The 72,089-nt window shown below is 42.2% G+C and overlaps 1 protein-coding gene and 1 long non-coding RNA gene across 3 annotated transcripts; one reads left to right on the forward strand and one right to left on the reverse strand.

The window, feature by feature from the left end:
- Window positions 1-22,507: 22,507 nt before the first annotated feature.
- LOC309367748 lies at window positions 22,508-40,295 on the reverse strand. The gene is made up of 3 exons (XR_014167315.1): window positions 40,171-40,295; window positions 37,351-37,425; window positions 22,508-22,591 (listed from the first exon to the last, which is right to left on the reverse strand). It is a non-coding gene; the product is annotated as an uncharacterized lncRNA (long non-coding RNA).
- Window positions 40,296-42,547: 2,252 nt separating this feature from the next.
- Window positions 42,548-44,292, forward strand: LOC309368126 (uncharacterized protein). 2 transcript variants are annotated; one of them, XM_081907929.1, is made up of 2 exons: window positions 42,548-42,667; window positions 43,344-44,292. In XM_081907929.1, exon 2 carries the CDS (start codon window positions 43,400-43,402, stop codon window positions 44,096-44,098), a length of 699 nt encoding a protein of 232 aa, XP_081764055.1. In that variant the 5' UTR covers window positions 42,548-42,667; window positions 43,344-43,399; the 3' UTR covers window positions 44,099-44,292. The 2 variants fall into 2 exon arrangements, with proteins under 2 accessions (XP_081764055.1, XP_081764054.1); XM_081907928.1 differs by having other exon boundaries at window positions 42,572-42,667; window positions 43,312-44,292.
- Window positions 44,293-72,089: the final 27,797 nt, after the last annotated feature.

Below are 72,089 nucleotides of genomic sequence, written 5' to 3' on the forward strand. Positions count from 1 at the left end.
CCTCATAAAATGGTGTATTTACCCGTCACAGATTGGTGTTCTGAACAAGCAACCGATACGCAAGCAATAATTTAAATCGGTACAAGAAACAATGAATGGGAAAGAATGTCACAATTACGGCAAGTCTGTGGTTATCTATGTGAAACTGTTCATCGGTAAATGAAATCTTTCAGTTTTAAAATGAGGAATTATGTGCAATTAAGCCAGGCCTTCTGTTTTTGAAGGGATGAGAATGCAAGTCAAGCTAGGTCTCTCTACTCTTAAGCAGAGAATGGTGCAAAATTAGGACAATTTGCATGTGATGCACAAGTTGGAGGGAAAATAATGGAAGGGGGGGCAATCCTTGCTGCTACAAAAACCACATATCCATTTTGGGAAATAAGTATACTGAACATGAAATGACAGGTAGAAAGAGCTTTGAAAATAAGTAGGACCATTTTTCACATCCCTACACACAGCTAGGGACGCGGGTGGTGCTGTGGTCTAAACCACTGAGCCTAGGGCTTGCCAATTGGAAGGTCGGTAGTTCGAATCCCCGCAATGGGGTGAGCTCTCATTGCTGGGTGCCTGCTCCTGCCAACCTAGCAGTTGAAAACCACGTCAAAGTGCAAATAGATAAATAGGTACAGCTCTGGCGGAAAGGTAAACAGTGTTTCCATGTGCTGCTCTAGTATTGCCAGAAGCGGCTTAGTCTTGCTGGCCACATGACCCAGAAAAACTGTCTGCAGACAAACGTCAGCTCCCTCGGCCAGTAAAGTGAGATGAGCGCCGCAACCCCAGAGTCGTTCACGACTGGACTTAACTGTCAGGGGTCCTTTACCTTTACACATAGGTATTGGCCTTAGATATACTGTATGTTGGTGGTTGCTGATTGTTCCACATTCTTGGAACGCTCTTCTAGAAGTCATGTGAAAGATTTTGACTATTGCTGACTTTTAGTAAGCGGCTGAAGCTGAAATGGCTGCATGTTGGCTTTATGTCTTTGACTGCCTCTTTCTCCTGCTTACATCTGGTGCTCTAGAGCAGATGGAAATTTCAGCAGAGGTTCTCCTAAATATAGGACTTGTTCATGTTTTCCAGTAATTCCTCTGGGAGCACGCAAAGGCAATGTTTGTATGGCATGGTTTTCCCATACAGTTCTGGAGGAGTTTGAAAAAGAAAACTTTTGGCAGCATGGACGCTACTAGCCCAGAGATGGAAAGAAGATAAAAGAAGATAAAAGAATGGCAAATTAAATTGTTGGACTATGCCAAAATGGCATAATTGATCGGAAAGCTCAGGAAGCAAGAAGACCAAAACTTTAATAAGGAATGGGAAAAATTTATAATTTATCTTGGAGACCACTATAAACAGATAACATTAGCAGGAAAGCAATAGCACTTTAGTATGTATGTATGTATGTATGTATGTATGTATATATACATGCATACATACCCATCTGACTGGGTTTCCCCAGGCACTCTGGGCGGCTTCCAACAGAGGACTAAAAACAGAATAAACTTTCAAACATGAAAAACTTCCATAAACAGGGCTACCCACAGATGTCTTCTAAAAGTCAGATAGTTGTCTATTTCCTTGACATCTGATGGGAGGGCATTCCACTTGCAATGTAACAAGTATTATGGAGATAATGAAGTTATAAATATCTATATATGGAGTACTGAAACAGATGCAGTAGAAAAGATTTCATAATGGAATCCATGGATGGGAAGGTGGGAAGTCCAGAGATTCCGAGGAATCTCTTAGTTATGGATATGTGTTATGTTACTTTTTCATAATTTTATACTTGTAAAATAAAATAAAAATCATTTCATAAGCAAAACAGAACTTTCAAAGATTGTCAGAAAAAAATTCTCTGAGAAAATTCAACACAGCTCTACACAGTATTATTAGTAGTTGCTCATAGAATTGGAGAGTTGGAAGGCTCCCTGAGGATATTCCAGTCCAGCCCTCTGCAATGCAGGAATAAGGGGTCTCTGTAGTATAGTGTATTTTAAAATGGGGTTTTAGAGTTTTTAGGGGGGTTTGAATGTTTTATGTAGTTTTATGTAGTTTTTATGTAGTTTTATGTAGTTTTTAAATTTCATTGTTCCGCAAGGGACAATGACAATAAAGATATCGTAATCGTAATCGTAGGCAGCTGTTCCCCACATACGGGGATCGAACCTGCAACCTTGGCGTTATCAGCACCACGCTCTAACCAGCTGAGCTATCTGTTTAGCAATGGTCTTTAATAAATAAAGATGCATGTCCAATGTTGCCCAGATCCATATAATTATATTTTCTCCATTCTTGAAACTTGGCATGGACATTTCATGCTAGGGGCAAGGTGTATTGGCTTAGCTCCTTCCAGCCAGTAATTTGGCTGTCACAAGATTGGCTATCCTAATATATATATATATATATATATATATATATATATATATATATATATATGCAGGTTTTGGTGTCCTCGGGTGTCTTCCCGTGTAAAAGTTGGGGTGTCTAGGCGACGTTTCGACGAGGTCTCACTCGTCATCTTCAGGCTGGTGCTTTCGGCTTCTTGTTACTGGAACAGAGCAGGATCTCAGTGTTTGAGTTCCTATAAATACTGTTGAGGGGGTGTGGTGTATAGCCTCCAATGTTCTGGGCAGAGAGGAAGTTCCCAGGCTAGTGTGCCTTTTCTTCTTTTGTTCCTTAATTACTTGAGGGATATCTTGAGTGATTTCTTGAGTGATATCCTGAGTACCACTTAGGTGGGTCACACCTAATGACCCACCTAAGTGGTACTCAGGATATCACTCAAGAAATCACTCAAGATATCCCTCAAGTAATTAAGGAACAAAAGAAGAAAAGGCACACTAGCCTGGGAACTTCCTCTCTGCCCAGAACATTGGAGGCTATACACCACACCCCCTCAACAGTATTTATAGGAACTCAAACACTGAGATCCTGCTCTGTTCCAGTAACAAGAAGCCGAAAGCACCAGCCTGAAGATGACGAGTGAGACCTCGTCGAAACGTCGCCTAGACACCCCAACTTTTACACGGGAAGACACCCGAGGACACCAAAACCTGCATTCCTGTACCCGTGAAAATCTACGAAAGCATATATATATATATATATATATATATTGTACTTAATGCTGTATTTATAAATTGGTGTGACTGGGTGACTGGCCCTGGTACCTTAGGGTGAAGGAAAGGGAATAAATCAAACAATAATAGCAACAATGCGATGAGTTTCATGGGCCTAACAAGTGTCTCAGCTACTCATGGCCAAAAAGTTAAATTATTCATTTCCTATTGCTCAAAAGGATGATAAAAAGTGGGCTTATTCTCTCACTAGCTGCTTGTAAGATTGTGGGGATGCTGAGAATCTGGTCTTATGTGCACCTTGGTTAAAATATCACAATGTATAATAGGAAAAGTGGAGAACGAAACATAATGTTAGCACTAGAATAGACACCATCAAGGTTTCCGTGCCTTGTGCCTTTGGAAAAGAGGCCACACAGCATTGAGAGGGATAAAATATATACATAGTGATAATTGGAACTGGTCTGTCCTTTGAAATCTGAAACAGAAATGAATTGCTTAACATTTTGGAGGATTTTATAGCCGAAATGAAGGAAACCGCATTAGAGTGGAAAGCCTAGAGACAAAGAGCTATTAAGATTGGAGGCTAACGTATGTGGGTCACTGGAATCAGGAATTTATCTTGTTTCATAATTGGAGCCAGGGTTCCTCTCCACTGCATCATTTGTCACAGATCTGTAAATCATTTGTAAAGAATAAAACTATTATCGGACAGCACAAGAGGTCATTGGATTGCTGCTCATATCCATTGCACAAGATTTGGGAATAAATGTGCAAAACCACTGTGGCCCAAATTGGACTGCGGCTCTAATTGCCTGTGATAAAGTAGGGCAGTGATTGGGAATGTATTAATAGGCCCAACAGATATTGAACTCGCTGGCATAGTTTTCAGACAAGATGTGTTCACAAAATTGATTTCTTTTCTTTTCTTTTTTTGGTGGTTAAAAATGTAGAAGAATGCATGTCTATTCTGTCTGCTGCCTTGTTATATTTTTCCAACAAAGGAATCCATGTTCAAGGAACCGTGCACTGTTGTTGATATATTTATTTTTAAGATCTCACCTGCAAAATAGTTGGCACTTGATAAAAAGAAGAGTAAGACATGTGTATTGTTAAATCATTTGCTGATGATAACACACTCCAGAAAACTCAGTGCTGTGCCATTGTAGGTGCTGCCACTGAAAGAGATATAAAAATTATCCCTCAAAATGCAAATTTCTTTAAATAGGGAAATGGGTTAAAAATTGATCTGCAACCATCTCCAACAATGTACCATGCAATTTGTCATCTAATTTGTATAATTTTAAAGCCTTCTTTGTATGACACTTGGTCTGATTCATGTTAATATATTAAATTAAAAATTGCAGCCTATTGCTTTGGGATTATGTATAGCTCTTAGGTCAAATGAATGAATGAATCCATGGCAATTACACGAAACTCTTTAAAACTGTAAGGCATTGACTATATTTTAATTCATTGTCGGGATAAAATAACCCTAAAAGTATACAAACTGAAGGCTGAAGGAGAAAAACAATAACACTTTTGGTTTCTTCAAACCATGCATGGTGTAAGAGTGCCATCTGCAGGGTCTTTTTTTAAAAAAAATGTCTCTTGTCTCCCTAAATTCTTGGCTCCCATAAAGAAATACTGCTTAAAGATTAATGGTGTTTACTTGTCTGGTTGCCCAGTGTTTGTCATTTTATATGTCTAATCTTACTAGTCCCTGTGAAAGAGACTTCATTTCTTTTCCCATTCTTTCACATTAAGGCCTTTGGTCTGCTTCTGCTTTTTCCAGGCACATAATTTGAAGTTTCACACACACTAGAAGCAACACTTTCTCATTACAATTCTGAAAGGGTGATATGCTGCACTATGTTCCAACAATACTGAGTGTGAAAACATTAATCCCTTGGCTTTTTTTAAGTACCTGCGACTGTGTAAAGCAAGGAACAAGGGATTGATTTAGGATTGCCATGTTCTAGCTCACCAATCAATGGCCGAGTTTGGATATTATGCCAATTTGCCTAATCACTGCATCTCAACAACCTTAGATGTCAAATTGTCTGCCAGAGGGTCTGTTTCTGCTCTTGGCAACTACCTTGAAAACTTGGAAAATAATCATCTAAAGAAGCATTTTTACATCTGACAGGAACACTGAAACAAAATTAACAACACACAATTAACGTACTAAACACAGTGCGAACTTTTCTTCTCCAGTTTTAGGGCATAAAAGCAGCCCTCCTCCTTTCCCCAGCTGTGTACGTGGTACTTTAGGATTCAGGATTAAAATCATTTTGAGGGTAATGGGAACTGGGGTTAGGCAGGGGAAGCCTTGTTATTCACTGGCTGAAAGACTGGGCTCACCTGAAATCTCAGAACAGGATCTGAGATTCCCCTCCCTTGCAATGGTTTATTTTAAGAACCCAATTAAAGTGTTGGAAGCAGGAGAGCTAGGCAGAGTGCTAACACACCTGATTTTTCCTTCCCCTCAGCTAAAGTTTTCAGAAGAACATAAGCTGAGTGCTGATTGACAAGGAAGGGAGTTCAGAAAATGTACATTTCATCTTCTTGTTGGTTAGTACATGCATAGACTTGTAATTGTTAGGCAGCCCAGCTCCTCGGTTCACTTTGGGCATAACTTTTGGTTTCCCCTGAGGTGGAAGTGAGAGTTGCTGGTAGGAAACAATAGGGAATTCGGGGTTTTAATAAACACAAACAAACAGAGAAAGCAAAACAAAAGCACAGCATGTCTGCATGTATGCTTCTTCATGCGTTTGAACACTGATTTTGGGCTGAGCAGGAACTGAGGAAGCGGTTTATGCAATTGGGAAGACTTTTGCTGCAAGCTGAAGGGCGTTTTATATGGCAGACTTTGGGCTCGAAATCCAAACCAGCTTCAGTCTCACATATGACCTGCAATAGTAACAGTGGACTATTTTGCAGGGCTGTTGTTAAGTCACTCATAATAATAATAATACTAATTTATTATTTATACCCTGCCCATCTGGCTGGGTTTCCCAAGCCACTCTGGGCAGCTTCCAACAAAACAATAACCTATTAAACATTAAAAGCTTCTCAGCCACAGGTGACCCTCCTTTACAATCTGCATGTGTGTGCCAACACTGGTGGCAGGAGAATTATTTTCAGATGCTTAAGCATGAAATAAAAAGAACATGTCCTATACAAAAATAAAAATGCCTTGAGTCAGAAAGAGTAGAACTGCAGGAGTTGATGCTATTTTATTTGTTTGTTTGTTTGTTTGTTTCATTGGGGTTTTTTATATCACCTTTTTTTCTGAGAAGCTCAAGGTGACAACCCCACTTGTTGCTGTCCAGTTTGCAAAGTAAGCACCCCGGGGTATTTTTTGCCGCATTTCACCCCTCCAAACAGTAGAGTCAAACCGGGGTGAATATTTCAACCTGGAGTTACGCAGGGTATCATAGATTCCCACATATGTCAATCATAGCGGTGGCTTCCCTTATTGGTATAGAACCATGGCTCCCAAACTCCCCCATGGATCACTTGGAAATTGCTGGTGGCCCTGGAGGACCACAAATGAGACTTTGCTGCCTGTTGCATTCCAGGAATTCCAGGTACCTGGATCTTGTTTCCTTATCTAAGGGACCATTAGAAACCCCTTGATCCTCTGTGCCTAGATGCTTTCTTTCTTCGTTTTTTAAAAAGCAAGTTTCTTGCCTTTGTGACAAGTATGTTTCAAAGGGCATGGTGGCGGATATCTCTGCTGGAATTTGGGAAGGCAGAGGGAAGTGTTTCTGAATGCAATTCCCCAGAGCTGGAGGTGGGATTTCTGTTCCCTGCACAGCAAAATACCCTGTGATATTAATCAGAAAAGAGGGAGGAAGGGAGTGTGATTTATGTGCCTTGATCTTATCACAGCTGACTTACCACAGTATTATTGCTACCATTAGATAAAATTATCTTTTCACTGCCGTTAAGTCTCCACAGTGAAAACTATTGTGCGGGGGGGGGGGGGAGTAAGAGTGATGTATAACAATGCTAGAATACTTTAACACACACAGCAATTAAAATTAAGTATCTTAAAAAATACCCATCATCATAGAAACTGAATGATGGGCTCAGATCTTATTTGTGACTTATATATATGAGTCACATATTTCTACCTCTAGGGTGGCAGTGTATGAGTGAACGGCTAGAAAATAAGGTTCAAAGGGAAGTTAAGTCTGGGGGATTTGGGCAAGGAGGGCTCAGTATTGTCCATTAGTTAAAGGGAGAGGAATGTGCTGGGACATGGGTCAAATTAGGGGCAGGAGCTCTCTCTGAAAAACAGAGAGAGAGGTTGCTAAGTGACTATTGACCTAGATGAGATACCTGCTTTCTGGGTTGACATTCTAATTTATGTGATAGAGTGGGACAGAGGAGAACCTTTTCCTCATGCATATGATGTCAGAAGTTGGATGGGTTCTCCACAAAGAGGCCAGTTTTTGTGCTGCCTCCTCATGCAAGGGAGAAAACAGCATCAATTAGTTCATCACACAGGTGAGCAGAATGAAGGAAGTGGAGTGCAGGGGTTGGTTCTACAGAAAGCATATGCGTGAGACAAGTGTGGTTTAGATCTTTTCTTTTCTGCATCTATGTCAATATGGCCCTTAAAAGCACAAGGGCAGGCCCTGTTCCAGACTAGCTGAGATAAAAGAATAGAGACAAAGTGCAGGGCCTTTTTAGTGAAGACAACTATGTTGTGGAATTATTTCTACGCAGAAACTAACCTGGGAAGTTCCCTAGAGACTGGTTGTCCAAGACGTTGCCATTTTTATTTGGTTGTTTTATTTGATACTCTATTGACCTTATTGTTTATGAGCTGCCCAAACCCCTGTTTGGCATTTACATTTTTAAGAAATAATTTTAGAAACAACACTACTCTCAACACTCTGCTTCCATGACTTATTTGGACTGCAGTCATACTTTGGGTTACGAACGCTGTTGTGCGTTTTTGGGTTATGGATGCGCCGAACCCGGAAGTACTGGAGCAGGTTACTTCTGGGTTTCGGTGCTCGCGCATGTGTAGAAGTACTAAATCATGCTGAATCAAGTCACATGTGTGCGCAGATGCGGCACTGCGGGTTATGAACACTGTGGGTTGCAAACATGCCTCCTGCACGGATCACATTCACAACCCAAGATTCCAGTGTATTCATAAGTCATTCCATAAATAATCAATATTAATCTGGGTTGTGTAACACAAAACAGCTTTCACTATATCACTTTGCGGTAGGGAAAGTGCATGCAGATCATGTGGCAATCAGCACATCTGACAAACATGAGAAAGCATTACTGGCATTGTACCTAACAGAAACAGTGCTCTGGCTGTAGCAGATGCACCATGTTAGCTTCCTGGTAGGTGGGTCCTTAGTGCTTACTGGGAAAGAGGAAGAGACAGCAGCAGGGAGATTTAGTGCAAAGGCACAGGCGGAGCCAATCCAGAATTACTGCATTCCACTTTTTGCTCTGAACCAACCTCCCTGCCACCTTGCCCAGTAAACCACCCTCCCACCTGCTGAAGAGCTAGCATAGTGGGTCTGCCCCACCTTGCAAGACACTTCTTTACCAAGTCTACCCATGGCAAGTTGGGTGCCCATGGACTTGACCCTACATTGCAGTATAAAGGTGAGGTCTACCATGTTTTCCTGCATGGAAGTGATATGCATGAAAAGCCACTGGGTGGGAAGCAAAGAGCAGAGGCAGTTTTAAGGGTGGCATGTCTGGCACAATGGCAATGGGAGGTGCAAGCGGTGAGGCAGGACTGAGCATCATGCTGCAGAGTGCCACAACAGTGCTGCAGAATGGAACGCGAGAGGCAGGGGGCACCAGTTTTTAGTGTCGCACTGAAATTTGAGAGCCCAAAGTCCACCTCTGCAAAGAGGATTTGTGCACAGGTCAGCCAAATGTGTCTATGTCAGCCTTGCTTGGTGTCCTGCTGCATCATGGCCTTTCTTTGTTTTCTGTAGTGTCCTTTCCTTCTTTCTTTTCTTTATTTTTGGAGCCCCAGACAGTTTCTGCAAGGCCATCACAGAAGATGCTGTGTTTGTTTCAGAGAGTGGGAGAGAAATACAGAGTGAACGGTAGGCTAAAAGGGAGTCAGTTCATGGGGTGTAGTAGTGGATCTGCTGTCTTGTATGAGCATGTACATCACTTGCTTCCACGTAGCCTCAAATTGTAAAATCATGAATACTATTATGAAAACACTGTGCTTCCCCGGCACTCCTCTCCTCCAAAAGGAAGCCAAACCCACTTGGTGCTTTCCCTAGAACTTCTCACCCCATAGGGAAGTACAGAGGTTGTTATAATATTAAATTACTCATTGTGCATCCAACTGAATTAGCAGGCGGAATGTTGGCCCCCCAAAAAGCTGAACTTTGGTATTACAGAAAATGACACAATGAAGATTTACCGCCAGCAAGTAGTGACCTTAACACCGCTAATCGAAGTGGGTTCTCTGAATACCTGCAAACAGCAATTACAGTGGAAATATCTCCCATATAAATTCAGGAAGGATTCGCGGCCATTTGCCAAGAAGATAACAAGGTATAATTAAATGCTTATAATCAAAAGGATATCTTTACCACCGAGAGAACATTTAAAATATTTTTCCTACACCCAGGTATTTAAGAAGACACTGAGCAAGAGCATGTATCTCTTGCTTAAAATATTCCTAAAACATCTCAGTGGAGACCAGGGATTAAAATAGGCGTCTCAATGGTAGCAGCCTGGTAATAAATGTGTAATGCATATCCTTATGGATATAAAACCATAGGAACTTGGGCAAGGGCGATAATTATACTTTGATTAAATCTCAGATTTATATTATTACTTGCCCCACAACCACCATAACACTATGACATTAACTAATTTATTACATAGTCCTATAAACGACTGTGAATGACAGCTCCTCTTCATTTTAAAAACAAATCAGAATCACTACAGATATATTATTATTATTATGATACAGCAGATTTTGGTCAGCTATGGTTGAAAGATACCCCCCCCCCAAATGTATACTCCACTTGATTGATCACCAGAGGTATTCAAGAAATCTCTCAGTAATCTGACATTATAATTATAATAATAATAATTTATTATTTATACCCCGCCCATCTGGCTGGGTTTCCCCAGCCACTCTGGGCGGCTTCCAACTGAATATTAAAAACAGTACAGCATCAAACATTAAAAACTTCGCTAAAGAGGGCTGCCTTCAGTTGTCTTTTAAAAGTAAAATGGTTGTTTATTGCTTTGACATCTGCTGGGAGGGTGTTCCACAGGGCGGGCGCCACTACCGAGAAGGCCCTCTACCTGGTTCCCTGTATCCTTACTTCTCGCAATGAGGGAACCGCCAGAAGGCCCTCGGCGCTGGATCTCAGTGTCCGGGCTGAACGATGGGGGTGGAGACGCTCCTTCAGGTATACATTAGCCCTGTTCAGGTTTTCCTCTTCAAATGAAGTACACAGCTACAGCAGGGCTGTGCCTTTAGTTTTGCCCCTGAAGTCAAGTGACTTAATGGTCAGCCCCTCATATGTTTGGGGTGAATATTTGCCCTGTGGAGCCCTTAATTCTGTCCTGGCTTCCTACACAATTTAGAACCTTGATTCTCCAGGTTTCTTAATTGCACCAGCCAGAGCCTCCACAAATACAAAGGGGGGGGGACCCTATTGCTATTTTTCAAAAAGTGAAAATCCATACAAAACTTTGTTGAGCTTCATCCCCCCCCCCCAAAAAAAGCTATTTGTTAAGGAAATGGGTTGCCATACAGCTGGGTTGTCCTGGAAAATTGTGTGATTTTTGGAAATTCCACCTCTGGTGTGTTGGTAACTTTTGAATTGGGATACTTTTAAAGCACAATGGATTTTCACATGGCGGGCAGACAGGAGTTCAACGGGAACATTCACTTCTCTTGGGCAGTTCTTCAGATATTTAGGTATTGTTCCAATATTAGACAGAACACTATTCTCTAGACTTGACAGAACACTGGTAAGCCCATAACTTTTTCTTTTTCTTTCTTTTTCAAAATCCTTTGCAAGGTACTTCTCCTCCTTCTCCTTTACATTATGGTTTAAAACCAGTCCCTGTCTTCTCCTACCCAGGTTTAAACAGTGAGGAGGAAAATAGTTTAGAAAGGGGCCAGGGGAAGAAGGGGTACAAATCAGGGTATTGCACCAAATGTTACAGGGAATGTAGGTCTGGTTATAATAGTGAACTGACACCACACCAGGAAGAAGCATCACACCACCTTCTGGATCTTTCTTTGATTAAGGCTCCGTTGTATGTTTTTTTCCTCTATAAATTGCTAGTCTTTTAGAGTTTGTAAAGTACTCAATGCACTGGACACCCTGTGTCAAAACAATATAGTATTTACATAAATTTACTATTAATCGTTTTTTCTGCTTTATGATTTCGTCAAAGTTATTTCTTTTACAGAAGTGTAAGGGCTAGAGTACTTATCAGTATATTTATAATAGCAGTTATTGGAACATTGGTACTTAGAGCTCTGATGTGAAATCTTGGCTCTACTACTTAAGTCAGTATAGGCTTGATCTGAATTGTTTGCCAATAGATTCAAGACAGACAGACAGACAAACAAACAAACAAACCCTGTACCCAAACAAAATTTCAGGTAAATGTGAATTGATACATATTTAATATCTTTGAATTCCCCACACCCATCCAACACCCCTTTGCTCAAGCCAACATGAGGCTCACTGAATATGTTGAACAATGTTGGTGGGATCCCCATCAGTGGGGAACTGAAGAGCCCCCAGATAGGGCATTCCATTTTTGGGGAGGGGCTGAGCTGGCCTGGAATCTGCCACATCTCAAACTGATCTTACTCTCATCACTTCATGGCCTTCAGCCCATTCTGGGCCTGATCGCTGCACCAGTTCCAGGTTGGCACAGCAATTTGCCTGCCCCCCTTCCACCCTGACCTTTGTGCCTGATGGGACTCCAGATGTGGCAGCAGCTTTGCACCTAGCAGGGGGTTAGAATGGATTGCCCTCCTGCTTCCTATGGATGGAGAAGACACTCCCGCTCTTTCTTACATACGGTTGCTAAAACTAGGGCTGGATGAGATGGATGACTGAGCTTTGCTACCCCATTTATAGGTGGCAATGTGTCTGTGTTTTGGAGGGAAGGTGATAACTTTTTATTGGGTTGGGGGAAAATTATTTGAATTGTTTTACTGATAGAGTCACTGACTGTAGGGGCAGGTTGTGGCAGCTTCATTTTCCCTTCCCCACCTTTATATGTAGGCAGAAGAAATGTAGTTTTGATACTGCGGTAAAGGTAAAGGTAAAGGTAAAGGGACCCTTGACCATTAGGTCCAGTCGTAGCCAACTCTGGGGTTGCGGCACTCATCTTTTTTTATTGGCCGAGGGAGCCAGCGTACAGCTTCCGGGTCATGAGGCCAGCATGACTAAGCCGCTTCTGGTGAACCAGAGCAGCTCACAGAAACACTGTTTACCTTCCCGCCGGAGCGGTGCCTATTTATCTACTTGCATTTCAACATGCTTTTGAACTGCTAGGGTGGCAGAAGCAGGGACTGAGCAACGGGAGCTCACCCCGTCGCGGGGATTCGAACCGCCAACCATCCAATTGGCAAGCTCAGTGGTTTAACCCACAGCGCCACCCACCTCCCTTGCGCCACCCGCAGTAGCCGCTGCAAAAGCAGGAGCAATGAAACTCTTCTCGCTAACCACCAGCTGGCATCTGGTATCTCTCCTCTGCAGAATGAAGTGAGTTAACATCCTTCCAGAACAGGGGTACTCAATGGGCTGCCCTCCAGGTGTTGCTGAATACCAGCTGTCATCAGCCCCAGCTAATGTGGGCAATGGACAGAGATAATGGGAGTGGCAGCTGCTGAAAATAAGTTTGCTGCTGCTGCCGCCGCCATCACAAACAAGAGGCAAACCTGCATTCTTTTTACCTGTTTAAAAAAGGGGGGTGTAGAGAAGTTGCTGCTGATATTCTGTGGGGATGTGTGCATGATGCGTCTTTCTCCGGTGAACCCACAACATGTGTTCCTTGCGCCCATTGATACGAATGCACAGTCACGAACATCAAGACACCATACAGCCACCTGCTGACGTAGATTTTGAAGAAATCTTGCAGGCAATTAAGTTTGTTTGTTTTTTCCTGGCATAACCTCAGAAAAGCCGAGGGCCTCTTGTTTCAATTCATGAGGGCAGCCTGTTGAGTAATAAAGGAACACAGCGTGCATCAAAGGGGGTACAGCTTTTAGGAAAGAGTAATAGCAGTGGGAAGTGGGCCCCATGATGGTCCTTGCTGTTTCAGGCATGTCCCTGTTTTCATCAGTGAAATGTTGGAAGATGTGAGATTGCCATGATTGCTTAGTTAACATGCTATCTTGAAAAGGGGCAGCCCTGGAGGAGCCTCCGCATAACTGATACTAATTTCAGGAGTTGAGAGAGCATTAAAAGCACTGTTGGTAGGAGCAGGGATTAGAAAACAGCCCTTGCTAGTAGTGCTAGCACACCTCAGGTCTTCAATTGCTGCATGGGGCAAAAAAATGAGGGCCCATAGCAAGATTAGCATTCTTTTCTCGCTCCCTTCAAATCTCCGTTTGTTCTATACAAACAGAATTACTTTGAGAAAACTAGTCTTATCCACATTTGTGTCGCATTCACCAAGCACATTCCCAAGCAAACACTTTTCAATTCATTAACCATTGTAAGATTTCATAATAAGTAGCACCCTAGTCTGGTTTGATAAGAACAGAAGAATGTAGAAAAGCCACATTCCTTATTGTCATGGAAATTGCATTGGAGAAAGGTGGATAGTTAGCTATTGACATTGTTTCTTAATTCCTATTTCTTGAAAAGAATAGGTGGCTTTATGCCGTTAATCTTTCTATTCATTAAATGAGCATTGTTTTAATTGCAGAGTTGGATTGAAAGCTGATCTGTAATTTCAAAGTAATAATATTTTGCCTCTCCCACTTTCTCTTGTCAAGAATGTCTTTTCTTCTTGAAAAATCCCTCCATTAACTTTCCATTTTTCCAGTTTAATCTATTAAATGTAGTAACTTCAGCTCTTTGAAAATAGAGTTGCCAACTTTTCTTTTTTACTATTTTTGTGCCTGTAAGGGTAGACAGATATGCAGAAATTAAGCAGGTGTTTAATTAGGTACTTAATATCTGCATGTCCCTTGCTTTTAAAGGTGTGGGGACACAACCATTTTTGAAAATGGATTTCTGTATCTTTTTTATTTTGTCCAAGACCTCTTAGGACAAATCCATACATCCTTACAGAAAAGCACATATTTTAGAGGAGATTCTAAGCTTGTTATTAGAAACTCTGAAACACTTTCATTTCATGAGTGTATACACTGTATCAATATACATAGAGCAAATTAAGAGTGTTAGTAAAAACACAGGATAAATAATTCAGGTCATGTCCACACCACACACAGGTAATGTGCATTTAAAGCACATGATGCCCCCCAAGAATCATGGGATATGTCTCTTATCCCTCACAGAGTTACGATTCCCAGCCGCCTTAGCAAACTACAGCATCCAGGATTCTTTGTGGAAAACAACATGCTTTCAATGTGGTGTACGTTGTGGATGTGATCTTAGTGACACAAAGCAAAGACACAGATTGAGTGTGCATGCCTGTTTCATTTGACTGCTTCCCTCTTAACAGGTTGAGTCCCTTCAGGGGAAATAGCAGCAGCAGCAACAACAACAACCACAGCAGCAATTCAACACACACACAGCCTTGGATGTATGCCTGTGGTTGGACTGAGCCAGTGTCATGGGTAGAGCATTGGCCTTGAACTGCGTGCATCTAACAACAACAACAACAACAACAACAACAATAATTTATTATTTATACCCCGCCCATCTGGCTGGGTTTCCGCAGCCACTCTGGGCAGCTTCCAACAAAATATTAAAATACAATAGTCCTTCAGATATTAAAAGCTCCCCTAAACAGGGCTGCCTTCAGATGTCTTCTAAAAGTCTGGTAGTTGTTTTTTCCTTTGACATCTGGTGGGAGGGTGTTGCACAGGGCGGGTGTCACTACCGAGAAGGCCCTCTGCCTGGTTCCCTGTAGCTTGGCTTCTCGCAGTGAGGGAACTGCCGGAAGGCCCTCGGCGCTGGACCTCAGTGTCTGGGCAGAACAATGGGGGTGGAGATGCTCCTCTAGGTATACTAGGCCGAGGCCATTTAGGGCTTTAAAGGTTAGCACCAACTAACTAATGTAATTTAATTCAGATCTCTGGACTCTACCTGACCATGATTTGCACTGAGTGACCTTGAACCAGTCCGCTGTGTGCTGTGGTAGATGGGAGGGATCTGCAAAATAATGTTGTGGTATCTTTTAAGGATCACTTCTTACAAGAAAATGTAAGCTGTGAGTCTGCTGCTAGCCTTTACATTTATGAAATAATAATAATTTAGAGCACCTAATGTTTAAAAAACATCAAATCTGTATATAATAAAAAATACAGCTGTACAGGTACAAAAATGAAATTGTAGGCTTTCTTGTTTTGTTCTTGTTGATGCCTCATCCTTTCAGTGTCCAAATAAAGTTAATTGAGATCTTCTCCTGCCTTTGGTGTGAAGTCTACCTCTCTCTGCAACCAAGTCCCATCATGAGTTGGGGGTGGGCAGATTGTCCCTGTTCCCAGGTTGGGAACACTTTTGGAATTGCAAAGCCAGATTCATCTAGCAAATTCCACACCTGCCAAAATAAAATGAGAAAGTTCACCAGAGGTACCATGTCTTATGGAAAAAATCTTTAGCTTCCAGCTCTTGAATATTGCAGAGGAAGGGATTAAGGAAAAAGCAGTTGTGGCATAACAAGGTTAAACAAAAACACAGGATCTCCTTTCCTATTACTGATGTCTGTTAGGCATGGAAGAAGATGTCTTTTTTAAAAAAAAATGTAGAACGGGAAGCAACATCTGTATTGCAACAAATGAAACACATAAAGGCAGCATCAATACAACTCCTAGGAGAGCTGGTCAATAAACCCTGTAACTCCAGCAGCCCAAAATAACACCTATCAAAAGTGAAAGGGAGCTCAGGACAGGGCTTTCTATGTACCAAGAAACGGCAATGATGTAAAGAGCCACACTGCAAGTTGCTTATCTGTTGAAACAGAAGTTTGAAATTGTTCAGCTCAGCAGAACAGTGGCCCTCATGCGTTCATGCAATTCTGCAACACAAACAGAATGTTTCTAAATTAAATCCATCTCTTAACTCAACAATGTTTCCACTGTCAACACTCGAACCATAACTCAGTGTAAACACAACCACTGATTTGATTTCAATATGTTTTGTTCTGATGGTGTTGATTTACCTGTCTTTGACACTTTCTTCCCTTTTCTGCTTCTTCTTTTTTATACAAGCATCTTCATCAAAACGGCTTGAGATGAGAAAACCATTAATCCCACATGTAGCTCACACTAGTGACAATACTGAGCTTTAAAGTGCTGTGCTTCATATACTTTATCTCGGTTATTTTTAAAACAACCCTGTTGTGTAGGCCTATATTATTACCTCAGTCATTTGGATGGGAGATGGGAGTAATCAATTGTACTGCACAGATTGCAATAATTATTTTTTATTGCTTATTTGGGGTATTAATTTTAAGTCAGATGCAGCAAAGTTGTTGAAGAAGATTGCTTGATCAAATGCATCCTGTAATTTTAATTTAGAATTTTAAATATACAGTGTTAAATTAAACTAAATTTATAATATAGGGCAGATGGTAGATGAGATTTAAGATGTGCCTTCTCTAAGAAAAAACTTAATATATGGAATCAAAGTGTGGCAAGATTTCAAAGTTCTTACAATAAGAAAATTGCACACTGGTAATTAGAAAGAAATGCTTTTTTGTTTGAAATTATGACTCCTAAAATCTATTTGTCTGATTACAGTCAAATAGCTAATATTCAAAATATAAATTCAGAGGGGTAGCCAGTTCGTCTATTAGAAAATGTAAAAAGAATATTGTACTTCTTCCATTTTACAACCTTTTAGTCTACATTTTCCTCAACATCTTTTCATTTCTCTTTCCATTTATCGGAGAGACAAAGAAGAAGGGTCCCTTCAGACATATTTTTTATTGTGAATTCATGTTTATTTGTGCTTGTGATGGTATCAGGGCAATATAAAGTGATTCTTCTTTCAATACTGTTTGTGCCTGCCAATGCTGTGATGCAGTCATACTGCTTCATTGTCAATCTGTGCATGTTCTGTAACGTCCTCCTGAAATCCTGTAACCTTTTCCTATCAGAAATGTTCAAGAATTCAGGGGTTCCAGTACTTATCCAGGGTTTGGTTTCTTTGGAATGAAGGTCGCTGGAGACTCTGGTGTCTTTAGGATATATGGTTTTATTTACACATAGATACATAATGAGCTTTTGAATTCTGGTGCTAGAGGAGACTCTTGAGAGTCCCGTGGACTGCAAGAAGATCAAACCTATCCATTCTGAAGGAAATCAGCCCTGAGTGCTCACTGGGAGGACAGATCCTGAAGCTGAGGCTCCAATACTTTGGCCACCTCATGAGAAGAGAAGACTCCCTGGAAAAGACCCTGATGTTGGGAAAGATGGAGGGCACAAGGAGAAGGGGACAACAGAGGATGAGATGGTTGGACAGTGTTCTCGAAGCTACTAACATGAGTTTGACCAAACTGCGGGAGGCAGTGGAAGACAGGAGTGCCTGGCATGCGATGGTCTATGGGGTCACAAAGAGTCAGACATGATTGAATGACTAAACAACATAATGAGCATATGATGGTAGGGCTTGCAACATTAACATCCAACAAATCTTATTCCCCTTTATTTTTATGGGGGTGGGGGTCCCCAAAGCCATAGCTTTGGATTCAGCACAGAGAGCATGTTTCTGTGTTTCCCACCTCCAGCACAGGCAGATAAAGGCTAACTCCAGGCCTGTTGTTCTCCTCTGGAAGCACCACCAGATATCTGTTCTTGACCATCTCTTTAGACATGTAAATAGAGTGCTTGCAAACATGACTAGGGCCTTTAACTTAACAAAGAATCTGGTTTGATCACTCCAGCAGTCCCTTCTACTATAAACCCCCATTTTACAGATACAAAACCACAGGCTTGGTTGGGATCCATACGTAAACCAAATCAATCTCCAATCCTGTAGCACTATTCTCTCCCCCCCCCCACACACACACTTTTGTTGTGCTGTGCTTCAAGAGTGCCCCTGGGGATGGCAATAATACAGTAACAGTGGCTGTGTTACCGTGTAGATAAGACAAGCAAAGTTTCTCAACAATGTTCCATGCATCCTTAAATATGCAATCTAAGTTTCACAAATGCCCTTTAAGAATAGGTTATTATGCCTAGGATATCATCTTCCGGAGAAAATCTCCTTATGAGTGGGGAAAAGGAAGACTAGAAATATGAGAACAGCTATAATGGTTTGATTCACAGGAATATGATAAGATCAAACCAAGCATGATTTTCTTTTCAGCCTCAAGACTTCAAGGAACAGTCTTGTAATAGGCATGTAAATGGAAGAGCACTGATTCGTACTAATGTAGACTGTGAAGTACTTTATAAACTACACATTTCTTCCCAAATTCTGAACTATTTGCTATTTGTGGCTTTAAATGAGCCCCTTCTTTCTAATAACATATGGTGATCGGTGGTTTTAAAATTGAAATCTATACTGGGGGGAAATGCAAGCACTAATCATAGCCTTGACTCTGCACTTAGTGTCTGTGTGTGGTAATAATGGCCGATATGCTGATTAATTTGAAGACTAACTGAGGAATAATGGAGCAACTAATGGAAAATTGTTCCTCTGATATATATTTCCCATGAGCCCAAAGAAACAAGGAATGAAATACACCTGGTAGTTTATATTGTCTGAATCCAGAAACGAAAAGAGGGGGCATTATAAATGTGAGATCACTTATTAATTTATTTGCAGAACTGTATAGTTTTACAAGTTACAGATCAACATACTAATACACTGGTTTAGCCACAGACTCTGCTCACAATTTGCTAATTTGGAAAAAAAAACCCCTCAACCCTCTATGTTTTAGTGCATTCATTACATTTAGTAGCAAATAATTCTTGTGGGCTGCATTAAAGTGAAAGCAATTATTAATGAATTTAAAGTAAAATATTCTGGCCCTTGCCTCATTGGAAAGTAGTTAAGAAAGATATATTGGATTTCGGCATCTGGGACTGTCAACCACTGATTGGATTCCCTCCCCTTCCCACTAATATGAATGTGTGATTTTCAGATTGAGTGATTGCCAAAGCTAGCTCACAAAAGAAACTAACTTGGGGACTAATGGAAGAATCTTTTTTCATTGGAGTAAGGTGGGCATCAATTTAGTTGTTCACTCCCATCGTAACAGGTGATTGTCACTGGCAAATTATACATTGGTGGCCGTCTGTCTGATGCAAAACATCCAATCTAGTGCTGGAAACTATGGGCATGATCCATCCCAATGGGCAGAACCATGTTGGGACCCAGCATGTGCCCACCCATCTCCTTTCTTAGTGTGCATTATGGGACACACATCATACCAGCGAATACGGCAACAGAAGGACAGCACACTACCTAGCAGGCAATTTTCTGCATGTTTTCTGATTCAGTCAATGCCTAGCTGAATCTCTTGGTTAGAGATGCAGTACTGGAAACAAAAATGCAAGCCAAACAAGAGGAAGGGTTCCATTGAGGAAGGCTCCGTTTTGCCTTGGGGTGAATCCTGTGTTTGCCATCCAAATAACTGGTTTTTTAATTATTTGTTTACAAAATCAAATTTGTAACCCACCCTTCCTTGTGTGAGCTCAGGGCAATGGCAAAGGCTTGTCGCCTTTTACTTCTACAAAAATCCTGAGAGGTTGGTTAGGCTAAGTCGAGATCGACTCAGAGATCCAGGGACTGATTCCGGTCAATCGCAGGCTCCTCCTTCTCCTCCTTCCTCCTCCCTCCTTCTGAAGCCGGCTTGCCTTCTTGGGGGTTAGAGCTTCGGTGGTGGGGTGAGAGGGACATGGTGGAGGCAGGAAACGAAACTCTCCATGCCTGCTCGCCCACTAGTTCAAATGCAAACACCAGTGAGGAAGGCAAAGAACAAAACACATGGGAGAAAGCCCTCTTAGCGCTCCATGAGTTTGAGGGAGGAAAAGGCTTTAGCGCAACAGTAGGAGAAAGAGAGGTGGAGGAAAGTCATGGGGATGCTGATACGAAGTCAGCTGTGATTTAAAGCAACAGTAGGGGAAAGACTGGTTCCTCAGATCTGTGTAAATTAATATAAAAATATAGTTTGACTTTTCTCACTTGTTTAGTTACTTGCCCATCTAACAACTACTGTATTTTTTGCTCCACAAGGCACACCTGATCATAAGGCACACCTAGTTTCTAGAGGGGGAATTCAAGGGAAAAAATATTATTTAAAGGGAGCGCTGAGCAGAACCTGTATGCATACCAGGATCTGCTCAGCGCTCCCTTTCACAAGCCGCGTGGAGTGTGTGTGTGGCTCTTGGCAGCTTTTCCCCGAGGAGGAAGAAGGGCAGCCCGTCAGTGACAAAAGCTGTGCCCTCTTTAGAGGGTGCGCGGCTCTTGGGGGCTTTTCCCTGAGTAGGGAGAAGGGACTGATGCGGCCAGTCAGTCCCTTCTCCCTCCTGGGGAAAAGCCCGCAAGAGCCGCACGGAGCTTGTGTGTGGTTCTTGGGGGCTTTTCCCGCCTGCCTCCCCCTTGCATTCGCTCCATAAGACGCACACACATTTTTCCTTGTTTTTTAGGAGGGAAAAAGTGCTTCTTATGGAGCAAAAAATATGGTATGCGCATCTGTCACGATGATATCCAAACATAACTACTGTATCTGTGAAATGAAGGTCCATTTATTTATTTACTTAACTCAAATGACTTCGGAGGGCGGTAGATCACTGCCAGTTTTTGATATTGGATTGTAGATCACACCTTATTGAATGTTGGACGTGCCTGGGCTAAGAGACAGGGAGTAGCTCACACAGGTCATTCAGTGAACTTCATGGCCAAGCAGAGATTAGAACCTGGTCTCTGCAGTCTACATTCACTGCAATGCCATCGGTTACATGCTCTCAACTGAGGAGGTGATGTATGTGTGAAACATGACTTGCATATAAACATCATGTTTTCATATAATAGGCGCTCTAGCTATAACTGATCCAATGCATAATTTCAGAGTAAAAAAGACAAACAAATGGGGAGGCTGTGGGGGAGGGAAGAAGAGGTTTCCACATTGCAATGAAAGGTCTAAAACTTGCTCTCAGTTCCATGCCATTATGTGCTACAGAGATCATGATCATTAGCATGCTTATTTTTGGTGGGAATGGGAATAGGATACAACTTTCAACTGTGAATCATGCAGAGTTCCTATTATATGGGCACTTACTCCCCTGTTTTCTAATGCAGCACTGAATTTTCACCTACTAATGAAACACCAGAGATGGAATATCTTATGCTGTTGAGCAGCAGCAAACCTATTTAAATCTGCAACTCTAATTTGCCAGCAATATTTTATACTTAATTTGCAGCAGTTCTATAAAGTTAAATTACAAGAAACCAACTTGCATTCCCCCCCTCCTTTCTGTCTGGGAAATTATACTATTCATATGACTCCAAGCATGGCAGATTAAGCATCCCAGCTACACTGTGAAACTCATTAATACAGATAGTAAGCAAGAATTCAATTTTTCCCTGTATTTTCCATCATTCCTATATGTATATTTTATGGTATATTATTATCTCTATATCTTTTCTCATTTGCAGGAGTAAAAAATAATTTTAACAATGCCATTTTAAAATTAAAAAGCTGCATATTGAGAGAAATTGCCAATGGGGAAAAATGAGTTTCAAGTAATTACTGGTAGCTTAAGAGTTCTTTGTATGCAATTTTTCATTTATACAACTGAAATGACATCTCCAACTTTTTTATACCTGTGCCTGATATCTCTTTCCATTTCTTTTTCTCCTTGAAAATATGATTTTGTAGTTAGGAAATGCATTTAAGTTGTCATGCCATTTAAAAAATAAAGATGACCTGTTTCCATTTTGTCAGAAAAAGCATAAGGTTCAAATGTAGCTGCCATGACAGAAATGCAATTTGTGAAGAATAGCCTAAAAGATTATAAAAACTTTCACTTAGGCGATGCCTCTGCTATTTGAGGCTATTTGTTCAAATTTTCACACTAGTAGATGATGCAGGGCATGTCATTGTGAAAAGATGAAGGGGAAAGAAAATGATAGCAATGAAGTGGAAATTCTGAGTTAGCCATTTATATGTTAAAAAGCTTTTTCACAACAACAAAATGAAGCTCTTGGCATTTTGTAGCTCTCTTTATAACAATTAGGGGTTCCTTCTGACATCCCCTCAGCAGTATGGCAGCTGCTGCATGTTCCCTCCATGTGGTGAGCTCCATCGCCACAACTGCTCAGGGCAGAACCGTCCAGACTGACTCTACCCAGGCAAACCACGGTCTCCTCCTGGGAAGGAAAAAGTAAAAATAGTTCCAGTAAAATTCTGAGCAACAAGGTGTTACTTGGGTGTCTCTTGCGTTTGCAAACTTGGTTTTTGGTCATTCTCTGGTCCTGCAACAACTGTTGTTGTTGTTGTTGTTGTTGTTATCATTATCTTTCTGACTTGGGTTTCCTGACTCTGGGCTTCTACCCACGGCAAAACCCTGACACTTTTCCACACTACTCTGCTCCCTCAAAAACTCAAGGTCACATGAAAGGTGTCACCAACATGACTTTTTTCATCTTTAGCATTGATTCAAGGTTGGTGACACTGGCATGAGAAGTAGATGTGATGCCAGCTCCTTCCATGTGAATTCTAATCTAAACATTGCAGTTGAACACAAATGTATAATCTCAATCCCAGTTGAAGGCTGAACCTTAGCTTAAAAAAATTAAATCCAATTAGTCTTGCACATGAGCTGGCAACCCAACATAAATTAAGGTAGCCAAAAGGGGTGGCTTGTCTTCCCTCAGCCAGCAGTAGCCCCACTGCTGAATGGAGTTTGGATTCAGTGCGTCTGTACACCGGCTTGCTTTCCACCAGCTTCTTGAGCATAGGATTGTTCCCTAGGATTTCCATGGGGATCCAATTCATATGTGTATTCCTGTTGTTGACAATTCATCATTTGGTGCCTGGCACAAGGCACATCTGATGAATTGCTGCTCAACACCCAGTTCAGTGTGCATCCACACATCTTTTTCTAGATCCTAGTGGTAGCATTCTCAAACCTGCTGCCACCCAGGACATTTATCTGTGACAGTGAGCATCCTTGCAACAGTGCACAGTTTCCACACCTGGGGCAGAAGAAACATGGAAATTCACAACATCCCAAGACATAGGACTTTTCTGAAAGCTAAATGTCTACAGTAGGGCACACTCAAACAAAACTACACATGTTTAAAAATGTTTCTTCTGCCCCTTGAAATACAGATTGCATATTTTTAAATTGCTCTAAATAAATCTAAATGTTTTTCCCCCTTTGCTGTATTTCAGAGACGCCAAAAAAGATTAGTTACATCTAATTTAAATTGTGTGGAGTCTATAAATATCCCTAATTGGCATATTTAGTAGTATAACAATGGGAGCACCTGTTTGAAATAATCCGACCTACACAGTTAGTTGAGTTTTTATCCAGCCATTGGAAATATCATTCACAATTATAATAATCATGCTATAGAGACATGGAGACTCTAGCCCAAAAATGAATTATATGTAACATCTGTTCAAATTCACAAACTGAAAGCTGCAATGAACATAATATTATATATAAATGGACCCTTTAGTTCTCTGTATAAGAAGTGATCCTTTAAGCTATTTAACATCGCTACATAAAAGAATTCCCGCATGGTTTTTTTATACTTCGGGAAAGGATACAATATACCAGTGAAGACTTAGCTTAAGCTCATCAACAGATTGATGAATTGAGGAGCAAATCTAGATTTGCTGACACTCTGGTCTTCTTCATACATTATGTGTATTCCTAAGGCTTTTGTTCAGTTGAAAACACAAAGTGTGACTAAAACAAGTATATTTTAAAAACACTGATTTTTACCTCGGAATGTTCCACACAGGAGGATTTAGCTCAGGAAACTGGCAACTAAGGGGAAACTAGACTTATCCTTTTGATTGGTTGAAACATTGGGAATGGTGTGTGAAAATATTGTGCGTAAATCAAACTAGAAAATTTGGTAGGAAACTGTGATTGTGGAGTCAGAGAGGCAGAGCTTGAAGCACTTCAAGGGGGAACTACAGCAAAAACAGAATTGAGGGATAAAGATGGATAAACATTGGCTTAGTTAGGGAAACAGCCAAAACAGGCATGGCTGGATCTGTTTATCTCGGTTCATTTTATTTTAAAAAATAAAATTATTTGTTCTTATAGTCACTAGTCAAACTGTACAATTAGGTTGTTTTCTTTATTTCCCCACACACAAAATTGTTCGAATGTTACTTTACTAAAACCTAAAGTAAAATCATGTTTTGTTTTGGAAAAGCACGGACTAAAGCCTTAATATTCACCCCACATTTAATTGCCGTATTAGGAGTAGGTTGGAAAGTTCAATGGCTGTTTAGTAGAGCCAGGCAGAGAAAGAAAATGGTATATACTTGGGGGCAGCACTGAGGCTTGCAGTAAGAGAGGCATGGTTCGCTTGCTTCCCATCCCATTCGTGGTACAGACTACGACTGCGTCATCACAGATGAAAACCCTGGGTTTGTTGCTGTTTAGTATGTGAACACTCCTGATGCTTCGCTCATGATTGAGCTCACATTTTTGACCTGGGCATGAACTCAGGTTTTTGGGGAGTCATTCATGGGAGCGGGGAGCTGATTCCAGTACAAGGCATCCATCTGCAAGGGAAACTGTCACCCACAGCAGTTTCAGTGTGGTCTTCTAGGGAACATTATTGGTATCAGCCTATCTCTAGAGACAATGGAGTGAGCCTCTGGGAATGAAGTCAAACTGCTGCATTAGCAGCGCCAAAGTGACCTCTCCAGGGTGCTGGTCTGCCCAGACAACATCAGCCTCACTGATGTGGTTCAAAGGAAAGCAGAGCAACACATTTGGCACTGGCTTGGCTGCAGGAGTTGCCAGAAAGAGGCCTAGAACACAACATCCTGCTGTCTTAGGGACTCTACTCTAGATTTGTGTAGGGTTTACTGCTTAGCCTTTTCTCCTCCCAAAGACATCCTTCAAAGCAGCAGAGGTTTTGGATCAGAGTTTTCCTTCTAGGTGGACTACCTACCCAGACTGATGAGCCCCATCTATCCCTCTAAATGTAGGGATCAAATCTCAGTGGTACAGCACATATTTCGACTGTGGCATTTTGTTTTTATCTAGCATTGAGAAAATTGTTTGCCTTTTTATAGCTTTGTGTAATCCCCTTAGAGAGTTCTATTTCATTAAGGTGTATGACTTTTTAAACGAGTATTTAATCATCAGCATTCCCAAAGGATCTCAAATTGCATAACTGGGAAAGGTCCCTGCCTAAGACCTTGGAGAACCACTGGGCTAGATGAAGAAATGGCAGTTTTATGTGTTCATGAGAATCTCTGGTCTCAGGCTACTCTTTGGAAATATCGGCAGGCTTTTCATCATAATTCAAACCTGCCTTTGAAATAAAACTGTGCTAAATTCCAGAGAATGCTTTTTAATCATGCACCAAGGTGCAATTGCCTAAATGGAAATAAATGGAAATGCTGTTCCAGGGATCAATTTGAGCTGCTAGAACAAGTAGGCATTCCATACAGTGAATTTGTTTTGTGCAACACAGTATGCCTAATTTAGCAGGCAGTTGCCAGAGGACCTTTTAAAGCCAGCTCAGTGGCACATACAAAATTGCTGCACGTGCAGTTTGGCTTTCCATTCCATTATGCTTTAGAGACTTCATACTGATATAATAGTTTATTTTTATGTCCTTGCTTTCCTTGTTTAAGAAATGATTGTGCCTGCAAATTATATTATCAACTGTTTTAGTGTCGTGATTTCTTTTTTTACTTTCTGTTATTTTATTTTATGTGCTGCTCTGCCCAGTCCTCGTTTTCAAAATACAACTGAAATGGGCAAGAAGAGTCTGTGGCCTTCCAGATATTTTGGACTACAGTTCGCATAATCCCTAACCATTGACCATGCTGGCTGGGGCTGAGGAGAGTTGGAATCCAACAACATTTGAAGGCTGCAGATTCTCCATCCCTAAAACAAAAACCAAAATCTGACAATTCCCTTTCCCAATTCTTATCTGATTACTCTTCTTATTAGAATGCAACAAAGATCCATGATACATCTCATGAGAAAATGCATCATAGGTACAAGCTTCTTGTGGGAACTGTAGCCTGTCGTCTCCAAATGCAATTACTGTTAGAGATGTGGTAGAATATATTTGCAATTTGAAGAAACAATTCTGGGGATGGTAGGGGGGGGGGGAAATAATCCAATTTATGCTTGCCTTAATTGTTGTTCTGATATCTCCCAAAGGGGTATCAGCCATCTCCTCCCTCATGAACTTGTCTAATCCTATTTTAAAGTTATCCAAGTTAATGGCCTTCACATTTTTAGGAGGAAATTCCATATTTTAACTATATACTGTGTGAACAAGTTATTTCCTTTTGTTTATCCTGAATCTTCCAAGGTTCAGCTTCATTGGACAGCAGGTTTCTGGTATTATGAGAAGATTTCTTCCCTATCCTTTTCCTCAGTGACATGAATATTTTTATACATTTGTATCATGTCTCTCTTACTCTCTCTCTCTTTCTCTTAATTAAAGGTAAAGGTAAAGGTACCCCTGCCCATACGGGCCAGTCTTGCCAGACTCTGGGGTTGTGCGCCCATCTCACTCAAGAGGCCAGGGGCCAGCGCTGTCCGCAGACACTTCCGGGTCACGTGGCCAGCGTGACATCGCTGCTCTGGCGAACCAGAGCTGCACACGGAACGCCGTTTACCTTCCCGCTGGTAAGCGGTCCCTATTTATCTACTTGCACCCGAGGGTGCTTTCGAACTGCTAGGTTGGCAGGCGCTGGGACCGAGCAGCGGGAGCGCACCCCGCCGCGGGGATTCGAACCGCTGACCTTTCGATCGGCAAGCCCTAGGCGCTGAGGCTTTAACCCACAGCGCCACCCGCGTCCCATATTCTCTTAATTTAAAATATTTAAATCCAAATGTTGTAACCTTTCCTCTTGGTGGAGTTGTTCCAGCCACTTGATCATTTTGGTTGCCCTCTTCTGAAAAGGGAAAATAAATCTAGACCGAACACAATCAAATAGAGCACACATTAGTGATGGGGGGGGGGGAGAGAGAGTGTCAATTTCAGGACATTTTAGGCTGTTGCTCCTGCAAGCAAGTTCAATGTGTGTGTCTCCACACTAAGGAATTATATTAAAATGATAATACTTTATTAAAGGTGAGAAGCACAGCTGGTTAAAACCAATACAACCAGGAGACTAAAACCAAAATTTTCTTTAGAGATGGGACACGATAAGAAACAAAGTACAGTGCCAGTGTGGTGTAGTGGTTAAGAGCGGTAGTCTCGTAATCTGGAGAACCGGGTTCGAGTCTCCGCTCCTCCACATGCAGCTGCTGGGTGACCTTGGGCCAGTCACACTTCTGTGAAGTCTCTCAGCCCCACTCACCTCACAGAGTGCTTGTTGTGGGGGAGGAAGGGAAAGGAGATTGTTAGCCGCTTTGAGACTCCTTAAAGGGAGTGAAAGGCGGGATATCAAATCCAAACTCTTCTTCTTCTTCTGAATCTTATGGCGCAATGGGTGCCATAATCTGGGCGCTTTTCACCATCTCTGCCTCAGCAGAGATCGTATCATGGGAGATGGTCCTTAAATTGCCCTGATCTAAGCCGTTTAGGGATTTAAAGGTTATAACCAAGAACAGAAGTATAGCGTTCAGATCATGAGACATAGTGGTACTGCTCTTTCTTGCTCACCTGGAGTACTGTGTCCATTTCTGGGCTGCATTTTTAAGAATGAAACTGGATCGTGTCAGAGAAGGACCACAAAGAGAAGGGCCTTAGCTATAAAGGAAGGTTAAAGGTGCTGATCATATTTAGCCTGGGGGGGTGATTAAGAGGTGCTATGATAACCATCTTTAAATACAGGGTTTTCACACAGATGATGGTGTGTGGCTAAAAATCAGATATCATGGAACGAGGAAGGTAACCAGCTATTCAGGCAGTGTCATGTGGCCTTGGAAACTTATCAGAGCAAGGCAAGATAATGTACTGGTTTATCCTCTTTTGCAATACAGTACTTCTCCTAGCAGCTTGCTCAGACATCTTATTGATAAAAGAAGTGGGAGATGATGAGAAGAAAAAAGGAGGCCAATCGTGTTCTAGGGTTGCCTGAGAATGGCCCAAAGCTGTAAGATGAGATTTACGAACCAGAACAAAAAAACACACCGAGGTGACAGCAGGCACCCAAGGCTTGAAGACTATGTCCAGGTAGGTTTGAACTTCACTATGCATAACTCATATAAAGTGACATGACTTCTAGTCTGTGCAGACCCAAATCATAAATATTTAGCCACTACAAATTAGTACTGCTACAGTTGGGTTCTGATCTTGCCTTTAGCGAAGAGGTGCAAAATATCTTTTGGATCCACTGGGACATTGCCCTAGGTTGGTGGGTTGGTTTTAAAAACTTACCTGTTACTTCTTATTTATAAATCCCAAAGTAGTTCGCAGCATACATATAAATAATCAAAATTGATAAAGAACAACAACACATCTAAATACTCATAACACATAATATCAGCAACTACAGCAGCCAGAACCAGAGAGAGAGAGAGAGAGAGAGAGAGAGATAACTCGATATCAACAGTCAGGAATTACCAAGGTAAACAGAAAGGTCTTTTAACTGTCTGTGAAAGCACCCCATAGTCAATGTATACGTGATCTCTGTACGGAGCTCATTCCACAACAGAAATGCCCTCCTCTGAACCTTGGCTAAGTAAATTTCAGTAGGCCATGGCATTGTCAGGAGTGGCTAGGCAGACTATATGTGGAAAGACTGTCTTGGAAATAAGCTGGTTGCAAGATGTTTAGTGCTTTGTGGCTAAAACTCAATACTTTAAAGCTGGTATGGGCAGCCAGCGCATGCTATATGTGTATGTTAGGGAGCAACCTAGTTGCAGCTTCTGAATTGACTGGAAGGGTAGCCCCACATAAAGTATGGTATAGGTACAGTTAAAAATGAAAGAGGCTCCTATCTACTTCATGAAGTATGGAGAGACTAATTCAAATACAGTGGTACCTCTGGTTACGAACTTAATTCATTCCGGAGGTCTGTTCTTAACCTGAAACCATTCTTAACCTGAGGTACCACTTTAGCTAATGGGGCCTCCCAATGCTGCCGCACGATTTCTGTTCTCATCCTGAGGTAAAGTTCTTTTAACCCAAGGTACTACTTCTGGGTTAGCGGAGTCTGTAACCCGAAGTGTTTGTAACCCGAGGTGTTTGTAACCCGAGGTACCACTGTATAAAACTTTTGCTTCTTAACAGGTTGTCAACCGTTAAGACAGAACTTTGCCAAATTGTGTGCACTGCATTGTATTACTTTGGCAAGTACAAAGATATGTTAGATTATAGCTGACAGCCTTAGATGTCTATGTCAGGAATGTGTGTTTTCCATTGTGGAGGCAAAAATATACCACAAAAATAACTAATTAGCTCATTTTGATACCATCTTGGTGATAAATATACATCCTGGAAAATTTTGTCAACAACAAAATGTATTGCGTGGCTAATCCCTCCCCCCCACGGTGGAGAAAGAAGACACTGGACACAAGTATTTAGGTTAATGGGCGTAAATGGCCACAACTTTATTGATTACAGGTAAGAGAGGTATTGGCATTAGGCATTGGCCCCTATCCGACTATCCGGTTCTAACCGGGAAGGGTTAACTCCAACAGGGGGAGCCACCCGAGATGCATATCCCTAGGCGCTCCCCGAGGGGTTACCGCTCGGGGGCGCGCTTTAGGCCCTAGCCTCCGTAGGTTTCGGACGAGGCGTCGCCCCTCGGAGTCCTTTAACGAACTACCCTCCATGCATTGGGGGAGGTGATGGCGCTCCTCCCCCCCGAACTCATTTACATGACAATAACCCTGCCAATGCCTACCGCCAAACCGAGGAAGTTGTGACGATTTGCTACGAGGTAGGCGAAAAACCAAATGGCTCCAATAAACAGCCAATTAGCCAAAATGGAAAATTCCTACCCGGCCCCGTGAGGCGACCAGCCGAAGCCCATAGCAATGTCGCAGGCAAACCTAAAGGGCGGGTGGGAGGGAAAACGTGTCGGCTGCTGCAGAGAAAAGGGGCGAGCCCAGGGCTGCCCTGACCTAAATGGCCTGTAGAAGGCACGCCCCTGCCGCCAGCCGATTGGCTGGCGCGCGGGGATACCGGGGAATCCCTACATCATCCCGCGAGGCTGACTCCAGCCCCGCGGAAGCGTGGGCGGGATCGGGAGCCCGCAACCCCACCTCCTCCTGAAACTCGGTAGTGGCATTGCCTTTTCAAAACCTAATAGATCTATTTCGGGCCTGAGCATTTTAAGGTATCCAGATAATGTCATCAATCAATCTTGATAATCAGATACAGCCGCTTCTCTGCCAGCTATTAATGCCATGCCAAAGAGTTTCCAGCCGTCCTTGTGAGAAAAGAAAATGGTTGCTGATCAAGGTGATTATGCTGATGATGATGTATTTAGAGGGTTCAGAACAGATAGAGAAATAGATAGAAACTGAAAACCCCAAAGGTTCCTGAATAAGGATGCTTCCTTCGAAAGGTATGTTTCCCTGCATATCTAACAAGTAAACCTTCCATAAAATGTCCCCTGGGTTCCCTACAGTAGTCTTCAAACTGTGTATCAGCAAATCCTGGGGGTGCATCAGAAGCTTATCAGCAGTTACTTAATGAAGAGATTTAGTAATGGTGAACAATATGCTGATTCTTCTGCCCCCATCCTTGCCTGCAAATGCAACTGCAGGAAAGAGTTGGGTGTCCTTAAGGCCATCACTAAGCTATGGTTTTCCCAGTAGTGATGTATGGAAGTGAAAGCTGGACCATAAGGAAGGCTGATCACCAAAGAATTGATGCTTTTGAATTATGGTGCTGGAGGAGACTCTTGAGAGTCCCATGGACTGCAAGAAGATCAAACGTCTCCATTCTGAAGGAAATCAGCCCTGAGTGCTCACTGGAAGGACAGATCGTGAAGCTGAGGCTCCAATACTTTGGCCACCTCATGAGAAGAGAAGACTCCCTGGAAAAGACCCTGATGTTGGGAAAGATTGAGGTCACAAGGAGAAGGGGACAACAGAGGACAAGATGGTTGGATAGTGTTCTCGAAGCTACCAGCATGAGTCTGACCAAACTGCCAGAGGCAGTGGAAGACAGGAGTGCCTGGCGTGCTCTGGTCCATGGGGTCACGAAGAGTCAGACATGACTAAACGACTAAACAACAACAACAAGGCCATCACCTCAGTTCAGTCAGGCCAACAATGAGACGTTTACAATGGTTTAATGGACGTAAACAATGGTTTAATGGAACCATTAAACATATCCCAGAATCTGGTAGGAATATAAATCTGCACTTATTTACACTTCATGAATGCAACTATGCCTGTAGTACGGAAGTTGCACAGATGTCAGTGGAGCTCTTGTCTCTCCTTTTCGTGACAAAGGCCTGGTCAGTATTTTGGGCCAGACAGAGGTGTCCACTCCTAAATATCCACCCCTTAGTCCTCTCTTCCCCAGAGCCCTAGCCAACCCAAATATATATACACTTTATGGATTTTGGAATTTAGATCCATCTTTCCAAAATATACTTTTCTTGTGGAATTTTCTCTGAGCATTAAGATCCCTGGGAGAAGAAGAGTTTGGATTTGATACCCCGCCTTTCACTCCCTTTAAGGAGTCTCAAAGTGGCTAACATTCTCCTTTCCCTTCCTCCCCCACAACAAACACTCTGTGAGGTGAGTGGGGCTGAGAGACTTCAAAGAAGTGTGACTAGCCCAACGTCACCCAGCAGCTGCATGTGGAGGAGCGGAGACGCGAACCCGGTTCCCCAGATTACGAGACTACCGCTCTTAACCACTACACCACACTGGCTCTCCAGGGAGAGGGATGGAGGGGTGAATAAAGGCAGGAGTATTGTGTTAGCCACCTGCAAAAAGCAGCAAGAGGAAGGCATGTGATGGCAAACATCCAACTCATGCTCCTGGTCTAGCTGAAATGTCTGCCTCCATGCCTCAGGACCACCTAACTTATTTGTGGGAAGGAACGCGGGAGGGGAAAGAACCTTTCCAAGTGCATGGTTTTAAATGTATCCCTTGCATTTTATTGTGCAAGATCCTTTGCAGGTTTTAGCTGAAAATCTGGATACAAGCCATCTTGCTGTGGGGAAAAAAGACAAGATGGCACCCACCCATTCTATGCATCGAATCCTTAATTCAATATTGCCAATGAGAGTGTGTACCCCACTGGCGTCTTCAGGTTAGCTTAGGGAACACAGGGCAGGCAAGCTTCAGAGTATCTGGGGAAATGGAGGGGCTGCTCCCAGCATCTACCGCTTGAGGTACCTCAAGGACAGCATGAGATGGGATGGTTGTGGAGTGTGCCTAGAATAATAATAATAATAATAATAATAATAATAATAATAATAATAATACAGTTGATGAGTGAAATACTGCCTTCCATGGACCTCAATAGGCAAAACAGTCTGTTGCTCAAACAGGAAGCTGATCTTATTGGTTTATTTAAAGAAATGCACATTCAGAAGCCGATTAACTTAATCTACTATTTACAGATAGGTAGCCGTGTTGGTCTGCCATAGTCAAAACACAAAAAAATCCTTCCAGTAGCACCTTAAAGACCAACTAAGTCAGTTCTTGGTATGAGCTTTCGTGTGCATGCACACTTCTTCAGATACCTGAAGAAGTGTATCTGAAGAAGTGTGCATGCACACGAAAGCTCATACCAAGAACTGACTTAGTTGGTCTTTAAGGTGCTACTGGAAGGAATTTTTTTTTGTTTAATCTACTATTGTTTCCAAAATGAAGCATTTATTCACTCATGCTGATATCTGAAAACAAAAGCAAATGTGAAGAAGCATTCTACATGAAATTAAATACATGTGTAGTGTAATCACAATAGCTAGAAACAACATGTTACATTTTAATTTACACTTCTAAAACTGCTCATCGGTTAAACATTTTATTACAAGTCCGGGTATCTTGGCACTTATTTGCATCCACTGTGTAATTAAGGCAGCGCTCCAAAGAAATGACAAATGGTGCACCGAACAGGAGTAATTATTCTTATTTATTTACATTGGGTTAGGAAGACAAATACCAATTATGATGAAGGTAGCACCATGCCAGCTAGTTAACAAATAGAGGAATGCTTTCTGTACAGTAAAATATGCACTCTCTTAATCTCCTCAGAAGACCCATCACCACAACACAAAAACTCCAGGTCATACATTTTTTAAAAGGCCCTTAATTCAGTTCCTATTAGTGTGTAGCCACATAGGCAAATAAAGGGTGCACAGGAATGCACATATTTGTGAAATAACACACACAAATGCATTATATTAATGGAAACTGATTTACAATGAAATGTATACAGTGGTACCTCGGGTTACATACGCTTCAGGTTACAGACTCCTCTAACCCAGAAATAGTACCTCGGGTTAGAAACTTTGCTTCAGGATGAGAACAGAAATCGTGCTCCGGCGGTGCAGCAGCAGCGGGAGGCCCCATTAGCTAAAGTGGTGCTTCAGGTTAAGAACAGTTTCAGGTTAAGAATGGACCTCCGGAACGAATTAAGTACTTAACCCGAGGTACCACTGTAATACACAAAAATGCATGTGAACGTGTGCAGGTGAATCTTCATGAGGACTTTGGGGGGAAATCAAAAACTGATGTGGAAATGTGGAGAACTGAATTTAAGCTTATTAAAATGAGAAACTGAAGGAAACCAAAACTGACAAATTCTCTCATCCCTTCATCACACTCCTTGCTTTTTATCCCAGTCACCTTATTGCTTTCTATTCTGCCCCTTGCAGTCCAAACCAGTGAGTGGAATTTGACGGAAAATATCCATGCATGCTTCTTTTTGTTTTGGTCCATCCCCTCAAACCCTCCTCCCCAGTTGGTTTCCAAGATTAAGCTGCTGTTTGTTTGTTCCATTCTAAAACAAACAAACAAACAAACAAATCCCACCTCTGCAATTCTAATTTAACAGAATTGCAGAAGATCTGTAATTAGTGCTCTGTGTGTGTGTGTTGGGGAATGCCTGTGCCAATCTTTCAGTCAATTAAGATAATATCTATTAAATTATTTTCAGGGGTAAAAGTTAAAACAACAACAGCAACCCACACATTTCCTTCAGTTGTCAGATGTTTGGGCATTGATGACATGGTCTGAAACAAATTAGGGGAGTATTGTTGACACCTCTTCCTCCATGAGTGGCTCCTGTGGAAAGCCCACAAAATATCTTCTAGAAGAATTGGGCCACAGCGATAAAATATCCCATCTACAGATTCCATTAACTCTGCTTTGAACTAATAAGATTACATGGGAAGACCATAATAAATGTGTTGGAGCATTCAAGGGAATGCTGTGGTAAAGAAGGAGTCCAAAGAAATTAGAACCCTGGTGTATGCCGAAAATTTAATGTTGAACACATGTCCTATTATCTTCTTGGCTGCTTCCTTTACTTCAGTTCCAAATATTCTGCTTACTTACAGTGTTTATTTCAGAAGTTCTTGTTTACTTTTTAAATTTAGAGGGGGAGGTCCATGAAAAACAAATGCATCCTGCGACACCCTAGAAGATCTGATAAAGGTAAAGGGACCCCTGACCGTTAGGACGACTCTGGGGTTGCAGTGCTCATCTCGCTTTACTGGCCGAGGGAGCTGGCATACAGCCTCCGGGTCATGTGGCCAGCAAGACTAAGCCGCTTCTGGCGAACCAGAACACTGTTTACCTTCCTGCCGGAGCCGTACCTACCATATTTTTTGCTATGTAAGACACACCTGACTATAAGGCGCATCTTGTTTTTAGAGGAGGAAAGGGGGAAAGCCCTGTTTTTGGGGGGATCAGCTCACAGTTGTGCAACTTCTTTTGCAAAGGGGAAAAATCCTGTTTTTATGGGGTTCAACTCACAGCTCTGCAGCTTCTTTAGGAAAGGAAAGGGAGCCGTTTCTACAGTTTCTAGACAGATAATCTAATCAGCCAGTCACATGTTGCTGGGGAAACAAACAGCCTCTGTCTGCAGAACATTCAACAATGGAGGCCTGGGCAAGGGGCCGGGGCCAGAAAGGGAGCCAGCAATTGACCACACATTTGCTCCACAAGATGCACAGACATTTCCCCTTACTTTTTAGGAGGGAAAAAGTGCATCTTATGGAGCAAAAAATACGGTATTTATCTACTTGCACTTTGACGTGCTTTCAAACTGCTAGGTTGGCAGGAGCAGGGACCGAGCAATGGAAGCTCACCCTGTCATGGGGATTTGAACCACCGACCTTCTGATCGGCAAGCCTTAGGCTCTGTGGTTTAACCCACAGCGCCACCCGTGTCCTAAGAAGATCTGATAGTAATATCTTAATTTCTGATATTCTGTAACTAAAAACGTGCACAACTATTTGTGGAGGGTATGTGATATCCAATAACATGATGCTGTTGTAACTGCAACCAAGTAAGAACAGGGCCAACCTGAATGATGTTTTCTAATGAACAAACTCTTAAATTAGAAGTTATACTAGTTATACTGTAGAATCATGAAATAATTCCCTTTTTGTGTGTGTGATTTACAGCTGTGAGTAAATCCTTCTAATTATTCCAGAGCTTTCCTTGTAATCACAGACTAATCCCATTTATATGCTTCTGGGGTTAAAAAGCAAAAAAACAACAACCCAAAAACCAATGAACCCCACCAGTGTATAAAGATTTAGATATACAAATTGAAGGTTTCTTGCTGTAATCCATAGATCGGGAGGGAGGGATTGTTCTGTGCGAAGCACTTTGGCTTGTGGCTTCTAGACAATTGTGTCTATAACCTTAAACCAAAAATAAGACAGACAAATAAGTCAATCTTTGACGCTTTCCAAAAAGACCGTGCCATCTGGATGTTTTGGATTCTTAACAGGTGCTTCTGGGACTTTGAGCCTAATTCTTGGCCCAGATTCTACCGCATGATGGGTGACTCTGTAGCTATGTGCAATTGTGCACTGCATTAATTGAAGAGATTGGAAGAGGCCAAGAATAGTAATTAGTCAGTTGGTCATGCAGAAAAAGAGAGCAGTGGCTTCAAGCCACAGTGTTGGAGGCGCAGATGGGCCAGACCATCAGCTCTTGCTCTCCGTGGTACCCAGCTAATCTATTGCAGATCAAGCAAACAGTCCATCTTCATCCAGGTACTCAGCTTTTGAAATCAACAACATAAATTTCAGAAGCCACTGGGGAAAGAAATCACTGGGGTTGAAAGCCTTTAAAACCAAACACACACAGCCACCCCCCGAAAAATACCGAGCCATGTCAGCGCAACATTATTAGGGTTGGAAAAGCACCAAAGAAGTCAAATGTTAATATGAAATTACCGTATGTCTGTATGTAAAAATAAAACCGAGGAACATTTTAAAATGCTCTTTATATTGCACATCAGTTGCATGTTGTGTTTGTGTGTGCTCTTGCAAACAAATGTTGTGCATGAAATTATGCTATGAAGATAAAAATCACTTTGTCTAGGCAGCAAGTTTTAATTGCATAGAAGGTACCCTGGTTTTGGGGTAAGTGGGTCAAAGCACACTGATGGTGTAGCTTACTTTCTGCTGCTTCACTGCCAAATCATAAAAATCATAGAATTGTAGCATTTGAAGGGACCCCAAGGGTCATCTAGTCCAACCCCTGAAATGCAGCAATCACTGCTAAAGCATTTAAGACAGATGGCCACCCAACCTCTGCTTAATAACCTCCCATGAAGCAGAGCCCATCACCTTTCGAGGAAGCCTGTTCCACTGTCAAATAGCTTACTGTCAGAAAGTTCTTCCTGGTGTTTAGCCAGAATCTCCCTTCTTGTAACTTGGATTCATTGGTTCAAGTTATTTTCCATAATCTGAAAGGTCACTCTTTCTTCCAACATGGATGAGAGATAGCGTTTCACTTTTTATATGCTCTCGTTTATGGAATAACAAATTTGTACACATATATCAATATTGTACTCACAGAAGTGTCCACTTAGTTCCTTAATGTTCTTGGAAAAAGCTCATTGTCAAGATTTTGCAATGAGAATTCATTAGTCTGTATGGGACAAATAGTTTTGTTTTGTTTTCTCCTTCTCAGTTCCTGTTTATTATTATTATTATTATTATTATTATTATTATTATTATTATTATGGTGTCAAAACAGCTATAAGACCCTAATTATGAATGATAGCCTGTTGTGCTTTATAAAGTCTAGCTAAGATGCCCTACAAGGGACGCGGATGGCACTGTAGGTTAAACCACTGTGCCGATTGGGCTTGCCGATCGAATCCCCGCCAACCTAACAGTTCGAAAGCACACCAAAATGCAAGTACAGTGGTGCCCCGCAAGACGAATGCCTCGCAAGACGAAAAACCCGCAAGACGAAAGGGTTTTTCGGTTTTTGCGTCGCTTCGCTAGACGATTTTCCCTATGGGCTTGCTTCGCAAGAAGAAAGCCCATAGGGAAATCTCCAGGGACCTCTTTTAAATGCTGGCGGTGGGGAGCAAAGCCTTCCCCCCCCCTCCGGCCTTCAGAAGAGGTCCAGGAAGGCCGGCGGGGGCCAAAAGGCTTTGCTCCCCACCGCCAGCATTTTAAAAGCGGTCCGGGATAGCAGGGAAGCGCTGCGATTCTCCGCTCTCCCGGACGGATAGCAGAAGAGGCGCTGCAATTCTCCGCTCTCCCGGACGGCTTTTGAAGGCAGGCGGGGGGGAGCAAAGACTTTTGCCCCCCGCCGGCCTTCAGAAGAGGTCCTGGACCCCTTCTGAAGGCTGGCGGGGGGCGAAAGTCTTTGCTCCCCCCTGCCTGCCTTCCCAGGAGAGCGGAGAAACGCGCTGCGATTCTCCGCTCTCCCGGACGGCTTTTGAAGGCAGGCGGGGGGGGGGGGGAGCAAAGACTTTCGCCCCCTGCCGGCCTTCAGAAGAGGTCGGGGGACAGACTGTCCCCGGACCTGGTCTGAAGGCGGTTTCCATAGGAACGCATTGATTGATTTTCAATGCATTCCTATGGGAAACCGTGCTTCGCAAGACAAAAAACTCGCAAGACGAAAAGACTTGCGGAACGAATTAATTTCGTCTTGCGAGGCACCACTGTAGATAAATAGGTACCACTCCGGCGGGAAGGTAAAGTGTTTCCGTGCACTGATCTGGTTTCAGTGTTCCATTGTGCCCGAAGTGGCTTAGTCATGCTGGGCACATGACCTGGAAAAACTGTGGACAAACGCCGGATCCTTTGGGCTGTAAAGGGAGATGAACGCCGCAACCCCAGAGTCGTTCACAACTGGACTTAATTGTCAGGAGTCCCATTACCTACAGATTTGAGTCAAAATTTGACTCCTATGAAAATGAATGTGGTTGAATATCTTAGGCAGTTTAATGTTCCAGGGAAACTGGCAGGTGCTTGGTTGGTGGGGTCTTGGAAAAAACTAGAAGGAACAGAATACCAAAAACCTGTATTGGTAGGAAAACTGTAGCAAGCTATGAGGAACAGGAGATGTTTAGAGTACCAGGATGCTTCTTCTTGATTGTTAGAAAATTTCCACAATGGTATTTTTGCATTAAATATCTCTCCACAAATGAGACACTTCAGGGGGAAACACATCCAGTAGCACTCAAGAACACAGAAACTGGGTTCTGCAATCATTCCAGGAGGGGGGCAGATTACACTGATGGTGTTATGCTTGTTTGAAGAAGTGTTAAAGCAAAAGAAAGTGTATTGAGAATCTGGCTGCCGGGCTTCCTAGGGTTGGTGTGTTAGTGCAGAATTATTAGGATGTGTCAGACATTGCATTTATTAAAATAGTTTTCATTTATTTAAGAATTTCCTACGCACATGAATATTATATGCACAGCTGAGGCTGAAACATGTCAAGTAATTGGTATTCCTAATGATTATGTATTGCATATGTAAGATACCTCTGTTCAGGATATTCATCTGTCCAGCATGGTATCCAGGTGTCCTGAATATACAGGATATTCCTGCTTGGAGTTCATGAAAGGAACACAATGAGAAGAAGCTCTTGCTAGAGAGTGCAAGCTAGAAGCAAATCATGCATGTTGTTGAAGTCACCAGAGATATCCTGAGAGATATGGAATGTCAGAGTGACATATAGAGTGACTGAGCAACACATTGGTCCATGGATCCATGATATTCTCTTTTGCCCATCTCTTCCATTTCTATTCTGCTTTCCAGAACATGCCATCTAAGCCTGAAACCTCCCCTGACATTGTCAGGCAGCTGCCAGCAACTCCCAGGGCCGGTTGCCCAGGAATGTACAAAGACAAGGAATTATCTTACCGCCTGCTTTTTATTCAGTAATTACAGAGAGAGGCTTTAGAACCCAGCCTCTTGGATAATGGCATTGTCCCGAGTGATTCTCCACACACACACCCAGCTCTCCCACTTCCTCATTCGTCATCACCTCTATGGGTACTGACAAGTGCCCTCTGCCTTTGAGCTCTTTGCTCTTCTACTTTCAAGGCCTGCCATGTTCTGGGAGGGGGGTCTGGAATGCTTTCTAAAGACACTGTGTCCACCAGCTGTCACCCCCATGGTGATTCCTCTACCTCCTCCTCCTCTCCCATTGTTTCCCAACTTTTCACCTCATCTGCATCTGAGCTGTGACCTCCCTCAAAACTCCTGTTGTAATTCTGAACTGTCTTGCTCTGCTCTGGAAGGGTCTGGCTGGGGAGGCAGTCTCCATCATTCCTCCTCTGCCCAGTCCCTGACAGACATTGAATTACACCCCACTCCCAATGTAAAAGTCTGGTAGTGGCTTCTGTAGGCACACCACAGAGCTTCCCACCTGTGCTTCTTGGCCACCATGCAGTATAGGGATACAATCAGAATTTTGTATAACAATGTAGAGATGTTTCACCTTCTCACAGAGAAGAATTCTGGGAAACAAAGCATAACAGAGCTATCCTGTCCTGGAATGTTGCTAACATGGTAATCATGGAACAATGATATAAACATAGCAACTGTGGAAGCCGGCAAACAGAGAAAACCAAGAATGCAATCCCGTTGTTTGGTCCCAGTTCCTGCCAACCTAGCACTTCGAGAGCACGCCAAAAAGTGCAAGTAGATATAGATACCACTCCAGGGGGAAGGTAAATGGTGTTTCCGTGTGCTGCTTTGGTCTCGGTGTTCCGTTGCACCAGAAGAGGCTTAGTCATGCAGGCCACATGACCCAGAAAAACTGTCTGCGGACAAACGTCAGCTCCCTTGGCCAGTAAAGCGAGATGAGCGCCGCAACCCCAGAGTCGTTCGCGACTGGACTTAACTGTCAAGGGTTCTTTACCTTTAAAAAGGTAAAGGTACCCCTGACCATTAGGTCCAGTCTCAGATCATAGAATCATAGAATCATAGAGTTGGAAGAGACCACAAGGGCCATCGAGTCCAACCCCCTGCCAAGCAGGAAACACCATCAGAGCACTCCTGACATATGGTTGCCAAGCCTCTGCTTAAAGACCTCCAAAGACCACACTCCTTGGCAGCAAATTCCACTGTCGAACAGCTCTTACTGTCAGGAAGTTCTTCCTAATGTTTAGGTGGAATCTTCTTTCTTGTAGTTTGGATCCATTGCTCCGTGTCCGCTTCTCTGGAGCACCAGAAAACAACCTTTCTCCCTCCTCTATGTGACATCCTTTTATATATTTGAACATGACTTTCATATCACCCCTTAACCTCCTCTTCTCCAGGCTAAACATGCCCAGCTCCCTTAGCCGTTCCTCATAAGGCATCATTTCCAGGCCTTTGACCATTTTGGTTTGGTTTCCTCTGGACACGTTCCAGTTTGTCCGTGTCCTTCTTGAACTGTGGTGCCCAGAACTGGACACAGTACTCCAGGTGAGGTCTGACCAGAGGAGAATACAGTGGCACTATTACTTCCCTTGATCTAGATGATGACTCTGGGGTTGTGTGCTCATCTCGCTCTATAAGCCGAGGGAGCTGGCGTTTGTCCGCAGACAGCTTCTGGGTCATGTGGCCAGCATGACTAAGCCGCTTCTGGCGAACCAGAGCAGCACACGGAAATGCCATTTAGCTTCCCGCCAGAGCGGTACCTGTTTATCTACTTGCATTTGACATGCTTTTGAACTGCTAGGTGGGCAGGAGCAGAGACCGAGTAATGGGAGCTGACCCCGTCACGGGGATTCAAACCGCTGACTTTCTGATCGGCAAGCCCTAGGCTCTGTGGTTTAGACCACAGCGCCACCCGCGTCCCTCCTTTACCTTTACCTTTATTCTATTAAAAATGCTTTGTATGGTTTGTCATAACCAACATTTAGCACACATTTTAAATATGGGCTTAAATTCTGTTCTGTGATACCTGTTCTGTGACATATGCCTGTGCTTCCACAGAGAGAGATATAAAGATTAATTAGAATTATTTCAGCATGTTCCCACACATATGTCCATCACTGACATTTGGATCGTGTACACATGCACTTCACTGATATGTCTGCACATGCGTCTAGTTCACATCTACACTATCACTATGAAATGATTGCAGCATTCCAAGATAACTTCCGTTTATGAGAAGGCCATCACAGATACTACACAATTGTTAGGACTTATTATTAACACACAAAGCTTCTTAGTAGATTTAGGGCATTTCCAGACCATTGCTGTTTTTCAGTGAGATTCAGTCACATACTGGCAAATTCAGGTGGTGCAATTAAAGATGATTTGGAGCTCTTGTACAACAAACTCACGTCCAAGACAAATATCCTACTTTTTGCAAAAAGGAAAGAGAGAGGAGAATGCGCTGGGAAATGTAGGGTGATGTTTGCTCAATTGAACCTCTACACGAACAGATCAGAATGAATTCTCGATAAATAACTGACATCATTTAGCCCGTGCAAATTTTGTGCAAACCAATGGGGGATGGCTGCTCAATAAACAGGTCATCTGGAGGCGACCTTGCTTCATGTGATTAGCCTTTCAAACTAAATGGGTGAACTGGTGCCATGGATTAATGGTACATTTGAAGTAAGGTGAGGGGACACCACATCTGTGGTAGTTGATCTGCAGTCGTTCTGTCAGCCCATCAAGACATCAACTGGCTGGTGAACATGTCTCTTAAACTGCCAAAGGATAGACCTGCCTTAAGCTCTTATGTCATATGCAAATTTGTCGCCGCTGAAAAGTTCTCCTTGGATACCATTATGAAGACCCCTAATTATTGCCTCATGGAGGTTGCCAGTGTGAAATAACATCACTTTGGGCCACTCAACATCACATTTTCAGCTCCAGTCGCCAAAGGTTATTAGGCAACAAATTGACTTGAGACTAGTATATAGGTAAGTGCTATCTGATCATGAAAATATACATTTTGGGGCATGGAATCTGATAAAGTGGAAAAGCCCCAAAAGGATTCCCAACAGATCATTTTCCCATTCTCCATTTTAAAGCTGTTTAAGGCTGTGACTGATGAAAAGCAAGTTCCATGAGACACTGAACATATGAAGCTCCTTTATAGTTAGTTAGGCTGTGTTAATCTTGTAGTAACATTTCTAGAAACAGAAGAAGGTGTTCACACAATTTTAATGGGTAATGTTTCACAAATTGGGAGTCCTGGAGTCTGGATACCCACAGAGGTTTTAACTGTCAGACATTTGGTCTAGTCAAGTATTAACTCTTCTGACTTGAGACAGCTCTCCCAGGTTTCAAGCAAAAGTCTTCCCCAGCCCCACTACTTGAGAGTCTTTTAACAGGGATTGAACGTGAGGACATTGTATGAGCAGACCACGGGCTCTGCTCCCGATATATGGGCCCTGGCATGGGCTTCCAAGAAAACATTTTATGTTCAGCCTGTTAGTTTCAGTGAAATCAATAGACTTGTGGAAAGATCAAGTGTGATTGTGAATTAGGTTTGTTTCTGTTCTGTATAAAGTTTCTGTTCTGTAATTTGCCTAATTTTGGATTACTTGCCTTCTTCCTGTAGTTGTTTTCATTGACACTTCACATTACTTTCAGTCTGATGAACTAGTGGATTCAGCAGACTGAATGAAGCCCCTGCCCTGGGGGATGAAATGCTAGAATCCAAGGATGGAAAATATTTAAGCAAGAGTAGCTCTCATCCTTTGACATGCTCCTCTACCTACCTGTCCTACCAGAGACAGCTAAACCAATCACTCCGGAGTGAGAACCAAATCCTTTGGGAAAAGAACAGGACTATTCGTGAAGAGAACAAGACTTTCCGTATGGAAAACAAGGCTATCCGTGAACAGAATCGTACTCTCCGAGACACAAACAATATTGACTGGGAGGAGGGCAGTGTCCTCAAGGAGAACAAACTGGACGCTTTGGATGAGGGAAAATCACTTGAGGAACAGGAAAAGGCTCTCCGAAAGCAGAATAAGGCTCTACGAGAAGAGATCAAATCCCTCCAGGAGCAGGATGTGGCCTTCAGAATGGAAGAGAAGGCTCTTCAAGAGGAGCTCACTGCTTTGTGGGAGGAGAACAAGGCCTTCCAAGAACAGATCAAGGCTCTCAGGGAGAATAGTGCTGCTCTCCTAGAAGAGGAAAAATGTCTCCATCAAGAGAGGCGAGCCCTCCAAGAAGAAGAAGCTGCCCTCCAGGAAGAGAACAAAGCTCTTAGAGAAGAAAGGAAAGCTCTTGAAGAGGAGGATAAAGCCCTGAAGGAAGAGAATGAAGTTCTGCAGCAGTGGAAGACGCTCCTCCAAGGAAGCCTCAGTGTGCAGATAGAAGGGCAGGGAGCCCTTATCTGAATATTCAGCCAAGAAAAATGTGGTTCTTCTGGCATACTGGTTAAAAGGGAGAAAGTGACCCCCAACAAGCTAAAATAATTGTGCTACAGGTATTTACCAAGAATTAAGCATTAATATGCACTAAAACAACTTGATGTCTTCAGCCTTAATTCCAAAGGGTGTTAATAAATGTCATGGAGATCATTTATTTGTAAGGTTTCTTTCTAATTGTGCTTCATTTGATTTCAAGACCAGCAAAAATCCTCCCCGATTGCCACATTCCATCCCTCCATCATATAATTGCCCCTTGCTAGCATCCATGTGTTTATTTCCTTTCCTTTTCTACTTTTTGACTCTTCAGCAAAACACCAACCCTTAAGTGAATGCTCCAACATCTTTCTTAGGCATGGCTTGGTTTATAGAAAACCTTGTTGATATATTCAGTTGAATGGGTTTTTTTCAGCCCCTTCCCGAAGAATATGGGCAGGTGGGTTGCAACATCCATGTAAATAAACTCACAAAAGTTCTTAATCTGGTCTTAGTCCTCCTTTTCTGGCCTGTTGCCCTTCTGATACAATAGTTGATTCCAACATAATTTAAAAGACCGGTCAAGCCCTACTTCAAAGTAATTTCCATGGTGCCCATTGAGGCATCATCCTAAATAGATGTGTACTGGATTTCAGGAAAAATATGGAACTCTAAAACAATAATATACGAAAAGATCACTTTCCAATGCTCCAAAAACCTGCCTAAGATAGCACTCCATTTGGGGATGTTATGAAGATGTGACATTAAACCTCAGTGTGCATTACAAGTGGCCTTATGAATTATGTCAGAAATAAGCACTGCGGAGTTCACTGCAGCTTACCCCTTGGAAAATACATATAAGATTGTTGTGAAGCTGATATTAATAACCTGGCCATTATAATTTTATTGCCTTCATATTCACCTTCAGAAACGAAATCCTGGAATATCTGGACCAGTTGTGTGATCTAACAAAGGCAGTTTCTACAGCACTATTTAGACTTTTATAAAATTTGATTCTATAGAAAATATTTTCCAGCTACCAAGCTTTTAAATAATGAACAAGCACTGTATTCTAATTAGACTTCATGAATTAATATGATGAAATTTACTTTCACATAGGGAAATTAATTACTTTCCATAAATACATTAGTAAATTATCATGCATTATTGGGAAATTTAAATGTGATTAACGGCACTTAAAAATGATCTGCTTATTTCCTGTGAATAATTAAGCTAAAACTTTGTTCTCAATATATTTACAGGAACAATATACACAAGTGTATTCATTTAGCAGTTTGATAGAGTTTGCCCAATAAAATAACAATCTCAAACTTTTAGAAATATGCAAAAATGCCATCCATAATTGGGCAAATGTTTTGGGAAACATAAAGAAAGCACAGATTTTAGCTGCCCGCATTGCTCATTTGAGCACACCTGCTAAAACATTGTTGTGAGTTCCATTGCCATCACAGACATGGTTGTCCTCTGCTATCTTTCTACAAAGTGTCCCCCCATGCTTGTAGAATTTGCAGCCCCAAGAGCTCATCTTTCCAGCTGGACAATTAAAAACTTTATGTTTAACGATGGAGGAACTGTGGCCCTCCAGGTACTGTTGGACATAAATCTCCCATCAGGCAATAGTAAGGGATAGTACAAGCTGGAATGCATCCAAATCAGAGGTGCCACAGAGATAAGCATTTGACTTGGAGACATATCTTAAGGGGCTCTGGAGTCTATGTGATTTCTGCTGCTGCTGCTACATATATTGAATTATTGCATAAATTATGTCTGCTTAGAATGGTATGTTTATTGTGCTTTTTATTGTTTTACTCCTCTTTTTATTATGATGCAATTGGCATATTTGAACAAGATCCAAGGCAGAGGGGAAATGCTGTCAAGAGAGAATCAGCTGTATTGACCTGCTTCACCCAAATGGGTTTCCTATAAGGTCAAATGACAACGGAATCATAATGAATTTACACAATGGCCTTTCCATTCACCTCTGCTGTATGACTGGACACAGCATGACATCTGATAGGAGGATTGCAAGGGTTATGTAAGGCAAAATGTATTTATCTGCTCCTCACAAATAGAATAATTATCTGAGGCAAACAACATAATTATTCATATTTTAATAAGAAAAGTCCTCTATAAACTGAGCAACATTTACAAGAACTTTATAAGCTGACCCATTAGCTGTTTGTCATACACCCAGCATTACTGCTTGATGATCAGATGACATCTGTGGCCAGCAGTATCTTTTTCCTGCTTTCTTTGTGCACCAGCTATGGCCCTACTGGGACAATTAGTTTCTAGGCTCCATTCAGAGTGCTGGCTTTGAATTCAAAAGCTAAAACAGTCTGTGTCCCTAGTATCTGAAGGAGTGTGTCCCCCTCTGTGTCTCTTCTCGTGGCTAAAAAAACTTCTCACACCCTGAAGTAAGAAGTTACCAGGTCCAAAGCCCTCTTAGTAGTGTACAACGCCATATCACGGCAGGCCTGTTCAATTGACTCTCTCTTGTCCTGCAGAAAATCTGTTGTCCTTCAAGGGGTTTTGACTTCTGCAGTTGGAATCTATTATATATATATAGAGAGGGGGGGGGGAGGGAGAGAGAACTCTGCTAGCTAGCCCGTCTTGTGCTGAGATTTACAATTGCAAATCATTATAGATAATAATAATAATAATAATAATAATAATAATAATAATAATAATAATAATAATAATAAATAATAATAAAAATAAAAATAAAAATAAAAATAAAAATAAAATTTTTTATTTATATCCCGCCCTCCCCAGCCGAAGCTGGGCTCAGGGCTGCTAACAACAATCAAAATCATCCAACATTCTAAAAATATTCATTATAAAATTAATTAAAATCAAATTAAAATCAAATTGATGGCAACCATCAAGCAAAATTCTGTGCAGATTGCCAGAGGAGGGGGGACAGGCTGCGCCCTGACCAAAGGCCTGGTGGAACAGCTCTGTCTTGCTGGCCCTGCGGAAAGATGTCAGGTCCCGCAGGGCCCTAGTCTCTTGTGACAGAGCGTTCCACCAGATTGGAGCCACAGCCGAAAAAGCCCTGGCTCTAGTTGAGGCCAGCCTAACCTAAAGATGTTTTGTATTTTATGGCTGGGATGGAGATCCTCTAAGCCTTGCTATCTGGTCCTTGGGATGAACCTCAGGGCACTTCCCCTCTCCAGGCCACATCCCACAGCCACCTGGCTTCCGTGGCTGGAAGGTGCTCTTGAACTCTGATCCTGCCTGCCTAGATAGTGAATCTAGAAACTAGTCAAAGGTGAAAGGCACATTTGTCGCTCTGCCCACTCTTGCCAAAAATCGATATTTCTCCGTAGCTGCGAGTATGTCATTTTCATTCCTCAATACAAAATCAATGCCTTTACCCCTGAAAATTTGTCCAGAAGGGAATGTGGCCCTCAAGCTGGAAGAAGTTCCCTACCCTTGTTTTACAATCAACTTGGACAAGTGCCAATTCAACAAATAAGCAAAATGATACAATGCAGCAGAGCGTTGCTAAATAGTTGTTAACATTGTCTCACAAAGCTTTGCAGGCCTGCTGCAACAAAGACAATCCCAATTTTGTTTGTTTGTTTTTAAAAAGATTTTCTATTGATAAATAACTGGGGTCCATCTCAAATTGGTTTCAGCTCCTCTGTCCAAATGTTGTTACATAAACTGCCTGGTCTGAAGGCAAATTAAGGACATACAACCTGTTAGCATATATCTGTGGAATGCTCTGCCAATAGAGATTCAGCAAGAACCTTCTGTTTCAACCTTTAAACACCTGCTGAAAACTTTTCTATGTCCCCTGGCTTACACCAGCAATTAATAGATACATATTTCCATCATGGTTAGTTGATGGCCTCTGATTTTAATTTTTATGTGTTGTTTATTATATATATAGATATTATTGTAAATCTGTTTGGTATTATTATAATATAGCAGCATATAAACATTTAAAATAAGATAGATACACACATGTTTATTTTGTTTCTGGTAGACTAGAAACCTAGCTGGAAAAGGAATGAAATTAATCTTATGGCGGCGTTAGAGAACTAGAGTGAAATTGCCCAGCTCAGATGGGTTTCCTTACATTAGAGGCCGTTCCACACCTAAGTCTTAAGCAGCCCAAGTTGGGTCATGATATTTCCATCACTTTCTTCGCTTCTGTTTTCCTTGAAGCTTCTATGAATATGAGCTTGACAAGGGGATTTAGGAAATTATCCTTGGCTTTCAGCCCAGGCTGCTTACTCAAATCTAACCTTGCTGGTGGGGAATCTGGGCATAGATCCAGAAATAAGCACTTTAATTGGAAACCAGGCACTTAACAGCAATTCTGTACGGTAATGCTGCTTCAGTTGCAGATCCTTCCAATGCAATTGTACCCAGTGTTAAAGTCAAACGGATGCCTCCTGTCAGCCTTTCTAGTGATACCTTCTGAGTAATGCCGTACCCTTCAGCAGCTGAGCAGCAATCTCTTGTTTAGTTTGGCAATCCTTTCACTCTTAATTTTTCATTAGGAAAACAAGATCAGGCTTTTGGCTTGCACAATTGTCTGAGAAAGAAGGACCAAAGCCAATACTGTAATTCTGTAAGATTTTGTTCAAGGAATCAAATGCCTTTTTCTTAGGTGAGGTATCTGTGATCAGTGGTGTTGCAAGGTGGGGGGGGGGGGTGCTGTGTGCCCCATGTTCCATGTCTTGGGGGATGACAAGAAGGCACAGCGGTGGGAGCAGTCATCGCAGTGGCACAGCCGCATGTGAAGGATCCTCCGTTCGTGGCTGCAGCCGCGAGCAGAGGAGCCTGCCATCTTCCATACGGCTCTTGGGCGGCGCAGTCAGCAAACTGCTAAGTACAACACATGCACGGTGCCGCATGCATGTGCTGTGTGTAGCGATGCCGCACATGTGCTGTACATAATGGTTTGCCACCAGTGCGCCGTATGGACAGAGGTGGGATCCCTCTGCCGCAAGCAGCAGCCACTTACGGTGAGCTGGGGGGGGCTCCTCCCAGCCTCCCTCCCTCCCTGGCTCGCTGTAAGTGGCTTCCGCTTTGCCGTTGTACAGCGAGCCAGGGAGGGAGGGGGATGGACGGGAGCCATGGCTCCTGAGAGGACGAGCTGTGCAGCTTTGCCAGCACTCCAGCAAAGTGGCATAGCTCCCCCCTTCCCCCGATGGCTTGGGGTACTTGGGAGTCATGGGAGTGGGGGCGCAGAGGCGTAGGAAGGGGGCAGACATTTGGCGCCTGCCCACAACTCCCAAGCTTACCCCAAGCTGTCAATGTGGGTGGGGCGGTGACAAAAACATTTCCGCACTGGGTACCACCTGGGCTTGCTACACCTCTGCCTGTGATGTGATGTGGGATTGGTGTGTGTGTGTGTGTGTGTGTGTGTGTGTGAGAGAGAGAGAGAGAGAGAGAGAGAGAGAGAGAGAGAGAGAGAGAGAGAGATGGCATTCTCCTAGCAATAAATTCCAATATTTTGTACCTGGAAAAGAGCTCTGCGGTGTCAGACCAATGGTTCATTTAGTCCAGCATCCTGATACCCCCATTGCAGACTCTGTGTGTGTGGCCAGCATTATTGGCCACAGGCTCTGTATCAGCATCAGCACAGGGCACAATTTGGCCAAACCTAAGCCCTTTGTTGTGAATGGGGAAAGTTAAGCTCAGCTTCAGTGTCTCCCAGTGAAATCAATGACCATTTCAGAGTGATTCATTTTAGATGGATTGTGATCTCAGAACTTATGGACTGCTTTTCCTTCACACAACACACAATTCTCTTATAAGGAATTCACTGCTCTGAGCTGTACTGTGACAGACACTGGCTTAGGTGACTTTAAAAGGGGGTTAGACAAGTTATTGGAAGGTGAAGGTTATCAATTGCCAAATGGAAGATTTCGAACAGGGATAGCTAATATGGTGGTTTCCAGATGTTATTGGACTACAACTCTTACCTCCCATGACCATTGCCTATGTTGATTGGACTAATGGGAGTTGGAATCAAATAACATTTCAAGGACACCATATTGGTTACCCGGTTTTCAATACCAGTTTCCCAAGTGCATACCGTAGAAGTGGGTAAGAGAGCTTTTCATTCATGTTGTCTTTATAGGCCCCTCAGAAGCACCTTTGTAACCACAATGGAAAACAGGATACTCATAGAATCAAAGAATTGTGGACCCAATGGTTATCCAGTCCAGCCCCCTGCAATGCAGGAATCTCAGCTAAAGCATCCTGAAAAAGATGAACCAGTGTTCTGATCGACCGGGGCTCCTAAGGACTCAAACTGCTTCACATAATTTATCTCAAAAATCTATACTTATCTGTAGCTGAAAGTATGTAATTTTTATTCCTAAATACAAAATTGATACCTATCCATTGTGTCTTTAGATCTCATACATATGTGGATTACATATTACTATGAGTGCAGTAATACTTAGCTATCAAAGAATTCCAAATTTGTACTGGCTTCATATTTATTCTTAGTCTGTCAGTGGCTTAAGAGAATGCCTAAAGAAGAATAAATATGAAGCCAGTACAAATTTGGAATTCTTTCAGACCATTCCTGAGGAATATACACACACACACATTTAATGACTCACATTTTAAGCTCTGTAGCCCAAGGTCAGAAAGCTGTTTAATTCAGAGGAAGAGTGAGATGTAAATAAGGAGACAATAAGTAGTGAGCTGCTGGGTATCTGTTAAAAGTGGGTATTCTAGTTCAATGTTTATCACAGTTCAATAGAAACTTTAAAATGTAGCCTTTTGAGGTGGGGAAACATATTATAGGGGCCATTGTTCAAGGAGAACTTAATGTAGACTTATGAAGACTATGCATAAAGAATGTGGATACTTCAAATAGTTAGAGATGTTGTGCATAAGAAACAATATTCAAAAGAAAACTCTCCCTTTCATCAGTCTGTTCAACTTAACTGTGTGTTGTTGCTTGATCCTGCAACTTTTATGTGTACAAGAGTGCTCATGTATGTGTGGGAGTAGGAGGTAGAGGAGAAATTTGACTCAGTACATATTTAAAGCTGATTCTATCAAATTCACACAGAGAGAGAGAGGCGGGGGGAGTGAAACACACCTTTTGCTATGCTGCTCTCCAACCAAAAGTGTTTACAAGAATGCATTTATTAAAGGAAATTATAGATGGAAATGAAAAGATGATTAGTGAACTTACCATGCAACAATACATTATATGAGAGAACATTGCTTGCCAATATGTGTACATTAGTCAAAATGGCATATAAAATGTTTGTATTGTGAAAATTCTACTGAATTTTCATTTGGTTTTTTTAAAGTGAAATGTGGAGAACTGAAACTAAGACTGAAAAAATGTGAAACTAAGAGAATCAGAACTGATCTATCCTTCCATCCCTATGTGGAAGATCCATAGCTCAGTGGGAGAACATCTGATTTGGATAGAAGGTTCCAGCTTCAATATCTGGTATCTCCAGATAGGGCTGGGAAAGAAGCTGTGAAGGTCTGGATTAAAAATAAATAAATAGACAAATTGTTGGGAGAAAACTAGGAACGACTCTCTCTGAAATCTTGGAGAGCTGCGGCTGTTATTGCAGGCAATATTGAGCTGATGCCCCAATGGTTGAACTTGGAATAAGGCAACTTCCTGTGTTCTTCCTAACCAGGTTGAGAGACAAGAATGTTGTAAGTAAAGGTAAAGAGACCCCTGACCATTAGGTCCAGTCACGAACAACTCTGGGGTTGCGGCGCTTATCTCGCTTTATTGGCAGAGGGAGCCGGCGTATGGCTTCCGGGTCATGTGGCCAGCATGACTAAGCCGCTTCTGGCGAACCAGAGCAGTGCACAGAAATGCCGTTCACCTTCCCTCCGGAGTGGTACCTATTTATCTACTTGCACTTTGATGTGCTTTCGAACTGCTACACTGGAAGGAGCAGGGACCTAGCAACTGGAGCTCACCTCATCACAGGGATTTGAACCGCCGATCTTCTGATCGGCAAGTCCTAGGCTCTGTGGTTTAACCCACAGCGCCACCCGCATCCCTGCAAAAATCACATTGTTCATGAGTAGGAATAGGCAGCTCACCACAGTTCTGTCCCATGCCTGCTTTTTCTTACCTCAAAGCCAGCTCCATACCATCTTGTTCATCACCAACAAAAGTAGTACTTTTGAGGTGAGATGAGGACTGCTTCAGATTTACAGGGGCAACATTGACTCCTCTAATGGCATTGAAGATTCAATGGGGGAAAGACCTGAGAGAGTCTTTTGACAATGCAGAAATGGGACAAGATTTGGAGAAAGGCCTCATCCATATCGATACTGGCAAAAATAATGATAAAATGTCTTAAAAGTAGTGCATTGCTTAAGGAAAATAAAATTGATAGCACAATCTCATTGCTTTGCTGGAAGAGCTGCAACAACCCTGACTCTCTTTGTCCCCAAGTGCAACTTTTTTTGGAAAAAACATATTACGGTAAATGAAACAAGCACAAGCACAAAGCAAAATGTTCCTTTGGACTCTTAAAATTGTACCATTGCCTTATTATGGAAAGGAGGCCAAATATTTTTCATGTAAAAGTCTTAGAACACATTCTTTGTCAGTGGCAAAACTGACAATTGCCTGATACTGGAAGACACTGGAAGAAGACCTTCATGAAGCATGGATTTCTCAATTACAGGGCCTGATATTAATGGACAAGCCTCCAAGTCTTTTTATTTTTTTCTATAAATGATTTTTATTGGTTTTTCATGTAATCAAATTACGTAATATTATACCCTCTTATTTTATCTCTTTGGCTCGACTGAGCCTAATGACTTCCCTCCCTCCCGTCTGATGGTTTACAAAGTTAAACTTTACATCTTTACATTTTGCTTCTTTTCCTATCCTTGTTACATCACTACTCTATTACTCAACCTGACTAGGTAGCAATTTCACCTTACAGATCTTCAGATAACCCTGCTAATGATCTTAATTGCTTACAGTTGTCTTTCAAATATAATATTTGAATGCTTGCTCTCACTGGTTCCAGATTCTACCCTTCAGTTTCGCCAGTTCTGCAAAGTCCATCACCTTCATCTGCCACTCTTCTTTTGTTGCTAGCTCCTGTTGGTTCCATCTTGTCTCGGTATCTCTCTACCCACTATACCCAATAAAAAAGCTTATTTTTTTAACAAAAGTGTTTTTAAACATTTTCTTCAACTCATTATATATCATTTCCCAGAAAGCTTTTACCTCTTTACACGTCCACCACATATGGTAGAAAGTACCTTCCTTTTCCTTTCATTTCCAACATTCATTTTTTTGTATACATTTTTGTATACATTTTGGCCAATTTAACTGGTGTTAAATACCACCTATACATCATTTTCATAACATTTTCTTTAAGCGTACTACATGCTGTAAAATTAACAACTTCATTCTATAACCTCTCCCAATCTTCTAACTATGTTATGAAGCCTCCAAGTCTTTTTATGCCACTTGGCGTGATTTATCACCTGTGCAGCATAGAAGGAAGTTTCAAAGAAGCTGCTTTGTGAGGCTATGATTGCATATGAGCTCAAAACCTTGATCCTTGAAGCATATACAATTTCTTTATCCTCTCCCACACAAAAACCCCGAATAAAACAACATGGGAGAAAATAACTATCATTTCTACACAGAACTTTGAAAAATATATCCAGGGTTAACCACTGACACCTTTCTATTATCTGTATATAAATTGTGTTTAATTTTGGCATCTGTTCTATATATTTCTACAATAGCTCTCCCTAGTGGATGCCTGACTTAGTGCTGCAGCAGGTATCTGATTTACATGTGCTATTGATAGATGTATTCCAACATTATGCCTTGGCACACTTGAAGCAGGTATCAGTTTAATTTAACACTGTAAGAGACAGTAAATTTTATTTAGTGTTTAAACCATGAATAGACTTTGTATTGATATGTAGTGCAAGGGAAGATCTGACTCACATCTGGGGTAGAGTGTCAAATCCACCAGCCATTCATTTGGCTATGCCTTTCAATTAAAAGTGTAATATCAAAAAATTCTCCCTCCCTCTCTCACTCTCACGCACTGCCATTCCCTGTCCTCTATTACCTTTCTTGATGGATTTATAGGGAAGTCTTAGTTTGAAAAGGCAGAATACAATATTCTAAAGGAGTGGAGGAGAGCAAATATTCATTCGGAGTAAAGCATGAAAAACACAGGAATGCAAGAAAGCACCTTATAGAGTCAGCCCATTGACTGGCATAGTGTTAGCTATTCCAAGTGACATCTGCCCTCCAGGGTCTGAGGCAGAGAGAGGTCTTTCCCAACACCCGAGGTCCCCAAACTGAAGGTGGAAGACTTTGTGTGGAACACACACAAAAGAAAATTTATATTGAAACAGTTGTACATTCAGCATTACGTATGTTCCTTTCTCACTGTCAAAAATACTTTTCAGGTTTATATTAGCATTTTTAAGTAGAATGGCTGCTCTCCCATAGACATTTTAGGAAGTGCAATCATCTAAGAGGCTGCTTGGAAGCTCCCAAGAGTGGCAAGTGATATTTTTTTTTGTATTAAAAAATGTTTAAAACTTAAGACCTACTTCCAGGAACACCCTATAGTAGCAGATGAGGAAGTTATGAGTCCCCCTGAGTCTTCGGAATGGTGGAAGAAAGGTTTTACTGCTATTTGTGTTTTGTTTTTTGTTTTTTAAAAAAAGATATATATCACTGTGTAACTTAAGAAGCAAAGACAGAATCAAGAAGCTTGCCATCTAAATTTTGAAGGAAAACATAATGGCAGAAGAAATTACCAGAGTAACCCTTGCCACAGGACTACAGATAAGCACACTTCGGACTACTCAGTCAGAGGTGTGCAGCACCTGTGAGACACATTCTGTCTTTGCCACCAAAGGAAGGAGAAAGAAGGGAGAAGTGGCAGACTCCGAGACCAGGGAGAAGAGTTGGTGGAAGAAGATTGGAAGAAATTTAAAGACTATCTACAGAAATATTGCAAAATTAATGAATGTTAGAATGATGTCGGATAGAAATTAAGTGGTTTCTAGCTGTAATGCTTTAAGAGAATATGGGGGGGGGGGAAAGATTTAGAAATAGGTTAAAATTTATTAATAAGGATTTGCTGAACTAATAATTTGAATTGGAATACAAAAAAGGGAGGTATGAGGAGGTCTGGGAAATAAAATAAGTAATGGAAACTTTATGGGTTTTTTAATTATTTTTATTTTTGTATTTTTGTTATTACTTTTGTTTGTTTTTTACTTTTTGATTTTTTTTGTATTATTATGGAAAACCTTAATAAATATTCTTGAAAGAGAAAGAAGGGAGAAGGAAACAGAATCAACAACATATAACCTCTTAAAGATGCAGAGGTCTAGAGGCCATACTTTTCTGGTTATTTCTGAACTATGCTTGCTAGTAAAAGAAGACCCACCAGATGGCAGTCGAAGCTTGCAAAAGCAATATCTCTCCCATAGTGCCACAGCGTTCAGACTGGGACATACAGCACTATATTTCTGCTACTGGAATAAATATACTGTGGTAAGATTCAAATGTATGAGGAGGACCTCACATGAGGATGGTATCGCCTCGAAGTTTCACACAGGGGGCATTTGTTCCCAGGCCCACTTCTCTTAATTGATAACAGCATTAAGAAAGGTGAAACTGACGAGAACAAATTCAAAAGGAGGCCAGGTGTGCATGTAAACACTGTTTCTCAAGGTAAGTTATAAATTTCTTCCAGTCTTTTTGGAACATCTGGTCGTCCGGCTCACGAATTCATCCCGTCAACCTGGCTAATTCTGCGTACTCTACCATCTTTGTTTGCCATTCCTCAATAGTCGGCAGATCTTGATGTTTCCATCCTTGAGCTATCAAAACTTTGATAGAGTTTTAAACCAAAGCGTTCTTAAACCAAGGCGTGCTTTCCCATAGCAGTGGGGGACTCAATTTACAAATGGAACACACTCAACAGGAAGCGGAACATGTTCTGCTTCCAAGGCAAAGTTCACAAACCAAAACACCTACTTCTGAGTTTGCAGCGTTCTTAATCCAAGTTGTTCATAAACTAAGCTGTTCTTAAACCAAGGTACCACTGTATGGGTAAGCATGGGATGAAAGCACTTTCACCTTCCTGAAAATTATATTTATTGTTAGTGTTTCTTATCTTAATCAGGGTGTTATATAATGTTTACCTGTGTTTAATTTTTATGTTTTGATTCTATTGCAAGTTGCTTTGAAGTCCTTTTTTAAAAAGCAGAAAGGTGGAACATTCCTCAATGGTGGGGTTTGTAGACATATAAATAAATCAGTCCCCTATTGGTCCAGTCTAAATGTTGGTTAGATAGAGTATTTTAGTGTTAAGCAGATGGCTGCAATCTTACCAGAGAAATCAGACACAGAAATGTCTACATTAGCTTTCTTTTAAGTTGCAATTAAGCCTTTTATAGTTTTGCAGAAACATGTACTGAAACATCCCTTCAATTTCCCTATCTATTCAGGCCAAAATGAAGCAAGTTTGATGGCTTGTGGAAATGCTTCCATTAACAAACTTGGCTTTTGTTATTGTTTGTGCTGCTTACAAAAAAGAAAAAGAAAAGAAAGAAAGCGCCTTTATTCCCAGCTGACAAAAATTCCAGATCAGGACAACTGCAGGCCACATAATCTGAGCTTCAGCCCATTTGCCATTGTCATGTATCTGCATAAACAATTCCCAATGTTCCTGCTCTTTATGTGTGGGAGATACAAGTATATTTGAAATGTTTTTCAACGCCACCTGTCTGTGCCTTCAATTTAGTCTTTTTCTGCAGTTGCCAAGAGTATACTGCCACATAACAATGTGGTCTTATTTCCCTTTCATTATTGTATAAACCTCAGTCACCTACTCCACTAAAAGATTCAGACAGGCAATCAAACACTTAGAAATCCAACATAAAGGCTGCCAACCCAGCCGTAGCTGTATGAATCTTCCTCTCTCTCCTAAGGGCATGCTCAATATTTTGCATTCAAACGCTTGTGAAGGTGAGAAAAGAGACATGCAACCAGCAAAAACAACCAGCAATTGAAGCCAGTGGTCTGACATGTCAGTTCACCGAGGCCACCTGCAACTAGCTGTCCTGTCCTACGATTTGCTGTGCCAGCAAATACTGTATTGTGCTTGTGGTAGTGAAGACTTGCCATGGAAAGAAGTATGTGCTAGGAAGTGAGGAGGTTCAAGGAGAGAGAGGCTGGCTCCCTATTCTATGGAGGGGAAAAGGAGAGTTGGGAGTGGTCAAAAGAAGTAAAAAGTAGCAGATGGGGAAGAGTAAATTTGGGTCCATGTCTTAGAAGCAGAAGTAAAGGTAAAGGTAAAGGTACCCCTGCCCGTACGGGCCAGTCTTGACAGATTCTAGGGTTGTTCGCTCATCTCACTCTAGAGGCCGGGAGCCAGCGCTGTCCGCAGACACTTCCGGGTCACGTGGCCAGCGTGACAAGCTGCATCTGGCGAGCCAGCGCAGCACACGGAACGCCGTTTACCTTCCCGCTGGTAAGCGGTCCCTATTTATCTACTTGCACCCAGGGGTGCTTTCAAACTGCTAGGTTGGCAGGCGCTGGGACCGAACGACGGGAGCGCACCCCGCCGCGGGGATTCGAACCGCCGACCATGCGATCGGCAAGTCCTAGGTGCTGAGGTTTTACCCACAGTGCTACCCGCTTCCCCAGAAGTAGTTGCCCTCAATACTCTACCTCCCCTGCTAAGAACGTATGAACCAGGCTTCCTCAACCTCGGTCCTCCAGATGTTTTGAGACTACAATTCCCATCATCCCTGACCACTGGTCCTGCTAGCTAGGGATGATGGGAGTTGTAGGCCAGAAACATCTGGAGGGCCAAGGTTGAGGAAGCCTGGTATGAACAGACAATGATTCTACCCATGCAGAGGGGGAAATCATGTCAATAATAATGTATCAATACAAGCAGTCACCATCATAGCCCTGGCTAGGGCATCCTTTGAGGTCTGTGGTGGAAAGCAGGGCTGCACAGCTGTCCTCCATTAGGCAAAGGACACTGCTGCCAAAATAGGAAGCAGGGAAGACATGGGAAAGTAGTTGGGAGGCGACAGAAAGATGGGTGTTCTTTCCTGGTCCATTGATGGGGCAGGAGTGTGCACAGATAGTGGCGACCAGTTAAAATATTGGTCACAGATTGCCAGCATGCAATTACGTTTGGTGTGTCTGGTTTGTTATTTCATCTCAATAGCTTTAGACCTTGACAGGGGAGAGTTTTATAACTGATTTAAAAACTGAACACCCTGTTTCCTTGGGAAAGATTCAACTAAACAGTTGCACTAGCGGGAACTGGGACAATGAGTCCCACTTTCACAAGAGGGCTTTCTTCCTTCTCTTTCCATGTGCCCCCACCCAAGTGGCTCTGTGGAGTTCCTCGGGGGTGGGGAGATGGAAGCTTGTCCTCACCAGCAAACAGAAAGGCTTGTATTGTGTAGCAGCATGATGTTGAATTCCTCCCTTTGTCTTTAACAGCAGCTTCACATGCAGAGGTTTAGCATGGGGTGGGAAGTGATGGGGAATGTATATGCGGAGAGAACCTCTGTGTTGACCAGCAGGTAGGGCTTTTCCTACCTGCCTTGTCCCATCCTCCAAGCCCTAGGAGCCTTCAGAAAGGAGCTGCTTCCAGAAGAAGAACTGGGAGACTCTGCCATCAAGGGGTGGTTGGTTTCACCTGTGCTGCCCCACCTCCAGCCCTAGGAACCTTCAGAAGGGAGTTGCTGTCACAGGTATTCTATGGATGGGTATTTGAATGAACTGAATAGAGTGAAAGTTTATGAGTCATGGGGTGGGGAGAGTGTGTGTTTATGTGCGACTCCTGCAACCAAGCTGGTGCTGAACATATTTTTCTGCTTTCCTTTGGATCCCATCAGTGAGGCTGAGAGAGGGGTCTTATCTGGCCAGCCCAGGACCTCCATACACATGGCCTAGGCTTGCGCCCCAAGTAGGTCATTTTGGTGCTTCTAATGCAGCGGTTTGACTTCATCCCCAGAGGTACACTCCATTGTCAGATAGGTGTCCACAACAACAATGCTGAGGATCAAGGAAAAGAAATAATGAAAAACCCAGAAGCAAACTGTATTCTGCAACCAACATGTATAGCAAAATGCCCCGTTTTATAAATGCAATCCATATTATGTTGCAGAGCAGCCTTCATAGCAAAATCATAAGAATTGGAAGTGCACAAAATGTAAGGAACTGGTGCTAATGCATAGTGGGAAATGCCCACTGGAAGAAAGAAACCGTAACACGCCCTGTAGGATTTCAGCTTGTTGTTAACCTTTCAATGAAAAGTCAAGCTATCTTTGTGCTCTATATTACAGTTCACAGGTGGCCATAGCTGGGGAAAGGAACTTCTATATAAGAAAAAGCAAATACAGCTGTTTTTGCAAAATAGTTGTGAATGGTTGCCAGATTTCATCGTCTCAAGAAAATAATAACAGAGAAAATGGAGAGACAGAACACTGAAAAAGAGTGCTGATGCAGTCAAAACAAGTCAGAAGTTTAGGGAATCTGGAAAAAGAGCAAATCTTATGGAGAAGGAAGCAGCAATGAAATTAGCCTGTTGAGAGCCAGTGTAAGAGCAATAACCCAGACTGGAAAGCTATGGAAAACAACCCAGATTGGAAAGGTTATTTTAATTACAGAGAGATCAGCAGCTGAGCTGTCCTGTGAAAGACAGCCCATTTATTCCTAGCAGTACAGTACAGCTAGAATTATCAACAGAATATGAATTATTAGAAATACATGTTTAGGGATGAGGATATGGAATTTGGTAGGTTGTTTAAGTGTTCTCTGCTCCCGGAAACAGTTTTCTAATATTGTTTTCATAGTAATTTATTTACTCCACTTATTCATTTCTGCTTGGGAGCTCAATAATAGCTTAACCAGCCTCCTGTCATGGACTGGCTGGATGTTAAGGTGTGCTGGGAGGCACCAGCTGGAGAACCCCAAAGAAACCCCCAGGGGAAGAAGCCTCAGAACCATGGGATTGGTGGAGGGATGATGGTGAAAGTTCAGAGGGAGAAGAATGGAAGGAGGATGTGTCAGAAGCTGAAGAGGTAACAGGGTTTAGTGAGCAGGAACCCAGCCCCCACTGTAGAGTGACTCATGTCATGCAGGAGATCACCAACAAACTTATACGTTGACTCTTAGCCTATTGGTGACCTCTCCCATGCTTCTGCTATAACTGTGAGGTCATCCATGGCTGTCATTGAGCATGTTATCCATGGGAATCCATGTTGTCATGGAAAATTACAAAAGGCAACAAAAGGTCGACAAGCAAATCCTTTGCATGGTCTCCATATAATTAATCAACATCATCATCAACAACAACTACTACTACTACTACATTAACTGGATGACGGTCCTACTCTAAAGGCTTTTGTATCCATGGAGCGCTGATGCTATTTAGTTCTACTGATCGTGTGGACAGAATGAGAAGAGAAAGTCACTCCGTGTTAATGAGTCCAGAATAAGAGAGTGTAGTCTTGTGCCTACATTATCAGTGTCCACATAGCACTTACGTAGCACTTATAAGCACCCTTAATTTGCTTTAATGCACTTGCTGCTCTCACACACACAAAAATCAATATGGTTGTCAAGGTGATAATCCTTAAGGAATGAAGAGTTCACTGTGGGCGGAATTTTTTTACATAAGATTAGCCTTGTTAATAAAAGAGGGCTAAGACTTTTCTTGCAGAGTTAAGACACTCACCCCATGTCCAGAGAACACATTTATTTATCACCAAGGCAACCTCCAACACCCATACTTACATTAACAGCTACTTTTTATGGTGGCTTGCCTATAGGATCCTTTGTGGGTAATACAAGAAACCTGACTGGGTCTGTGAAGTCTGAGACTGAAGGTCCACTGAATTTGTCCCACGGAAAACTTTAAGGCAAATGTGTGGCTTTCTTCTCTAACTAAACATCTGAAGGATTTCAAACTTTCGATCACATGACAAACTGGAACTAGAAAATGTTTTGCAGCACCTTTGCACAGCAAGAAATTCTCAGAACTGCCTGAAAACATATCAAAATGGGGGCTAAGTTGTCAACACAGCTTGATTGTCAAACAACATTTGATGTGCCACTTCAGAAAATGTTACCCGCTTTAAAACAATAGGAACAAAATGGTCTTAAATGGCTTGTAGCTGTAGATCAATTCTCAGTCAGAATTGTCTGGCTTTTAGAGGCAATGGTGAAAAAACTTTACACAGGAAATTGCCTAAAGATTGCACTTGTTTGTGAAACATTGACCAAAAACAAAGTTGGAAAGAGGGATGGGTGGGATTATAAAATAGTGAACTACTACGTTCTGCAGTAGTAGTTGTAGTAGTAGCAGCAGTAGTAGTCAGAGAGCAAGGGAAGGGAAGAGGAGATAAAATAGAAGGGAAAGTTCATACAGTATTGAATTCCTTCTGAGGGGAGTAGAAATGTAAAGAATTGGAATTGCTGCATTTCCCCACTTTTTCATATTTTAAGATGCCCTCAGCCTTTGGGATAACAATGAGTAAATAACTGTACATATTTTCTATCTAAGAACCTGTCGTGACAAAATATGTGATGAATTAGAAACACACAGAAGTACATTCAGAACAAGCTCCTAAATAGGATCTCAGAAGAAATTGTTGAGCACATTTTAGAGCTGGAGAAAACAAAATAAACTGAACACTCTAATCTTCTATACTTGACTTGACCACTGTTAAATATCAAGCCGAATAGATAACAATAAGCATTTGTTAAGAGGGCATAAAACACTGAAAGAATCACTATTGAAGCATACTTTGAGGGTTTGTTCCATTTCATATTTCAATAGGAAATAGGCTTTGAAACCCAATCACAGCCAGTTCCCTGCATTTCAACATAAAACTGGCTGTGAGGAAAACAATGGTACAATCCAATAAAGCAATTGTATCCACAGCTGCAATGAAAATCATGCAGGCAATAAGAATCAGGTGAAGGCAGATAACCAACCTTGATTCCAGACTCAAAGAAGTAACTAAGAATTAGGGTTGCCGGATTTCCCCAGACATGTTTTCTTTTTCAGAGGGAAAATCACCACCTGGGCGGATTTTTTAAAAAAACAAAAAACTGCAAAATGTTTGAGTTTTTATTTTTTTTATTTCTGTACCATTTGTTTGTGCTCCGAGCCCCCAAACCCATCCCCTATGGAAATAAAGACACAGTGGAGACAGAATTTAGCTTAAATGTTAATGGTCAAATTTTGGCCACAAGTTTATTAAATACACAAATGTGACTGGTATTGGCTTAGGCATTGGTATCAAAACTATATCTGGCTCCTGCCCCACCCTGCAGGAAGCCTGGAAGGGTAAACAACCAGCAGGAGGGTCTCCATCAGTGTATATTGACTGGTGCTCACCCCTGGGGTTCCCAGGGGTCCTGACATGGCCCTAGCCCTTCTCTGGGCTTCGGACAAGATCCAGACCCCCAGATTCCTTTAACGGAATACCCTATTCATTGGAGGGGCAGGTGATGGCCGCACCTCCCCTCCCCACATTCCCCTAAACCAATGCCTAACCACCAAACCTTACAAATTTGTGATGATTGCTAAGAGGTAGGCAAAAACCAAGTGGCCACAGCCAATCTACCACACTGGGAAAAATTCCCACCCAGCCCCCATTCCAAAACAGGTGACCAACCGAAGTCCAAAGCAAGACCAAACATGACCGAATTAATGGGTGGGTGGGCGGGTGTTCGGCAGTGCAAAGCAAAAGGAGGTCCCTACGTCGCACTGCCAAATAAATACCCCCAACCTTGCCAACGCTGCTGATTGGCTAAAGGCCAGTGGTATAACTGTGGCACCACCGGCTGGAGCGGGGCAAGCCCTGCCCACAAACCAGTTGGGGAAGAGTTCCAGGACCGAGCACAACATGGACCCTCTGATAGGAGGATCCAACTTGTGGCACCGACAGCTGGCAGCCGCTGGAATGAGTGATGCAGCCACAGACTGGGGTGGCCTTCCTGGGGCCGCTCAGCCTCGCACCTTCTGGAGAAGTAGCAGGAGGCCAAATAAAAGAAAGGTAAGAGAGGGGAGGGAAGGAGGGGGCAGGCAAGGAAGGGGTCAGTGGCAGGCAGGGGGCGAGCGACGGTCATGTGGGATGGTAGGGGTTTCCCCGTTTTTTCCTCACAAAATGTTGGAGGGTCTGTCATTTTCATTTTTAATTGCCATTATTAAATATTTGAATACACCTTTCATCTTTTACTGCACAAACACACTATTACTGCTATTTCTCTTCCTCCCCTCTCGACACCCCCCCCCGGCCCACCTGTAAATGTGTCCTGGGAAATGTGTCCTTTCCCCTCCCCTTAAAAAATATGTCAACCCTACTCAGAAGTCACCAGTGAAAGCCTGAAGGTGCTTGGAGTTTTCAGTTGTTGGTGAAAAGACCCAAAGACACACAGGATTACTTGTGTGAAGAGGAGCTCCCCTTCAGTAGTGGCTTAAATGAGGTGATTTTTGTTGGGATTGTGGAACAAGGAGATTTAATTTTTCCCTCTGCACCCCACACAGACATGAGGTTGTTCCATTTCAAGAACAACATGTTGATTTCACTCAATTGAAGTCACTTCTCGTTTGGCCCCGAATCTCCCTCAGAAGGGAGTGAATGAATGTTTTTCCCTTTTAGAAGCCTGGTTGAGGCCTAATTAAATATATTGTGGACAATAACTGGAAAGAACGCAGAAGCCCAATTTGCACTATTTTAAATTCCCAGCTAAGCTGCAGCAAATTATGCCATTCCCCCACATTTGTTACTGACAACATTTTCTCCTGTTGTTAGCTCTTGCTTTTTGTCAATGATTTGGCTGCTCAGCCTTCTTTAAATGCATCCTTGACATAGGAGCTTGTTTGCAGCAGGGCCGTTTCTTCTTTCCCTTGTGTTTCAAAATACTCCTTCTAACAGGTTGACTGTCTCAAAATGTATCTGAACAGGCAACCTTGATTTCACCACTAACAAGGTGCCCCCAGGCAACCCCACCAGGCGATCACGCTCTTTTGTTCCCCATGCAGTGGATGTTGTATTATTTGTGAGACAGTCTTTGGGTTACGGTTTTGATGCCAAAAACGTTTATTAGTTTGCAGCAAGCGAAAGAGAATCGGAGTGTCTGTCAAGTGTGCAGCTTTCTTTCTGGCAGACTTCAGAGCCACAAGCCAGTCTCTTATGTGCTGAATCGATTAGATTTGTATATAGTGGCCTACTGCAAATAGGTACAACTTTCCCTGTTTCTGGGTCAATGCAAAGACACAATTTTTTTCTTGCCTAAAAATTGATATTCTAGAAGCGACCCTGTAAGCATTTGGTTAGACTGGAATTAGTATCAAGTATCAAGTTTATTAAATTTGTGAGGTCCATGCCTTTACACAAAATACCATAAAACATTATTAAAAGATAAACAATAAAATTATAAAAATAAGCTAAAATTCAAGCCATGCTGTCCCAGCAAGGAAACTACGCAAAAAAAACCCACCATTCAGGAAAGAAGATACAGCAACAGGTTAGGAGAGCAATAGGAGGGACCTCACCTTTTCATCCAGGAACCATACCCTAGTTTTCATAGCCTTCACCACAAAGACCGCTACCACGTGAGAAATCCGTGGATCAGCGTCCACCAGTAAAAACTTTACTTGGTCCTCAGAGTTGACTATTGATTTGGGAATAGTTTGTAACATCGCATCCCTGAAGGCCGAATAGATGGGACAATACAACATGTAATGTGTGAGATCCTCTTTGGTTCTCATATGACAAGGACATATACGCTGCTCTACTGGGATTTTTGCATATCTGCCTGACAGATAGGCTGTAGGAATGGTTTGAAAACGGGCCATGGTGAAAGCTCTCCGAAAGACTGGAATTAAATATGCGCTTAAGTCTCTGGCCATGCTCTTTTCTGATGACAAATATTTAGTAGTAGTACTTATGCATTTCTGTACTTTCCAATAAACTGTGTCCTCAAAATGGTTCACAATTCAAATCAATAAAATCAATAAAATACAAACAAAATCAGTTGTACTAAAGGCAATCGCAGTTGTACTAAAAGCAATACCAACTCATAATTAGTCAAATTCACTGTAAAACTTCACAATAGCATAGCATCAGTAAGGAGAGTTTTAACATCAACAAAGGGTAGGAAAATTATTCCATGGGATATGATGGTGGCAAATATATTTTACAATATCCAAAGTGGTTCAGATGCATTCTTTTGGTATTAACAACCCTATAAGTTTGATGAGTAACATCTCCTGAAGGGAATGTGCAATTGAATATAGGGGCTTATTTAGCAAACTTGGGGCTTTTGTTCAGCCGGAACTCACCAAGAACTCAGTTCCAGCACCTCTCAGGTAGCTGCCATTGCCATTATAAGAGAACAATGGAGGCATTCATTGTGAGTTCTGGCACCTCTTTTTAGTAGAAAAATAGCACTGAGCAAACTTATGCATGAAGGGAGGAGAATGCATGTTGAATGTCTATTCTGACGGACAGTGTCTCTCTTTCCAAAACCTCAGGGAGAGGCTATAGTCACATGCCTCTTCTAACTGGAGGTATGAAGGACCGAACTTGAGACCTTTTGCATGCAAAGAATGCACTCTTGTCATTGGGTTATGGTACCTGCACTGACCGTAATGAGCTTACCTTATGTATGTTTGTTTATGTTATTTATTTCATAAAATCTATACACTGAAGTTATGTTTGTTTTTGTCTTGTAATAAAGCAAGGTGTATAAGTACATGTCTGCATTTAAAGCAAGGGTGTACTTCTCAGTTGGTTATAACTTGGTTCTGATAACCAAGTTGCAGGTTCGAGTCCCATATGGGATAACTACATATTCCTGCATTACAGGCAGTTGGGCGAGATGATCCTCAGGGTCCCTTCCACCTCCCAGATTCTATGATTCTCACATGAAAGGGCATGCATCAGAGGGGAGCAAAACTCAAGCCCTCTCCCAACTTCTTTTAGCAGTTTCCCCCCCCCCTGCCCGGCTCAACTACCGGAATGAACTCTCTGTCTCATTTTTGTGTGAGAAGTAAAACTCCCTCACTCGTGCTTTATATGTGAACAAGGAATATATAAAATTGCCCCACATGGCTAGTTCAGCCCAAAGATCCAATATATTATCCCAACAGTAGTCAAGGAACTGAAACCAAACTCTGCCTCATACTTTTAAGATTCATTCCTCAGTTCTAGCAGATTTCCCCCCAGTTAATCATATTTAATATATCCATATGAAATAGAGGTGGGCAAAAAACTGTTGGGAATCTCAGGAAGTTGCTGCACAGAGGTAGCTTCAGGTCAAAATAGTTTGCTGTTGCAGAAGATAAGGCTTTAGTAATACAGTTCCAAATGCTGATATATACATATACAGTGGTACCTCAGGTTAAGTACTTAATTCATTCCGGAGGTCCATTCTTAACCTGAAACTGTTCTTAACCTGAAGCACCACTTTAGCTAATGGGGCCTCCTGCTGCTGCTGCGCCGCCAGAGGACAATTTCTGTTCTCATCCTGAAGCACTATTTCTGGGTTGGCGGAGTCTGTAACCTGAAGCGTATGTAACCCGAGGTACTACTGTATACACACATACAGCTTGCATTTAGTTAGAAAATCTGAATTTTGAGAGGTGTTTCTAAACAACAGAATAAAGAACAGAATTATGGGGAAATATTTTAAAGTGGTTGTTGTTGTTGTTTAGTCGTTTAGTCTTGTCCGACTCTTCGTGACCCCCTGGACCAGAGCACGCCAGGCACTCCTGTCTTCCACTGCCTCCCATATTTAAAGTGGTAGAGGCTGGAAATTGACAGAGCCACTCATCCCTAAATACTATTCCCTCAAGACCTTAAGGAGTGAGCTGCATGTGTCCTCTCAGAGTCTGAGAGGAAAATGGAATCTTGGAGACTTGTGTTAATGTAGCAAGATTAACGGGCTTCTCACATAAGCCAGCATCCAAGACTGGAAGTGTTTACCCAAGCGAATGCATTATAGATAGTAGTAGGGTAAAAGGATAACTCTCTAGATTGCATTTAAAAACCCCTATGAACTTACAGAAATGTAAAAACGTCAAAGATCTCTAAAACACTTCTACCTTTCTTTAAGACACATAACACTCCTTTTTGTCAGAAACAATTCTGAAATGTATGTAGGCCTAAATGGGGATTAATACCTTGAACCAAAAATATATATGTGATCCGTGCAATTCATTAAAAATGATTGAAATCATTTCCTTAAATTGTATACATTAGTGGGTTTTTATGTCAAAGATCTCCCATACTTTTGATGCTAATAGTGCATACACAAAGGGCTATTAACATCCAAAAGACCTATATTTGTTCATTCCTGAAGAAATGAATCATGGTTTTGACAGCTTAATAATCTTTTTTTTTCTATTCTCCTGAGGCTGTACTATGTAAGACAAATTCCTCTTACTGTGTAAGACAGAACTGCAAAACCATACCTTGAAATACTGGTTTGCCTTTGGGAAATATAGTCTAATCCTAAACTTACTTACTTGGAGGCAAGTCCTGTGAGTTCAGTAGGATTTACTTAGGAATAACTTTCTTTACAATATCAAGGCGCAACTGAAATAAGTGGGAATTAAAAAGATTCAGGGCTGGCCCAGCTATTAGGCTGCTTGATGCTGCTGCCGCCTCAGGCAACAGAAACTGCCAGTCCATTGTCCCCATGGGCCCCCGGCCTGCCCTACCGCCTCCACCAGCAGCAGAGAAGTAGTGCTGGCATTGGAGCCAATTTCAGGTTAGGGCAGGGCAGAACGGCAAAATGGGACATGCCACCTCAGCTTAGAATACAGTGGTACCTCAGATTAAGAATTTAATTCGTTCTAGAGGTCTGTTCTTAACCTGAAACTGTTCTTAACCTGAAGCACCATTTTATCTAAGGGGGCTCCTGATGCCGCTGCACCACCGCTGCACAATTTCTGTTCTCATCCTGAAGCAAAGTTCTTAACCCGAGGTAATATTTCTGGGTTAGCGGAGTCTGTAACCTGAAGCGTATGTAACCTGAAGGTACCACTGTACATTCCACTGAAATGATGTATGTAGGAGAGGGGTGTTTTCAAAAAGACAAAAAGGTTAGGGTGGTAATTAAGGGTTCCCTCGTAAGGTAAATAGTGACACCGAATCTTATTTAATTTGAACTCGTTCTATGACAGGAGTCAATAATACCATTCTCACAAAAACTCTCAAAAACCCGTCACTCACTCTCCGAGTTTGACTCACATCTGCCTCCCTGCCTGTGCAAAAAGTCTCTGGACCAGATCCTTGCAACTCCGCCCCCCTCCCCGCCTGCACAAAAACGAACTCCTCCCCGCCCAGCCCCACCCTACATTGGTCACACCCATTCATTTCAATGGGTCTACTCTGGCTTCAACTATGTTTGGAGAGAGATGCCACTGAAACATTTCCTTCTAGAAAAGTTTTTAAAAAACCAAAACTGTAATGGGAAACTAAAATTCTTCTGCACTTCATTAAGGGCCCTATGGGATTGTTTAGAAAATCATACCACTCTTAAAAGGTTATCCACTTTCCTTCGATACCAGAGTTCTGGAGCATTCTCTAGAGAGCTGGATTACATTCCTCTAGCACCTTCTTAGTTTCACACCTATTAATTTTGCAAAGTTTCCCCACAGGCAATTTATGATTAATGTAGGATGCATGCAAATATACACGGGTGGGGGGGGAGGTGTTGCAAACGGTTTTCCTCAAGCCTGGCTTCAATAGCTAATGCAAAGACCCTGACACACACACACATACTAGCATTTCCACTACAGATATTTCCACCACTGATACAGCTTCTAGGCTTTCTCCTCTCATTATCTTTTTGCAGACTGTCCATCATTTCTAGAACTATTTCTCAAAACACTGCTTGCATTTTTAATAGTGGGTTTGACCATGAAAGGCAGCCTATAAATATTTTAAGCAAGCCAGTACTCAAATGTCAATCTGTCACCTTTCCTTACATTTGGGATGGGGGTTAGAAACAAAGAGAAGCAAAATTTGAAATGCTGCAAACATGGTTACTAAAGAGTTTAACTTTGTGCCCATTTTGAGGACACTTTGACTCATACAGCTTCCCTCTATAGATGGGCATGGACAGCAAGAGGTTTGTGTGAGCTCATTGGGGGATGTGAGCAGTGGGATATACCCAAACTGCCCTCTCCTTTTGGAAATAAGCTTATCCCCACTGCTCAAAAAGTATAAGGATGCTTTGATCTACACCCAGTTACAGTGGTGCCTCGCAAGACGAAATTAATCCGTTCCGCTATTCTCTTCGTCTAGCGGTTTTTTTGTCTTGCGAAGCAAGCCCGTTGACAGCTTAGTGGATTAGTGCTAGAGCTGTCAAGCGGCTTCCAGCAATCAGCTGTTAAGCGGCTTATCAGCGGAACAGCTGATAAGCAGCTTAGTGGCTTAGGAAAAGGGCAAAAAAAGCAAAAAAAAAACCGCTGGGGGACGCAAGATTTTTTCGTCTTGTGAAGCAATCCCATAGGGAAATTCGTTTTGCGAAGCGCCGCCAAAATGGAAAACCCTTTCGTCTAGCGGGTTTTTCGTCTTGCGAGGCGTTCGTCTTGCGGGGCACCACTGTAGTTCCTTTTGCCCATTTCCACCACAAATATACACTTCAGTTCGGTCTAGATAAGAACAAAAGCCCATTCCCCCCCCAAACCCCCCCACACACTCTCTACCTGCAAATTTACCAGCAATCATTTACAGCAGGCCAAGGAAAGTTACAGCCCTCATGCCCAGATATACGCACTGAAGCACTCCTCTGAATCTAGTTTTTTTCTATTCAGTTTTGCACATATTGTCTACATTTGCCACTCACCCAGCAGCAGTCACTGGGAGACATGTGTCCAGCCAGCTTGGTAAGTGTCCTGGGGTGAGAAGCATAAACATCTCTGACTTCCTTGAGCTTTCATGGTCTCTCTCTCACCCTGTTACCCAGTAGCCCCTTCCTTTGGGAAACAAAGCCCTTAAACATAGTTCTCCAACGGACCATGATATTTGGTATAGTAGGCTTCAGATTGACCCAGCCGATTTGCCAAAAGTGGTTCAGTCAATAGTTCCCTAGCTTGATCATATTGTCCGCTATGCAATAAAATATGCCTCATGCAGTCGATGTCCTGAGAGCACACACAGATCCTATTCTGATAAGGGATGCCTCTCAGTCTGCCATTTAACACTTCTGATGGGAATACATTTAATCTGGCTTTGGTGAAAAGACACTGATATGTTGGTATAGACAAATTTCTAAGATATGCAGGTGTCCGAAAATTGAACCCATAGTGAATTCCTACTGCTAATGGGGCACAAATAACATGAGAATGAGATCAGAGATCACTATGTGATATGTCCCAGAGCCTTTGCCTCAGAGATTCAAGGGCATATCATAGCCCAGATGGTATAGGAGAGAAGGTGGCATACCAATCGAAGTGGCTTTTCTAACCATAATTTACATCCATGAGCTACCTATATGTTGGACATATGCATGCCTTTTGACTTCCATTTTCCACTTTCACCTCTTTGTTCTATAATGTTTTGTCCAGATTAAACATGACATTTTCCTATGGGATGACATGGAGTAGAAACAGCATGTGTAAGTTTGACTTAGGCTGCATTCAGACAGCATTTCATTCCATTTTCATGACGTTTCTTTACCTGATAATGTCCACTCAACAGGTAATGCATCATAAAAAGAATGTTAGAATTCAGGATACAGTGGTACCTCTAGATGCAAACAGGATCCGTTTCGAAGCCCCCTTTGCATCTAGAAACAAACGTAACTAGCGACGGCACATCTGCGCATGCACACATCGCTTTTTGCTGCTTCTGCACATGCGCATGATGTCATTTTGAGCGTCAGCGCATGCGGCAAAACCCAGAAGTAACACGCTCTGTTACTTCTGGGCTGCCACGGAGCGCAACTCGAACACACTCATCCCAAAGCACATTCAACCCAAGGTATGACTGTATAAGCAGTAGCGTTGTAAAAATGGCAATAATCTGGACCTCTGAGTACACAAGTGTCACAAGTAGTGCAGGGAGAACATGAGAAAGCGGGGCTTCTTTTGACGGCAAGTCCATGTCTGGAATCTCATGGTTATTATCTTTTTGCCTCGTATGCTATGAGTATGCCTGTCACATTTAGGCCACTGAGTCCACTATAAACTGTATTGTACCATTTATTGGAATAATCACATCTTGCTTTGCTCCCCAATTTGCTTAGACAACAGCCATAAAAAAGTTCAAAGAAACATTCACCCTTGTTACTGTCATTTGGCAAAATACCATCATTATTTTCACCAGTAGGGGGTGAGGAAGGAAAATGTATGAAAGCTTCTTCCTCACGGATAACAAGTACTCAACACACCCTGCAGTTGCTCTAACAGCTGCAGCGATTCCAACAATACTGGATGAATTTTGAATAAGGATTCTAGACAGACACCAAACAGTAAAGGTTGATTTGAAGATGCCTTGTTTGTTTTTCTGTTCTCTTAAGATAAAAAGATTACTGCACTGTAAATTGACAGATCTAAAGATAATGCACTTTACTTTTAGGAGTCTAGATGCATATCTATAACACAGGTTCTCTGTCATTTGACTGAATCTTTACTATCTTTTCTTTAATTGGCTCTGACTGACTCTTAAGTTTTTCTGAGCTGGTGTTACAGAATAGGGGGTCTCACTGGGCCTGGTCCCTTCCTCCCTTAACCACACCCCTCCCCATCTTGACCTTTCTCCTTTAAAACAAGCTCTGTTCAGCATAACTCTTAGATCTCAACACTTCAGCAAAAGGAAGAAAAAGGAGCATCGCGGTCTCTTTGGACCTTCTTAACTACAGCACAAGTTTTACTTGCAAATAATTGCATTCCAAATTACTTATAAGGTTTTGCAAACTTGTAGTCACAAA

This window comes from Podarcis melisellensis, assembly GCF_964234715.1.
Source record: "Podarcis melisellensis genome assembly, chromosome: 4".
Lineage (NCBI taxonomy): Eukaryota > Metazoa > Chordata > Lepidosauria > Squamata > Lacertidae > Podarcis > Podarcis melisellensis.

Excerpts from the sequence above, each read along its gene's own strand:
- LOC309368126 (XM_081907929.1), top strand. The coding sequence starts at position 43,400 with ATGCTAGAATCCAAGGATGGAAAATATTTAAGCAAGAGTAGCTCTCAT.